At 44.2% G+C, this 72,089-nt stretch overlaps 2 protein-coding genes across 2 annotated transcripts; one reads left to right on the top strand and one right to left on the bottom strand.

Moving 5' to 3' along the window:
- Positions 1-19,507: 19,507 nt before the first annotated feature.
- RNF114 (ring finger protein 114) lies at positions 19,508-30,729 on the bottom strand. Its single transcript, XM_066624955.1, has 6 exons — positions 30,554-30,729; positions 27,047-27,197; positions 24,366-24,472; positions 23,205-23,319; positions 22,178-22,285; positions 19,508-21,528 (listed from the first exon to the last, which is right to left on the bottom strand). The coding sequence occupies exons 1-6, from the start codon at positions 30,694-30,696 to the stop codon at positions 21,463-21,465; spliced, it is 690 nt and encodes a 229-aa protein (XP_066481052.1). The 5' UTR covers positions 30,697-30,729; the 3' UTR covers positions 19,508-21,462.
- An 11,350-nt stretch (positions 30,730-42,079) lies between these two features.
- SPATA2 (spermatogenesis associated 2) lies at positions 42,080-50,890 on the top strand. The gene is made up of 3 exons (XM_066624217.1): positions 42,080-42,131; positions 45,016-45,441; positions 47,387-50,890. The coding sequence occupies exons 2-3, from the start codon at positions 45,124-45,126 to the stop codon at positions 48,632-48,634; spliced, it is 1,566 nt and encodes a 521-aa protein (XP_066480314.1). The 5' UTR covers positions 42,080-42,131; positions 45,016-45,123; the 3' UTR covers positions 48,635-50,890.
- The last annotated feature ends 21,199 nt before the right edge of the window (positions 50,891-72,089 follow it).

The raw sequence follows: 72,089 nt of genomic DNA, 5'->3' as shown, positions 1-72,089 counted from the left end.
AATCCAGGCTGTATACAGTACTCGAAACAACTCATCCACTTAACTCCCATCAGAATAAACACATCTTAAACTGTCCTTCAGTTTGAAAGGTGAAGACGTCATTTATGATTAGAGGTGTTTACTTCTGATGTGTAACATAGGATTATAGCCTTACTGAACACAATGGGCTTAGTTTAGAGTAAAATAAATAACATGTTTTCAAACATCTCTATTAATGGAGTTAGGACAGACAAAAGAAAATACTTCCTTACCCAGCTTGTAATTAGACTGTGGAACTGCGTGCCACAGGATGTGGTGATGGCATCTGGCCTAGATGCCTTTAAAAGGCATTTTGACAGATTTCTAGAACAAAAATCTGTTGTAGGTTATAAACCATGATGGGTATGTGCAACCTCCTGGTTTTAGAAGAAGGCTACCTCAGAATGCCAGTTGCAACAGGATGCAGGGCTCTGGTTGTGTTATGCGCTCCCTGAGGGATCTGGTGGGCCACTGTGAGAGACAGAAAGCTGAACTAGCTGGGCCTTTGGCTGGATCCAGCAGGGCTCATCTTATGGTCACTGCATCAGGTCTTTTACAAACAAACTAAAGAGAGGATGAGCAGTGTCACAAAAGTAACTAGTGTCTACTAGTGTCCTAGAAGTGAAAACAGTTAAGTGTAGTTAAAGCAGGTTTACACTAGGCAGACAATGACCAGTGGTAATAAAAGTAGATGACTATTATTACCAGACTGGGAGTTATATTACCAAGCAGCAGCCTTAAACCGGATAAAAAATTGGGGACTCATACCGAATTCCAAAATTTTAATATTAGAAGCACATGATTTACAAATAGGCTGGCATGCATTCCTGTTTTATGATAAAGTTAAACAGCATGGATATTTTAGACAACATATTTTAAGAAGATCCCTAATTTGGATATGAGAACAGGTAAACTACAAGATATACTCTAAATTACCCAGATGGATAAAACCGCTTGAAATAGCAACTAATCCGAACTGGATTAAAAAAGACCAAAATAAACTATACAGCGATTTGTTGAATATCGAAGGAGAGATCTTAAGTAAGTCTGAGTTAGAAGAGAAAGGAATAAAACTGGACTGGTGGAACGAAATGCAAATAAGAACAAGATTATGAGAAGACCAAAAATAGGTTTTTATGAAGAAGATATAAGTTTTGATAAAATATTTTTGATTGATGAGGGGAAATATATAAAAAAATGTACAATTTTCTCCTTGAGATAAGAATGGAGGATGAAACAGTAAAAGATGCAATGGTGCACTGGGCAAAAATTTTTGGATATAATATACAGATATATATATTATATATTATATATTATATAATATATAATAATATATAATATATATATTTATTTTATTTATATAAATATTTATTTAAATATTTTATATATATACGGATATTATCCGTATATATATTATACGGATATAATATACGGATGGACGACTGGAAACAAATTTGGAATATATATATTAAGATAACTAAAATGGTGTCTTTTAAAGAGAATTTATATAAAATGTTTTTTATATGGTATTTAACTCCAGAGAAATTAGCAAAAATGTATTCTGGGTCATCAAATAAGTGTTGGAAATGTAAAGAGGTTGAAGGAACCTTTTATCATATGTGGTGGACATGTGAAAAAGCAAAGAAATATTGGAAAATGATACATAAATTGTTGCAAGAGATATTGAATTGTGTATTACCATTCAAACCAGAAATATTCCTCCTAAATGTGACATCAGAAATTAAAGACCATTATAAGAAATATCTTATTGTACATATTGCTACAGCAGCAAAAATATTGTTTGTGCAAAAATGGAAATCTACAGACCCAACTAGAGACAATTTAATAGACAAAATTTATGAATAGCAGAAATGGAAGTTTTAACAGAAAGAATGAGAGAGAGAGATTTAGGTAGAGTAAGAAAATATTGGAAGCCTTTTTATGATTGGATAGATAATTTTAGTTAAACAATATTGAGCGTTTAGATAAATCCAAATTTTTATACTGACAAATATGATAGCTTTTGTATTGTTGACTAGTGTGCCTTTTTCAGTCGTTTAATTGCTTTTTTGGAATGATGCATGTTGTAATCTATGGCCAATACCCTCATGTGTAACCTGTATAGTACCAGCCCCAAGTCTAACCCATTTTCCTCACCTGTATCTGTAATAAATAAATAAAATACTAATTTTTTTAAAAAAAGTAGACGACTATTGACTGGAGTTTGTTGGTTTGCTTTGAACAGTTTAAACATAAAAGTAGAGGTTTATGGGAGGGCAAGGGTGTTGGAGAAGTATTTCTCATTTAACTTAAAGGTGTAGCATTTTAGTAATTATAAATGGGCCTTCTTCCCATTCTTTTAAATGGAAAAAAGCAGGCAAGTCCTTAGCAGTGGCGTTGCTAGGAGCTGCGGGGGGTGCGGGCCACACTGGGTGACACGCACAGGGGAGGTGACACACACTGGGAGAGGTGCACGTTAAAATCGCGGTGGTTAGGGGTAACTCCATCATATTATATACCGTTGGATGCAGAATTTTGAGTGGAATGCAATGCAAAAAAACCTGAGTGAAATATCTCCTTTCTATCAAAAGTTATGGCCAAAAAACTGGAGAACAAAAAATGCATGGATCCCTATGGAAAGTGAAAGTGAGCCGTATTACGCGTTTACTTGTGAGCAGGCGAACCTGCCTTAGCACGTCGGAAAGGGCAGGCTGAGAGGAATCCAACGACACCAGAATGGTCCTGATCCAATGAATGCAGCCCCAAAAAACACCTGAGAAGGAAGACCCTCCCTCCAAGCAGATGAATGCATTGCGCCCTATGGAAAGTGACACTAAGCCTCACGGTCGTGTTTACTTGCAAGTAGGCACACATGCCTTGGCTGATGTGGAAGATCAGGTGAAGGAAAGTGCAAGACTACCAGAATGGTCCTGATCCTATGCACCTGCAGCTAAACAAGTAGTCCAGAAGGCAGCTCCCCCCCCCCCCCCACTAAAAATGGTCAAAACAGAGGCTTCAGCTGATAAGGTGAACCTTTTTGAGACTTGCAAAGCCAGGTGGATCCTGACAGTGATCTGGTTTAAACAGAAGTTGTTAAATTGAACTGGGCACTGGGTGGGACTGAAAACCTTACTGATTTTTTTTTTTTTGGGGGGGGGGTCTTACTGAAGGCAGGCAACAGAGGAAATTCACTTGATGGAATAGGGCTGGCTTCTGCTTATTTAATTATTTGTTTTACTTTAATTATTTATACGTATTTATTTTAGTTTGCCTGATGATGTTACTTCCACCATGACATCACTTCTGGTGGGTCTTGGACAGATTGTCATTCTAAAAAGTGGGTCCCAGTGCTAAAAGTTTGAGAACTGCTGCAATAAGGTGTTAGTAAGTTGACACTCTTGGGGGGGGGGTGTGACACCACTAGTGATCAAAATCACTAAAATCACAGTTTGGAGGAATAATACCAGCATGTTATATATCAATCAATGCGTAATTTCATGCAGCATGTGTTCTATCTTTGTTCTATCAAAAGGTACAGCCAAAAAACCAGTGGAGGCAGAGTGATGGTACATCACCATGCCCACCACCTGGGGTGTTGCCCCACCCACTGCATTGGGGGGGGTGAAGCGCTGGCATCCCGCACCGGCTGATGCAAACCCTAGTAATGCCACTGCTTAAAAGTGAATACAGGTAGTATAACTTCATTTCATAAGGACATATAAACAAGAGTCATGTGTACCTGCATGCATCTGCATGAGTGAGTGAGACTCTGCAAGCAAGAAGCACAGGTAAGCTGCTCAGGTAATCAGGAAATTTCTGGGTAGGGATAGAGATAACTTCATTGTAAAGGAACCTGTCTGGAGATGATATTAAGGATAATCATGTGCTCTGCATTGCAACAGCCACCTGTAATCCAATCAACTTCCTGTCTAATCCATCAACACAGAGAATGGGGCATGGAATTGCAGCAGAATATGATAAGCCTCCACAATAGGCCAATGTATGCAATTTTTGCCACCACTTCAGGTCCTTTAAAGACTGTGATAAAGTGGAGTCGTGGTTCTGAACTATCCTCCATGACACCCTGTAGCTCTGGAGAAAATGCAGAAACAGATTCTCTCCCTTACCTCCAAACTGTCTCTTTCTCTCAAAGATTGGTATGGCCCTCAAGAGCAAATTTGCAAGGGATGCAATGAATTTTTGCATCAACAAAAATCACTCCTGCCCCTCCTTGCACAATCAAAAAGTTTTCCCACTCTCCAAAGACACCGTTTGGATACAACCTTCTGGACAAAGTCGCATCATTGAGATTTGTTTTATACGATCCTTCCACCAAGGAGCCCAGGAACTAGTGTACTGCACAGAGTTCCTTCCCTCCTTTTGTCCTCGCAACAACCCTGTGAGGTAGGTGAGGCTGAGAGAGAAAGTGATGGCCCAAGGTCATCCAGGAAGCTTCATGGCTGAGCAGGGATTTGAACCTGGCTTTTCCAGATCAAGTCCCAAATGACACCATCAGCAACAACAACAACAACAGTATTTATATACCGCTTTTCAACAAAAAGTTCACAAAGCGGTTTACAGAGAAGATCAAATATCTAATGGCTCCCTGTCCCAAAAGGGCTCACAATCTAAAAAGATGCAAAGGAATACCAGCAGACAGCCACTAGAACAGACAGTGCTGGGGTGAGGTGGGCCAGTTACTCTCCCCCTGCTAAATAAAAGAGGAACATTCACTTGAAAAAGTGCCTCTTAACCAGATAGCATTACTATCCTGTCTTAGCAAGAACCGGGGGGGGGGGGGTGAGACTGTCAGAGCTCTGCTCTGCCGGATCCAGAACTCTTTGTTGGGCCTTCTGACCTGACATGGAGTCTTTCAAGTCTGCACCAGCAAAATAGTCAGCACAGACTTGAGCAACCCTAATACAGGGCTTGGGGCTTTCCCTGGGGGAAGGGCACAAAAGTCTTCTTCCCCCAAGGAGACCTCTGGAGGATGCCGCAGTGTTGCAGGAGTCACTTTGACACTGCTGCACCTGGCACGGCACTGCCTTTAGGATTGGCTGTAACAGCCCAATCCTATCAAACACCCCTTGCCAATGTAGCTGTGTCACTAGACTGTGTGCTGTATCCTGCGGGGGGGGGGAACAGTCCCAGAGGTCTCCTCCAGGTCAGGAAACATGGGACAACCACACCTTCTTCCATTAGCCATGCACCCCCCTCCTTGGTAGTCTTCCTTTTGTCCATTCTATCTAACTAAGGACAGGAACCTGTTTTCTCTTGTGAAACACCTGTGGTGATTGGGCCCCTCACGCATGATACAGTGGCCTTTTGTCTATGTAAGCTTATGGCCCCATAAACCTATCCATCCAGAGGGTGCTACATGCCCATCTGCTGTGTTTTCAAAGTAAAGCTAGTCTTCTAGCAAAACATTTTAAATGGGTGGGAGAGGGACAAAGCTGAGAAAGACTTCCAGCCACAGGCCCCCTGGCAGGAGCTGTTAGGTGTCTCCTTAGGTCAAGAGCAGCAGTCTGGTGTGACACAGTCATGCCTTGAGCCAGTACTGGGGAAGTTGCTATCATACTGCCTTGAGATAAAGAAGGCCATTCACACCTGGGATGGAGCTATTGTCCCCATCTGTCTCCAGACTCCCATAACATGTCCCTGACAATTTTGGCGACAGTGTAGCCCTGCAGCCATTTGGCTTGGAAATTGTGACTTTCCCTAAGGGAGACTTTTGCTTACTTCCAAACTGGGAAAACATTCTGAGTGCTGGACAGCCTCACACTGCAACTTTTGCTGAGACGCTGTCATCTTGGGAATGACTTTTCTTCTCTTTAAACTTGCCTTCTGTCTGAGAGCGTGTGCTCTTTCCCTCTCAGATCACTTTTCTACCCTGCTTCGTTTTAAAAAGCAAACTAGCAGCAACCCCCATTTCCACCTTCCAGAAGACAGCTCTCTGGGGCCTGGTCTGCTCACAGAGGCATGCAAGGGAACAAGGAGGGAGGACACTGAGACTCTGAACAGACCTGCTTCAGACTGCAAGCAAGTCATACCATTTCAGAATGCCATCCCACATTAAGAACTTGCTGCAAATACAAAGCAACCACACCAGGGAGAGAGATTCTGACCCACTCAGATCCCTGCTGTGCTAGATTTCTAGTTTTGGGGGTGTAGGTATATAGGAAGCAGTCCAATAATCGGATTTCCCACTTGCAGTCTGAAGTGGAAGAACTCATTTTACCTGCATTCTGCTGCATGTGTAGAATTAGTATTCTAATACTATAATATTATAATGCCGTTATAATACTATAATATTATGCCGTTGTACAAATCGATGGTAAGGCCACATAAGAACATAAGAACATAAGAACAGCCCCACTGGATCAGGCCATAGGCCCATCTAGTCCAGCTTCCTGTATCTCACAGCGGCCCACCAAATGCCCCAGGGAGCACACCAGATAACAAGAGACCTCATCCTGGTGCTCTCCCCTACATCTGGCATTCTGACTTAACCCATTCCTAAAATCAGGAGGTTGCGCATACACATCATGGCTTGTACCCCATAATGGATTTTTCCTCCAGAAACTCGTCCAATCCCCTTTTAAAGGCGTCTAGGCTAGACGCCAGCACCACATCCTGTGGCAAGGAGTTCCACAGACCGACCACGCGCTGAGTAAAGAAATATTTTCTTTTGTCTGTCCTAACCCGCCCAACACTCAATTTTAGTGGATGTCCCCTGGTTCTGGTATTATGTGAGAGTGTAAAGAGCATCTCCCTATCCACTCTGTCCATCCCCTGCATAATTTTGTATGTCTCAATCATGTCCCCCCTCAAGCGTCTCTTTTCTAGGCTGAAGAGGCCCAAACGCCGTAGCCTTTCCTCATAAGGAAGGTGCCCCAGCCCCGTAATCATCTTAGTCGCTCTCTTTTGCACCTTTTCCATTTCCACTATGTCTTTTTTGAGATGCGGCGACCAGAACTGGACACAATACTCCAGGTGTGGCCTTACCATCGATTTGTACAACGGCATTATAATATTAACCGTTTTGTTCTCAATACCCTTCCTAATGATCCCAAGCATAGAATTGGCCTTCTTCACTGCTGCCGCACATTGGGTCGACACTTTCATCGACCTGTCCACCACCACCCCAAGATCTCTCTCCTGATCTGTCACAGACAGCTCAGAACCCATCAGCCTATATCTAAAGTTTTGATTTTTTGCCCCAATGTGCATGACTTTACACTTACTGACATTGAAGCGCATCTGCCATTTTGCTGCCCATTCTGCCAGTCTGGAGAGATCCTTCTGGAGCTCCTCACAATCACTTCTGGTCTTTACCACTCGGAAAAGTTTGGTGTCATCTGCAAACTTAGCCACTTCACTGCTCAACCCTGTCTCCAGGTCATTTATGAAGAGGTTGAAAAGCACCGGTCCCAGGACAGATCCTTGGGGCACACCGCTTTTCACCTCTCTCCATTGTGAAAATTGCCCATTGACACCCACTCTCTGCTTCCTGGCCTCCAACCAGTTCTCAATCCAGGAGAGGACCTGTCCTCTAATTCCCTGACTGTTGAGTTTTCTTCAGTAGCCTTTGGTGAGGGACCGTGTCAAACGCCTTCTGAAAGTCCAGATATATAATGTCCACGGGTTCTCCCGCATCCACATGCCTGTTGACCTTTTCAAAGAATTCTATAAGGTTTGTGAGGCAAGACTTACCCTTACAGAAGCCATGCTGACTCTCCCTCAGCAAGGCCTGTTCGTCTATGTGTTTTGAGATCCTATCTTTGATGAGGCATTCCACCATCTTACCCGGTATAGATGTTAGGCTGACCGGCCTATAGTTTCCCGGGTCCCCCCTCTTTCCCTTTTTAAAAATAGGCGTGACATTTGCTATCCTCCAATCTTCTGGTACCGTGGCTGTTTTGAGGGACAAGTTGCATACCTTAGTCAAGAGATCTGCAACTTCATTCTTCAATTCCTTAATAACCCTTGGGTGTATGCCATCAGGGCCCGGTGACTTATTGATCTTTAATTTATCAATGAGGTCTGAAACATCTTCTCTTTTAACCTCTATCTGACTTAACTCCTCAGTTAGGAGGGGCCGTTCGGGCAGCGGTATCTGCCCGAGGTCTTCTGCCGTGAAGACAGATGCAAAGAACTCATTTAATTTCTCTGCCATCTCTAAGTCTCCTTTTATCTCCCCTTTCCCTCCCTCACCATCCAGAGGGCCAACCGCTTCTCTGGCGGGTTTCCTGCTTCTAACATATTTGAAGAAGCTTTTATTATTCCCCTTAATGTTGCTGGCCATGCGTTCCTCATAGTCTCGCTTGGCCTCCCCTATCACCTTCTTACATTTCTTTTGCCACAGTTTATGTTCCTTTTTATTCTCTTCATTAGGGCAAGACTTCCATTTACGGAAGGAAGCTTCCTTGCCCTTCACAGCCTCTCTAACTTGGCTGGTTAGCCATGCGGGCACTCTCCTGGATTTAGTGGAACCCTTCTTTCTTTGCGGTATACACCTCTGCTGGGCCTCTATTACTGTTGTTTTAAGCAGCCTCCATGCACTCTGGAGAGATTGGACTCTTTTTACCCTCCCTTTCAACCTCCTTCTAACCAGCCTCCTCATTTGAGGGAAGTCCGCCCGTCGGAAGTCAAGGGTTTTTGTTAGAGATTTGCCTGGTATTCTTCCCCCAACGTGCACGTCAAAATGGATCGCAGCATGATCACTGTTCCCCAATGGCTCAGTAACGTTTACATCTCTAACCAGGTCCTGCGTACCGCACAAAATTAAATCCAGAGTCACCTGTCCTCTGGTGGGCTCCGTGACTAGCTGGAGTATTGTGTCCAGTTCTGGTCGCCGCATCTCAAAAAAGACTGGAAATGGAAAAGGTGCAAAAGAGAGCGACTAAGATGATTACGGGGCTGGGGCACCTTCCTTATGAGGAAAGGCACCTTCCTTATGAGGAGAGGCTCCTTATGAGGAGAGGCGTTTGGGCCTCTTCAGCCTAGAAAAGAGACGCCTGAGGGGGGACATGATTGAGACATACAAAATTATGCAGGGGATGGACAGAGTGGATAGGGAGATGCTCTTTACACTCTCACATAACACCAGAACCAGGGGACATCTGCTAAAATTGAGTATTGGGAGAGTTAGAACAGACAAAAGAAAATATTTCTTTACTCAGCGTGTGGTCGGTCTGTGGAACTCCTTGCCACAGGATGTGGTGATGGTGTCTGGCCTGGACGCCTTTCAAAGGGGATTGGACAAGTTTCTGGGGGAAAAATCCATTAAGGGTTACAAGCCATGATGTGTATGTGCAACCTCCTGATTTTAGAAATGGGTTATGTCAGAATGCCAGATGCAAGGGAGGGCACCAGGATGAGGTCTCTTGTTATCTGGTGTGCTCCCTGGGGCATTTGGTGGGCCGCTGTGAGATACAGGAAGCTGGACTAGATGGGCCTATGGCCTGATCCAGTGGGGCTGTTCTTGACTAACAGCATGGTACTATAGATCAGTGTTTCTCAACCACTGATGGTGCTTCGGGTGGTGTCCGGTGGTACATGTGGGACCCCCCGACCCCTGCCACTTGGCAGGGAGACCAGCAGTGCAATGTGACAAGCAGCAGTAGGAGGCTCAGCTCAGCAGGTACAGCTCCTGCATGCACTTTTCACACACTTGAAAAACCCCTCCCATCGACCCTGAGACTCTTACCAGTGTTTGTACATCATGTCTGGCTTCCCAATCAGAAAATATCTGGTGACAGTAGCATTGCTAGGGGTTGCACATAAGGGGTGACACCACTACTCACTGAAATTTTTTAAAATCATTGTCTTTTCGAATAAGACCATCATTTTACGTATCAATCGATGTGTAATTTCATGCAGAATGCAAAGAAACAAACCTAGTTGAAATACCTCTATTCTATCAAAAGTTATAGCCAAAATAACTTTTTTTTGGGGGGGGGCCGACGGCACACTACCACGCCCACTGCCTGGGAGGAGATCCATCATAGGGTGGCCTCCCACACTGGGTGACAGAAACCCTAGTGATGCCACTGTCTGCTGATTACATCATCGCCAGTTGCTTCTGGAGGTACTTCCAGTAGGTGGACCATGCAAAGCAATACAGCAGAGGACAAACATTGAGAAATGCTGCTATAGATGGTAAATTTCCTGTCTTTAATCCAAATTATTTCGTCTTCAAAAATGCCTGAGGTCCTTCCTTGCCCAGCCAGTTGCTGCTGTTCTGTTCATGCAGAAAAAATGCTCTAAGTCGCACACTCCTCCCTGTACCTTTCCCCAGCCACGATCACTTGTATAGCTGCTTTGAGAGTTTCACTGCAAGGTAAACAACACTTTCTGCATTGCGGTTGCATTAAAACATCACAGGGGAGTTCAGAAATACATATCGGCCGCCTAGGAGCCAGGGGTTGCAAGGTGGGTGGCTGAAGCAGTTTTCAGAGAGGTTTACCTCATCCACTGAGAATTATTTTCCACCATCACAGACTCAAGCATCAAGGGGAAAACAATTTGTTCACCACAGTTTACGCATTTGCTCTCCTCTCTTCTGGTCTTGTCTCCCAGATGATGGTTACAACCTTCCTCTGCTGAAGACTTGGGCAGTCCAATGTGACACCTGCTATATGAAATCTAGCATATTATTAACAACAGTATGTATATACTGTTAATACTGTTTATACTTTTTGCAACAAAAAGTTCACAAAGTGGTTTACAAAGTCAAATAATACCCACACACATGCACACGTGCATACACACACATATGTATATGTATAAGAAAAGTTATTTAGTTTGTATGCTCCTCAGGACAGGGACCTTGCCTTGCAAAAAATACAGGCATGTGCCGCTTACGACGAGGATATGTCCTCCGATTCCCGTTGTTATGCAATTAGGTTGTTAAGCAAACATTCACCCAATCTAGTGCCTTTGATGTGTAAACAGACACTCCCTGCCAGATACTAGCTGGCTGCACAGGCTACTGGAGACAGACTGCCTCTTCTTTGCATTAAGAGCCTCTCTGTTGTGTAAACAGACACTCTGCTGCAGGCTATGGGAGATTTGATTGCCTCATTAAGAACCTCTTTGTTGTGCTTTGACCATCTTCATATATGCGGTCCATTGTTATGTGTTCCATTACTAAGCAGCACACTTCTGTAATTGGTATTTCTGCTTCCCCCTCCCCCCCACCCACAAAAAAAGTTCACAGTGACTCACAGTCGTGAAAGCACATTACAGGAAATGAAGACAGAATAGAAATGCATGTTGTATTGTTATGAAAGTGTTCCTCTCTCTCTCTCTTTTTGTCTTTTATATAGCTTGGCACGTGATACTAAACACTTGGTGAGCTTTGGGAGCTTTGATGAACTTTTCCAAGCTCCTGGAATGTGTCCTGGTGGATAGACATACTGTACACTTGTGTGGTTTGAAGGTTGACAAAGACAGAGGAAACAAACTTTGGGGAGGCTGGCTGGCAACAGCAGTCATAGGTAGCCATTAATGTTGATACTGCTCTGGGCCTTGCAATAGCCTGCTTGCTGGCTATCTATTCAACCTATATAATTTACTAACCAAATATTACAAAATGTCCCCGTGCTGAGCCTCCTTCAGCGGTCAAGTATTAGCAAGTATGTAAGATGCTGGGGACCAACAGCAAGATCTTGATTTTCCTTTGTATTTCTTTCTCACCCTTCCTGCAGGGAACACTCATACATCATTATTCACTCTCCTCCATTTATTATTATTATTTTTATTTATTATTTTATTAATTTATACCCCGCCTTTTTGCCCAACGGGCACACAAGGCGGCTTACAATTTAAAACAACAATTTAAAACAACAATTTACAACATGAAAAACAATTAAAAAACAATTTACAATAATTAAAAAATCTAATAACAAACAAACCCCGTGGATTTTCAAATAAAAAGCAAGAAGCAAGAACGCCAGCCAGCCTGTCAACAATTAAAAGCTTTTTGAAATAAAAAGGTCTTCAGTCCACGCCGAAATGTTAGCAACGAGAGAGCAGTTCTCAGTTCTAAGGGGAGGGTATTCCACAGTTCGGGGCCCACCACCGAGAAGGCCCTCTTCCTGGCCGCCGCCCCTCTCACATCACTTAGTGGCGGCACAGTCAAAAGGCCCCCCCAGATGATCTAAGAGCACGGGCAGGATTGTAGGGAAGGAGGTGGTCCCTCAAATACCCCGGACCCGAGCTGGAAAGGGCTTTAAAAGTCTTTATCTCCACAACAACTCTATGAGCTAGGTCAGCCTGAGAGATCTTTCACTCAGTGGACTTGGTGCTGAGGAGGGATTTGAACCTGGGCCTAACCAGTCCTAGTTCACCACCACAACTATACCATAACATCAAGTCCTGTTTAATCCCCACCCCCACCCCATTGGCTTGGTATTATAGCATTGGTTTGGTATTATAAGACAGGAGGTTACTGAGCTATGTGGCACTTCTGTTCCTGGCCCTGTATGGAAATTCTTATCCTTCCCCCCCCCCCCCAAAAAAAAAATAAATTAAAATTTCATGTGTGGTAAAGTGCCTAGAGGAATGTTCACGGCTGTGGGAAAATGAGTCAAGATTCCCCACATAACCATAAAGCTCAAATTGACCTATCTCAGAAGGATGTTGCAAGAGTTAAAGAGAGAGAGAGAGAGAGGAGATGAGAGGAAAACAATCCTTGTACACCATTCTTATCTCCTGTGTTTTATCGTATCCAGATACTTCCAGTTTCAGAAATTAGTCTGTGTATGCATTTAAGATGGAAAGAGGAGGGAAACAGGGATGTGCATGAGTCACTGAGCCCGATTCATGAGTTGCGTCCCAAATCAGCAACCCATGTCTCAACTCGACCCATGAGTCATAGTGTGTGGCCGTCACTACTTGACTTGTGAGAAATCTAGTTTTTTGAGTCGAATCACAAGTCATTTAGAGAAACAAGGCAAGGGCTTCCCTGAACAAAACTTCACAAAAAAGGAAAAAGAAACACCACCCTCAAGCCTTCCACCTCCCCTCAGTCCCCCCAGCCCGCACTTCCTGGAACCTACCCTCCCACCACATCTGTTGCCGTGCCGCCCTTCAGAATATCTGCTTGCTTCTGAATTGTCCACAAGGTCTTTGGCACGATGCAGAAACGCCAGGAGAAAAAAGTAAGCTGGAACACACCAGATAGGGAGTTGTGAAAGGATTCATTTCAAATCCAGACTCCTTTTTACTGACCCCAAGTCATGAGTGGAGTCGACATGAATCATCCATGTGTGTTTGGGAGACTCTAGTTGAGTCATCCCAAGTTGAGCTCTCATTCCCTGGGAATCACTGAAATGATACTTGAACTGTGTGTTTCATTACAACAGCATGAGAACTTGGATGCTCCCTCCGTGTGGCTGGCCCAGCCATGATAAGATTTGCATCAGGGCAGGTGGTGGGGGGGAGCGGCAGATTCAGGTTGCCTTCCACTGGAGTTGGCAACCAATTCCCTCCTGCCCACTGCAGACACAAGTCACATTGATATGCAATTAGTTCACTAAACAAAAGCATGAATTGTGTCATCTTCCTTCCTGCACTTCATCTTCCCACTGGTTTAGAATTTAAATACATCCCTTTAAACACTATATGAGAAAGGAGTGTTTCATGACCCCCTCACCTCACTTTATCTTCATGCAGCGTTTAAAGGGATGTGCTTCCTTTATGGAGCACAGTGAAGAGCTAAGGTACTTGGGGGGGCTACCATAAAAATTGCTACATTGGGCAGCAGACTCAGGGCCCAATCCTATCCAGTTTTCCAGTGCTGGTGCAGCTATGCCAATGGGTCATGCACTGCATCTTGTGGTGGGGCAGCAGTCACAGAGGCCCCCTTAAAGCATGGGAGCATTTGTTCCCTTACCTTGGAGCTGCACTGTGGCTACACCGGTGCTGGAAAATTGGATAGGACTGGGCCCTCAGTTGGGCTGGCTCTGGAAAGGGGAATGCAGTAAATCTCCCTGTGCCAAGTAGGCAGAGAGAAGCCATTTGAAACTGTGGCAGGCAGCTTAACACAAGAACATAAGAGCCCCACTCGATCAGGCCAAAGGACCACCTAGTCCAGCTTCCTGTATCTCACAGTATCTCCTTTAACTCACAGATGCCTCAGGGAACAGACAAAACAAGATACCATCCTGCATCCTGGTGCCCAGTCCCTTGCACCTGGCATTCTGGGGTAGTCTACTTCTGAAAACCAGGAGTTTGGATATACTCATCATGGCTTTAGCCTGTGATGGATTTTTCTTCTAGAAATCTGTCCAATCCCCTTTTAAAGGCATCTAGGTCAGACACCATCAGAAATAGTTCCTTTTGTCTGTTCTAACTCTCCCAACACTTGATTTTAGTGGATTTCCCCTGGTTCTGGTGTTGTGTAAGAAGAAAAATAACATCCCTCTATCCACTCTCCATAATTTTGTATGTCTCAGCTATATCAAAGCCCCCTCAGGCACCTTTTTTTCTGAAGAGCCCAAAATGCTCTAGCCTTTCGTCATAAAGGAGGTGTCCCAGCCCAGTAATCATTTTGGTTGCTCTCTTCTGCACCTTTTCTAGTTCCACTATGCCCTTTTTGAGAGGTGACAACCAGAATTGGACGCAATACTCTAGATGCGGCCTTTTCATTCTTTGTACCATTCATTATATTGGCCATTTTATTCTCAATCCCTTTTTTAATTATCCCAAGCATGGAATTGGCCTTCTTCACCACCACTACACACTGGATCAACATATTCATCAAGCTGTCCACCAGCACCCCAAGATCTCTCTGCTGATTTGCCACACACAGCTCAGAACTCATTAGCCTATATACATATTGTGTGTGTGTGTGTGTGTGTGTGTGTGTGTTTTGCCCTAATGTGTTTCCCCCTTCTCCTTCAAATGTACTGGAAGTAAGTGGGGGAGGCCACTGCCCTTCATATCACCTTTCCCCTCCACTTGGGGTCCTCAAAGCACCAAGTAGGCAGGGACAGGCAATTTGGAGCCCAAATTCACAATGCCATCCCACAAGTGCCCCTCAAGTGCTTGTTTTGGTGCTTTGCAGATGATTGCAGGTATTAACCTGAATGCCTGGGTGACCTTCATCACACATTGGAAACATTTTCATCAGAACCTCACAGACTTCTCTTCAAAGAAGCAGAAATGAAAACTGCTTCTAAACCACCTGTCAAGTGAGTGGTGCTTGACGCAATGAGGAGGGAGAAAGCAACTGGCCCACCCACTTGTCAAATGAAACAGTTTCCACCACAGCCTCCTCCACATCCAAGCCCACCCAGGGTGCTCTGACAGAGAGAACACACAATAGCCACATTGTGGTTTCTGCACTGGCTGTTCTTTCCCCAGAACCGTCAACACACAGACTGGCTGACAGGGGGACAACAGCAAGGACCAGCTCAAGATATTTGGGTGCCTTGGGCAGAAGAGCCAACTGGCACCCTGCTCCCACTAGCTATTATTGTGGACATGCTCCTCGAGGAAAAGTCCCCTGCACAAGCCTACTCGAAATCAACAACTGAGCTGAGCTGAGCCACGGGGAGCAATCAAGGGGGAGCCAGACCAGAAATCAGAACCAGGAGTTAAGGATTTGTGAACAAGCCAAGAACTAGAGCCAGGAAAAAAAAAAACTATTGCAGCTCAGACAAGGTCTCAACCTGAACAGAAAATTTTTGCAGCCCTTCATGGTGAACAGCTAATGGTCAGCCCAGGTGGGTAGCACTATTCTAGTGCCTGATGACCCTTATGTGGGAAGATGCTCCAACTTGCAACCTGGGTGGCAAGCTACAACGACAGGTGTGTACAGCACTACATGCCTGTGGTTCTAACTCGGGTAATACTGTTGGTAAGAAAATCAGCATGCTCTTCTGCAGCAAAATGGGCAAGAAATCTGCCTCCCCTTCTACTATCTTGATGGCCTACCTCCCAAAATCTGCCTTAGATCAGTTCCACCTTACACTAAGTGCCCAATCCTAACCAACCTCCCAGCATTGATGCAGCCATGCCAACAAGTCATGCCCTGCATCCTATGGTAGGGGGGAGGAGGCAGTCATTGAGGCCTCTTCAAGGTAAGAAAACTTTTGTTCCCTTATTTCAGGGCTGATTGGCACCAGAAAGTTGGGTTGGACTCTTAAAGTCCCTGCCCATTAGGCCCAGATGCTTGGCTATAGTCCTTTGTATTAGCAAAGAAAATTTTTAGTGTTTCGCTTTTGGCTTCTGAATGGCAAGAGTCAAAGTAACAATCATCATCATCCCCCTCTCATAGTACATTTGGGTAGTTCTCTGCCTATCAGGCCAAGAGCAAACAGCCATCCAACAACAAGGTAGGGTTGTTTCTGTATAACTGGGCTGTCTTTCTATATATGTAGACAGTACTTCATTAGCAAATGAAATTTAAAAGTCCAAGGAACATCCCAAAAGGTATGCTTCTCACCACCTATACAAAAGTTGAAAGCTTTTTTTCCTGACAGAAATACCAACAATGAGACTTAGGTTGCAATCCTATCCACACTTACCTGGGAGTAAGTCCCATTGACTAAAATGGGACATACTTTAGAGTAGATGTGCATAGGATTGGGTTCTTACTCCTTTGTAAGTGTGCTCACAGCCTGAAGATTTCAATATGCTAAATGTTAGCTGTGACTATCACAGAAAAACCTGAGAAAGTTATTGTACAAATATAGCCCAATGTCAATCATGATCACTTTAGGTGTGCATGACTAGCTTGCAGAGGTAATGTTAGAGGACTGTATACTAAATATTTATTTTCTTGTTTTCCACAGCAGTCCCACCCAGCAACTTCTAGAGTTTCTGAAGAACTGCAAGAGCGCTCTCTACTGTCCAGTGTCAAAATTTGTGTAATACACCAATGAAATAAACTGCAGACCTTTATAATTTCATAGGCTATTTGGTCTCATTTTGCCAAATATCCAGCTTGAAGAAGCATTCTGGAGAACTCAAAACTTGCCAAACGCTGTGATGTTTTATATGATCCTAATAAAAAGATATTACCTTACATTGGATAGTGAAGTAAGAGAAATCCCAGGAGGGGTAGATAAATTTGGTTGTTGCAGCAAAGAGAAGAGCTCTTGTAGTACCTTAAAAGGCTAACATTTATTGTAGTGAAAGCTTTTATGAACTAAAGCCCTCTTCAACAGGTGCATTAAGTTATCCTCAACTGGCAAATGTTTCAAGAATGTACATTCACAGGTATATAGGGGAGAAACTCTAGTTCAACGGGACAAAGAAGCCATCTTCTGCAAGTAGCCTGTCTCCTATCTATGAAAAGATAGGCACAAGATAAGCACTGTGAGCACAGCAGCAACTTGATAGCTGGCTTTCTAGCTCCACCACTAATTTAACACCCATAAGTGGGAGAAAGTACCATGGTGCCAATAAAATCCTGAATAGCTTCTGAAAAATTCTGATACAGTTCCCCCTCCCCCCCTCCAATGCAGGAGACTCTCCTTAGAAGCTCTATTTGCAAAATGAGATTTTCAGGTAAGCAACAGAATGCCCTAGGACACTGAGACAATCTTCTATCAGTTTTTGCATATTGCCTTTTTAATGTCCGGTTTCAATTGGATTTTTTTGTGTAGAGCTGTGGTTTTTCAACATAAGTTCTCCAAGTTTTATAGTTTATCACGTCAAGCATTCCACTGGTCTCTCTTGCACCAGCCAGTCACCTGTCCACAAGTTAGTCATGGTTCAGTTTAGTCTTATCAGACACCTTACAATCTTAGGTACTGAGGATTTAAATTTAATTTGGTCTATTTTGTCCTATGCAGCTAGTAGATGACTATTTGTTGGTGGGCAATGATATGCCACGTGGGAGGATAAGCAGGCAAATGAGTCCCCATGCACAACTAGTATTGCAAGACCTTATAATAGCATTGCCCAAGCAGATACAGGAACAGACCTAGCATCAACCAGCTTACTGACCTATAGGAAGGATTCATGAACTCACTCATTCTACCATAGAGCAAAACTCTGGGTTCTTTGTGGGCTTACTGAAAGACAAGTACGATATTTCAAATTGCAGTACAAAAAGTCAGAGCGGTTTTACACAGCCATCTTGTTTGCAATGGCTACCACCAGTATTCCCTCCAGACATAGTTGCCATGGGGCATGGCACTGCTTTCAGGGGGAGGCTTAATATCACAGCTGTAAGACTGGAACAAGATCTCCAACTCAGCTACGTTCGGTTCCAATTGTGCACAAGGCAAAGCATAGTTTCCCTATCAACCTTCATGGTCCTTTCCCAGTCATGAAACTTGGAAACACAATTAAGGAGAGATGTAATATACCATATAATGCCCCGTGAGATAGTTGACCCCCTCTTTAATCACATTCTTGAAACTGTTAGACAAGCCAGCAGGCAACGATTTACTAATGCTAGGCTTGTACTATACCTGGAGCCAACCAATGGCCTCCTTTCACAATAAGCATTAAAACTAGCCACCATACGGTGCAGATAAGTGACTACAGCCATATTATAAACCTGAGAATTGCCTAAAATTCCCAGTGTAGCTGAGACAAAGGATGAGCACACTATAGACCCTTCTTTTTCACAGCCCCCTGAAGATGTCAGTCCTACAAGTGAATTTGCTTCCACTTTGTACAGGGTCTTTAGCGGTAGCCTGTCTCTGCATGCCAGATGCAAGGAATGGCAACAGAATATTGGTATCATGTTGTTCTTAATATTCTCTGAGGCAAAAGATGGGCCACTGTGAGGACTTAAGTGATAGCTCACACCAAGACTGGCACCAATGCATGAATCCTCAGTTTAAAGTACCTTATGTGCCTACATGTGACTGGGTTATTCTGCACCAATAAAGCTCACTGCAGGGAATAGGTATGTATAAGAGGAACTGTGTGCTGCTAGACTCTTAAGGCTGAATTAGTTACAAGGACTAGCCAGGCCAACACCATCACATTGCCATAATGTCCATTTGTGCCTACAGAGAAACTCTACAGATTCCCTTTGCCAGAGAGTGTGAGATTCTCTGTACCTGCTCATAGTAGCAACCCATACTGAGTTTTTGCACAGAGAAGCTAAAATGTAAGAACTGACTTTGACAAAGTGGAGCCTTTTAAGGGTGGGAGTGTTCGAGAATGCATCTTATGGAAGATCAAGGGGACAGACCAGTATCTAAGGATCAAATTCAGAGGCATTTTGGAAAAGCCCTTCTACCATGAGTGTACAGGTGTCGCATTTAACCCCTGCCCTTTATATTATGCAACATACAGACTTTGGGTATGTAGAGCTTAAAAGTACTGCTCTAAAGTTGGATCAATAAAGGGAAGGTTTGAATCAAGTTCCATACGACAGCAATGGAATTTACAACAGAAGTTATTGAACAAAACCTACAAAATAATGTTCATATAGACCAGGATCTGTTCCTTACCACTGCTCAAATGACAGTCATCTGAGTCTCCTACTGCAAGGGACAAGACAATTCCACCATTTGATTATCAGTTGTTTATTTACATTTTCATTCCAAAGCCAGAATACAGTTTCAAAGTTTTAAAATTTATTAAAATTATTAGAAGTGCACTTAGAAGAACAAAGAATCAGATATGTTAATCAATTAATTCTTATGAATTCTGTAAGTAGACAAGTGTTCCTGCCTAATGAAAACTGAAAGAGGCCAGGATCCAAAGAGGCATACATGCATGCAGAAAACACTTCTCTGCATGTATGAACAAGTAGCTAGTTTATCCTTTTTAGTGCAATGCTGCCACACTCCCTATATTGCTCTGGCACGTCCCCAACTTTTATGAGCTGCTTTTCTGGCAGAGCAGGTAACTTGAAAAACTCCAAGACATTATGGAAACATTGCATCTTGGCAGTCTTGTCAGAAGTATCACTTGGAATAATTCAGTGCAATGAACCTCTTAAAATAGATCTTGCAATGTAGCAAACAAGACCTCTTAGGGACATTTCAATACAGAATTCAGCAATTTCCCAGATAACTTTCTAGAAAGGTAGCATGAGCAGTTATCAGCAACAGGTCACTTCAGCATCATAACAGAGTCAGATTGGCCATATTATTGATGGAATTATGCCAATAAGTTTCTAAGCCACCGTCTTCCATTCAGTCTCCATTTTCAAAACCACATGCCTATCAGGTTAAGTGTGTGCAATGACTTCTGTAGATGGGTATCAGCTCTGCTGCTATAAACCCTCTGGCAGTGTCACTTATCACAATAATTAGTGCAAAGTTGTCATAAATACAGCAAACTGTTTCAAGTCGATGCCTCTGTTCTACTCAAACAATTTGGCCCAATTCCTATTTACTTTTTTCACAAAGGGTCACTGCAATGTTGATCCCCCACCCTGAGAATTTGACTTCAAAATGTGCTACCATGAGATTTATACACGTAATTATTTCAGGTCTTACTACGTGGTAGTAGATTCAGAAACTCACCGCACAAACGAGTTATGTCAAATCTCACAGCATCTTTGGACATCAAGAATGAAGTTGAAAATCAGGCCATGGGTTCACTCCACAGCTTCTGAACCGCAGCAGCCCAAGAATTGAAGGTGTGGGCATATATACTGTACATGTAATAAGCACATGGACACCACACTGTCTGCATGGAACTTTCACAGATGCATACATGAATTTTTTGTATTGCATACAGAAGTGTACTTTACAAAAAGCACAGTAGTCCAATATTTTATACGTCCAAGGTACCAGGGGCTAAGGGTTACTCCATTTGCCACTATTAATGTGTTCTGAGTATTAAATATTAAGTATAGAGGTAGAAATAGACAAGGGCACATTTTGTGCTTAGGAAGCCAGAAATTTTCCAATACGAACTTTTACACAGATGTCAAGAGTGGAAAAATATACAATATTGAGACAGGCAACTAACAATCAGTTCTCTCTAGATTTGGAAAAGCAGATCTGGCAAAAGGTATTTACAGATGATGCCCACACAAGTCTACTATGAAAGGGAGACTGTGTAGTGTTGAAAGGGCTAACTACAACTTTTGTAAATTCAGATATGGGGTCAAGTCTCTCATTTTTGAGAAAAACCAAGAAATTCAAACCTGCTTCCAACACTTTAACTAAGCTTTTTACATTCTAGGACACCTGCATTCCTAATGCCCAATTCAAGTTAGAGTGCAACAGGGAAGGAGCATAAATTATTGCAATGGTCCTGAAGATTTACAGTTTATAGACTTTAGAAGAGGTTGAAGTTAAGGAAAAACACAAAGCAGAGAATAATATCCCAATGTTAACTTGAAAGAAAGATATCTTGAAGGAAGAGAAGGACCAGTAGAAGAAGAGGCAACTCATAAGGTGACAGCAGAAACTAGAAACCTAGAAAGGCTCATCTCTTTAATTTATGGATGCCCAAGAATCTTAAGGCATGAAATGTCTGTGGTGTTATTTCCCAAAAGAGTTCTCTTCATTGATCTCTCAAGGAGCGTACCAGAACTTGGGCCATTATATCATCTTCGTCAGCATCATAATCCTAAAAAAGACAAGGGAGAGCACGCGTAAGACCTTGACCTTGATCCAAAACTGCTTATGACAGCTCAATTCCTTTTTGCTTTTGCTTAGTTTATTTAGCAACAGGATGCTGTGGCATGAACAGACTGCCCAATGGAAAGTCCCTAAATATGGGAGCATTGAACGTGCTCAAAACATATGGGGATTTCCATAAGTTTAGGGTTTTTTTTCAAACAAAAGATGCCTATCCTGTGCTTCCTCCCACCAGAACAGCACAGAAGTACTAAAACTCAGAAACAGTGTTAATAAAAATACTAAAATAGTATTTTAATATGGCCAATACATTGCAGTTAAAGCCACAACAGCAGATGGCAAACACAAGTAAGCCTCAGAGGCAAAAGGACAATTGAAAAAGTTGACGCTCCCTTTAAAAACTTTCAGGAACCCATTCACACCTCCTCTTTTGAGCACACTGAAGGGCCAACTATGGCTTGATGTACCTAAGTCACCATGCAGACCAATCTGCACCACAAGCTCCCACTGAAACCATTACAATGTAAAGTCATGCTGTTTTTCTAACTCATCACATCAGAAAAAGACAGCCCACAAGTAGATACTAATATGCTAGCCTTTTTTTACTCGCTTCTTCAAAGCACATTGTAGTTACCTACCACAAAAGTATCATAGGAAAACCGATGCCGTCGCTGCAGATGTTCCATGAAGTTGGCGCTTCTGTAGTTTGGATCACCCCATGGCATTGAAGCACAAATCGGGCAAACCTGGAGGAATCGGCAGTTTATCGATTCAACCTGTGCAAACACTTGTCACCATCTTACATTTCAAGTCCTGCCTACTAAAATTTTCAAAAGTTACTTCTGACCACATGAGGGAATCATCTCCAAACCCTATCAGTTCTCCCCCTGTACACTATGTTGAGGGAACCCCCAACCCTCAAAACGACCTTTTTAGTAAAATAAAAAAACCACAGAAGTGGTTAAAACAGAAAAGGGGGCTCAAGAAAGCCCCCTGTGCAAGAAATCTTTTCAGTTTTCTTGCTACAAACAGATATATTTAATGCACTTTCTAGATTTTACTTATAATTAGCAGAACTTCCTTTTAACATACTGAAGCAGAGGAGGAACAGTATATATACTTTAAAGTCAAACAGTACACAACCACCACCAATAGTAGAGTGTACTTTCGTCTCAACACATAGGCAAGGCATTTTTATTAATCATATAGTAATAGAACCATCTGCTCCCTCTAGCAAAATATCTATACTTCTCTATATATTTTTGCAGAGAGAATTCAAACTGATTGAATAAATTGTTTCCCAAGGGAAGAATGTATGTGGAGCTCTCCAAGGCACTTAAATGTGCTATACAAATTGAGTATTACGTAGTATGGTGCAGTGGCTAGAGAGTCAGAATTCCAAGTTTCACTGCTTCAAATCCTCAAGATTCTTTTCAGCCTTCACAACACACTGGGTTCATATTTTAGACCCTGACACACTAACATCCATTATTTCACCCAAGAGACCACGTTAGCATATACAGGAGTTTGCTCCTAAAGACAACCCAAAGGGATTAGATATTAAAACAGGTCTAGTTTTCTGGTTTTCATCCTACGAGAAAGAAGAGAATACAGCAATAAATATTGGATTGGTTAAACCAGGTTGTGAAAAATCAGTCACTTTACCACTCTCTTTGCATCACTGCTGTGATACTTTCTGCAGTGTTCTACCAGTCCTTCCTGATCCAGATTTCTCTCACTACAGTAAGGGCAAGGAAATGTAAATCTATTTGGAACACTCCTAGAGAGAGAGAGAGAGGATAAGGTCTTTACTTCTTTGAAAGATTATACAAACAAAACAAAGTTTTTAAATTTTTTTGCAATATAAAGCTCTTCACATGTGTGTAGAAGCACCCAGCACTCAAATACAGAACCAGTGATGCTAGAATATTGTGTCCTTATGCAGTAGTATTGTGTCCTTTCCAAGTGTCACCTCCACACATGAACAAGCAGCTCAAACCTCTGATGTTCAGTTTTAACTATTTTTGCCACAAGAACAAAGAACAGCAATATTTGCATAATGTATGGTTTTCAAAATATATGGCAAGCTAAGCCATTTCACTGCAATCCCAAGCTCATGTTGTAACTCCTATCCACTCTCCACCCTCTTTCACTCTCCACCTTGAAATCAACTACCCTATTCAGCATTTTGGGTTACCAGTGTGTAATATGAAACAGCCTTTGCCCACCTATTGGAACTAGCACCAACATTACTTATGACAAGTCCCTAGACTTGTACAAGTCTAAAAATTACAAGTCTCTTTAGAAAGTCAGCTTGACTGCAACGCGTCAGTCAAATCCAAATGCCTTGCCAGAAATGCATCTTCGGATTGAAATAATTAACATCTATAAAAAAGTTCTCAAGGCTGTTTACATATAGCAATAAACATCAACCTTTGTCAAAACTCCGACTTAGGGCCCAATCCTATCCAATTTTCTAGTGCTGGTGCTGCTGTGCCAATGAGGTGGGCACTGCCTCTTGTGTTGGGGATTCAGTCATAGAGGCCACCTCAAGGTATGGGAACATTTGTTCCCTTATCTCAGGGCTGCATTGTGGTTGCACGGGTGCTGGAAAGTTGGATAGGATTGGGCCCAAAGATTTCAAGAGCCAGAAGACAAAAAGCATTCAAATTAACGGCACAGGTAAAAAAAATCCGAAGACCCTCACTTAAATGGGGAAAGACCTCCAAGGCAATTTCACCAATATTCCCCAAGTCTCCGTTTGAATTTCATTTTCCAAAATGCTTTCACTCTGGGCAAGCAATCACGACTCCAAGGAGAAATTACCTCGTATCCTGTGGTGGATCTTTAGTCACTGCTCTAACACCCTCCATTATGTAATTCTGGTACTTCAAACAAGAAGCCACATGAGTACGCAGCTTTGAGAGATACATCTGCACAGAACAAGAGAAAACTCAAAGAAGTTTCTTTTAAAGACAGTCAGAGAGAACTTTAGATTATCACAAGCACAACATTTCACGACTAAAGTAATAAATCCCTTCATTGCTTCAGTGGCACTGAGGTATGACAGGCTCAGGGTCACAGACCACAGTTACATAAGGGACATTATGCTAAGCTGCTCTTCTCTGCAACACAGTTGCAGCATCTTGCCTGATTATTGACAATGCCATGGATAGCCGACACTGCGAATACCTTGCCACTGTTCATTCTTGTATTTCATTCCCTGAAGATACAAGAGGCTACGGTTTCTCCTATTTGCCAAATTAGAATGAGAAGACTGATTACATGCAAAAGATTCAGATGAAAGTTGCCAGATCAACTGACCTTTTAAAAATTGTTGCACTCTGACTACCTCACATTAACACTACCCCGAACAGACTTGGAATATTATTTTGGGCAAATTCTCCCTCAGAGAATTGAAATAAATTACAACAAATTATAATATTTACATAGCAGAAGTTAACCGGCTTAACCCCCAAAATATTCATATTTCACTACAGCAGTGGTTCTCAAATTCTCAGGGAGTCTGGGAACTGGGGGTAAGTGCTTGTGGGGGTGAGAACTAGGGGTCAGATAGCAGGTGTTAATTGGGTTTAAGCTCCCAAATTTTCATATGTCACTATATCTCAAATGCAAAAGGACATCTAGAGGCACTGTGCAGTTGCCCGAGTCAATGTCAAGACAGCAATGACTCCTGGAACAACCAAGAAAGGGATGAAGCAGGTTGACTGGGACCCTGGGCTTCCAGCATGAGCTTGGGGCAGCCCACCCTTTGAAGAGAACCCTGAATGAAAGATAAGCTAATGCAAATATGGTTTCCCTTTCTTTGAAAGTTTTTTTTAATACAGCATTCCATTTTTACTTTCAGTTCCACAAATAACACGGTTTAGATACATTAAACTCTGAACTCAATTCAGAAACTCTAGAGCAGGGGTCTCCAAACCCTAGCCCGGGTGCCAGATGCGGCCTGCAGTGAGCCTCTATCCGGCTCGTGGCCAGCCTCTTGCCCCCTGAAAGCCTCTGGCCCACTTGACTGAACATGACCAGAGCTGATTGCATCTGGAGGGTGTTCTGAGGGCCAGAGAGGCTCAGTGAATGACCCCACTCATTCATTTATTCACTCATCTAAGTTCCATCTCTAATTTATTTATTTAAATTTTATATTTAAGTTTTCTTCCGGCCCTCAGCACTGTGCCAGATATTTCATGCAGCCCTCTGGCCAAGAAGTTTGGAGACCCCTGCTCTACAGTAGTGATTTTCAACCTTTTTCATCTTGCAGCACACTGGCAAGGCACTAAAATGGTCAAGGCACACCAGCAGCTTTTAGACAATTGACAAGGCACACTGTGCTGTCAATGGGGGCTCACATCCCCCAATGGTCCCATTGATAAATGACCCTCTCCCAAATTCCGGTTGCACACCTGGGGACCATTCACAGCACACCGGTGTGCCACGGCACAGTGGTTGAAAATGGCTGCTCTAGAGCAATGATTTTCAACCAGTGTACCATGGCACATTTGTGTGCTATGAACGATTCACAAGTGTGCCATGGGAGTTTGGGGAAAGGTCATTTATTAGTAGATCAAATGGTCAATGTGAGCACCCCACTGGTAGTGCAGTGTGACTTGTCATTGTTAAAAAACCAATCGCGTACCCTGAAAATTTTAATGCCTTGTCAGTGTGCTGCACGATGAAAAGGTTTGATGAAAGGATGAAAAGGAAACAAAAATTACTGCTCTAGAATACCTGAGATCCACTCTCTCTTGACTGGACTTTTAATTCTCTAGTTCAGTCATTTCCCTTTGCTACAGAGTTACAATCTCATTACAATGCACATTTCAACAGCAGAAGGTTAATGCCACTCTTGAAACAACTTTTAACTCAAGACAGCCTCAGCTTCCAAGTTTCCATTTTAGATCCAATTCCTATGGAACAGTGAAGCAGGAAAAGCTGTGCAAGGACTTATGAAAAGTCTCTCTCTCCTACTGCAGTGTTGGCAAATGAAGCCCTGATCTCCCCTTATGGCAAACACTGTAAACTCTAGTCTGCTTCTGTAGCCAAATAAGGGCCCAATCCCATCCAATTTTCCAGCGGCGGTGCTGCTGTGCCAATGGGGTGTGCACTGCATCCTGTGGTGAGGAGGTAAGTCACAGAGGCCTCCTCAAGGTATGTGAACATTTGTTCCCTTACCTTGGGGCTGCATTGGTGCTGGAAAGTTGGATAGGATTGGGCCCTAACTTTACTACAGAGAAGATGCACAAGTCCTACTTCCCATGAGACACTACATGAAAAGAAAGAAGTCTAAGTGAAACCTCCTCTTTTGACACTTATGAAATGCTTAAACCAGCTCTTTCCACATCTTCAGTTTAAAGTTGAATTGCACACAACAGCAGTATTAGAAGAGGCAAAAATGTCACTATGTTATGAACAATGGTGGGATTTACAAGAATTCAACAGTTATCAAGCGAGAATCAAATTATTTAGGTACAAGTTTCAGCTTCTCATACTTTTTTGTTGCAGCCATTGCAAGTAGTCTCTGTCATTTCAATTTGCTTTTCCAAGTCCACATCTCTGCTGCCATGAGACAGGGTACTGCGGCAAACCCCACAAACTGGCTTTTTCGGCTTCAGACACTCCTGAATGCACGGTGTACAGAAGCTAATGTGGAAGATAGTATATTATCATTCATATTACAATCTAACAATATAATCAGCATATTAACAAACTATCCCCATAACTAACCCCAACCAATGGATGCCCAAACAACCTAGCCTTATACAATAAGAGTACAATAATCTAGTGTTGTTACCTCACTTTAAAATGCTGCCTCTACTATTCTAACTCTTAAAAGGCTCCATCACAAACATGGCATTTTAAAAACAGCTGTAAAATTGAGATAAATGTGCTGGATTCTATCCATACCCAACCAGAATTATGTTGAACCAGAGAAGCAAGAACCATTGCTGTATCAGTGTACAATACTTTCACTTTCAAATCCTGTCACCTGCATTTCCAGAAGTCCTTGGCCATGTGCTAACTGAATAACTTTCAGTTTCTAGTCTTATACTCTCACTTTCAATTCCTGTCATCTGCATTTCCAGAAGTCCTTGGGCATGTGCTAACTGAATAGCCTTATACTACAAATTGAAACTTATTCAGTACAGTACTCATGTAATAATAATAATAATACAGGTATTTGTATTGTATTGTATTGTAATGTATTACATGTACAATACATGTATAATACATGTACATTCAAGTACTGTCTCTAGATTGTGCTCAAGCACTGTTAAGAGTTGGGCACATCAAGATTCAATTATATAAATGGGTTATGAGTTACCTCATAAAGTTCCAAACAACACAGTCCTGGAACGTGCTGGAATCCCTAGCATGTATTCACTGCTGAAACAGAGACGCCTGCGTTGGCTTGGTCATGTCGTGAGAATGGATGATGGCCGGATCCCAAAGGATCTCCTCTATGGAGAACTCGTGCAAGGAAAGCGCCCTACAGGTAGACCACAGCTGCGATACAAGGACATCTGCAAGAGGGATCTGAAGGCCTTAGGGATGGACCTCAACAAGTGGGAAACCCTGGCCTCTGAGCGGCCCGCTTGGAGGCAGGCTGTGCAGCATGGCCTTTCCCAGTTTGAAGAGACACTTGGCCAACAGTCTGAGGCTAAGAGGCAAAGAAGGAAGGCCCATAGCCAGGGAGACAGACCAGGGACAGACTGCACTTGCTCCCGGTGTGGAAGGGATTGTCACTCCCGGATTGGCCTTTTCAGCCACACTAGACGCTGTGCCAGAACCACCTTTCAGAGCGCGATACCATAGTCTTTCGAGACTGAAGGTTGCCAATACCAATACCTATGAGTTACCTAAAGCTTATATATCTCAGTATAACCTGAATTTCCCAAAATGTCTTGTTAATACTGGCTGGGACTCTCCCCATAAAAAAAAAAAATTTACAGGAGCAAGCAGAAAGGTAGTCATGTGACCAGTTCATCTGACAGTGTCCCCTTTTGTTGTGATAATACCACCAATTCTAAAAATTGAAACTGAATAAGTGTTTGAAGTAGAAGGGACAAGATCAGCAGCTGATAGCAGCAGCAAAGAAATAAAAACCCATTTATTCTCATGTCTTCTAAAAGGGACCCCTACGGTTTCCGTACAGAGTCTTCACCTACCAAATGTTTATGCCTAATAAAGGTTGACTTGACTTGACTAAAAGGGACCCAGGAGTTTCAACAAGACTCCAGGCTAAAAAGGAGTACCTACATTTCCCAGGAAACTAAAGAGCAAACTTTTGTTGATTCCTCCATGTCAAGCCTATGGACTAGTGAAAACTACATAGAAACTGCCTGGATGCTGTGAAAGATTATACCACATCCCTTAAACAGGTTTTTTCCCCCCAATCCTTGAGAAAATTTTCTCCTACACCCACCATCATCTAGCACCTCCTCTTGTCTATCTTCTCTTTTCTTTCAAAAAAGAGGTCAACTGCACAACACACCACAGTAACCAAAGCACAAAGTTCACCTGCCTTTGAAAAATTTGCAAGGGAAGGTGTTTCAGCATGTGCAATTTACCAGAAAGGCTGCATCAGCAGAAACACCTTCTTTCAGCCAATGATTACAAGTGCTCATCCTTCTTTTGCATCTACTCAAAAGGACATTCTCCTGTCATTTCATAGAAATAAAACCTCCAATTCCTTCTTCTAAGTTCTGGTTCTTAGTTGTCACTAAGACAGAAAAAATATGGGTTCCAGCCAAGAGGCCATTTTGGTTGTTCACTACATGGTGCATCTGGGCTGAAAGAACTGACAGCTGTGCAATTAGGAGGAGCAAAAAGTGAAATGGAAAGTAATACCTGATCAAGCAGACACTCCTCAGAGAAAAGAGTTCTACTGTGTTTAACATGTTTTAATGGATTGTAGCCAAAAGGACATTTTGGTTGTTCACTACAACGTGCATCTCAGCTGAAAGAACTGACAGCTGAAGGAGCAAAAGTGAAATGGAAAATAAGGCAGGATGCTCCCCAGAGAAAAGATAAAAAGGTTCTACTGTGCTTAGTCATCATGTTTTAAGTTATCAGGTTAACCAGTTTAGAGAATAAGCACCACCAGCAAGGAAGCATAATTTACATGAAACCCCTTTTCACTACAGCTTCTTAAAACCTACTGAAACTCAATCCACACAGCACCCTTGTTGCTACAGAACAATGATTCTCAAACTTTTTAGCACCAGGACCCAGTTTCTAGAACAACAATCTGTTGGGACCCACCAGAAGTGATGTAATTTACCTGGAATTGACATCATCAAGCACGGAAATTTTCATACAATCAATTCAATCTTAATTAAATTAAAAGTTTACAACAAGTTTAAATATTTATTTAAAATAAAGTTGAACCATCTTGACCCTCCCAAGCAGTTGCTGATCTGTTTTTTAAAAAAAAGTTCCCCAAACATCCCAAAGGCTGCAATCCTATCCACACTTACCTGGGAGTAAGCCCTATTTATAATGGGACTTACTTTTGAGTAGACATGCCTAGGAGTGTGCTATGAGGTTGCACTCCTATCCACACTTACCTGGGAGTAAGCCCCATTGACAATAATGGGATTTACTTCTGAGCAGACATGCATAGGATTGGGCTATGAAGCTACACTCCTAACCACACTTACCTATGCCAGCATCAAGTCTAATACTAAAAACAAACACACACTGAAATGAGTGGGGACCCACCTGAAATGGGCTCACGACCCACCGTTTGAGTAACACTACAGAAGGAAGCAAGAGGGGCCAATGGTGTGCAGCGGGAGGGGTGGAGAAGGGAAGGAGCCCTTGGGACTTCCCAACCACGCCCTCCCGTTGCCCCGGCAATTCACGGGCGCCCCGCCCCCCATACCAAGCCCAGCCTTCTCCGCCTCGTCTCCAGGTTGCCATGGTTACCCGCCAACGGCCACTAACGGCAGCCAACCGCCCCCAGCCCACTTTAGCAGCCCGCCCTTCCCACTCACACATGACCGCAGGGCGCCCGCACGGGGCTGTCGAACACCTCCAGACACACGGGGCAGGTGAAGCGGGAGAGCGGGTCCGGCCGCTCAGCGTCCGAAGCGGTCGCCCCCTCCGGGTACCGAGAGCTAGCCCCGGACAACGCCATCTTCCAGCCGCGCTTCCGTAAATCCCCTCAGGCGGCGTCTCTACACACACAGTTCCGAAGCAACTACGGCGGCTGAAACAGGCCAAACTACCTTAGCCAGCCCACCGAATGAGGAGGAGCAGAAGCGAGCGCTGGCTGAGACTGTTGGGCTTCCTCGCTCTGGCCCCGCCCTCTGAGCCTTAGCGTGAGGCACGACTCGTGACGGCACGACTCGCCCTTGCGGAGGGCGGGGCTGAAGAGCGAGAGAGAGATTTGAGTGGCTGGCTGGCTGATGACGAGGCACCCGGCTTAGAAGCTTGGAGGTGGACCTCCAGGTTAGAAGAGAGGGCCAAAGTCAGCATCAGTGCTGCCAGCTGAGGGCCGGGAGTGACGTCATGTGACGTCATTAAACAGAAGCAAGCACTTGGCTCTCATAGAAACTCACCTGCAAATGACAGAAGAAAAAATGGGCAGATGTTCTGTTGAGAGCCCAAGTGCCAAGCTGGCGCAGTGGCAGGCCGCCCTGGGGCAAAGGCCCAGGATGACGCCCCCCATGGGATGCCGCCAGCACCCCCCATGTGCAAATCCCCCCCCACTCACATGGAGCGAAATGGCCTCGCACGACTCCAAGATGCACCAGAGAAGCCTTCACTGCACTCTTAAACTGTGCTCCTGGCAAACCGGATGCACAGTTTCTGACTACCTCTGGAGCCTCATGGGGGCTTCCGCGCAGTCCTAGAGGCACACGAGGCTCATTTGCCCAGTGAATGGCAGCTCTGCCATTTATTTATTCACATTTTTATACAGCCATTCCTCCAAAGAGCTCAGGGCAGTGCACACAGCTGCTGGCCTCCTTTTGTCCTCACAGCAACCCTGTGAGGTAGGCGAGGCTGAGAGAAAGTGACTGGCCCAAGGTCACCCAGGAAGCTTCGTGGCTGAGGGGGGATTCGAACCTGGATCTTCCAGGTCTAATGCCCCAGGGGGCCATACTTTGCCCACGGACCTTATGTTTGACACCCCTGGGTTAGAATAAAGAAGGAAGGCACTGATTTAGGGCACATCTGAAACTTCAAACGGATTGTAGATAGGGTTCCCTTTCTCATCCCAAAAAGCAAAAATCAGGTTTGTATTTTTACAGCACAGATAATAATATGTAATATAATAATCGATATTTATATACCACCTTTCTTGGTCACTGGAATTGCTCCTTTGACTTTAATCCAAGATGGTTCACATAGGCGGGCGTCCTCTAAACCCCTGAGGGGGTTTTCTACAATAAAGAAGTTCTATCTATCAAGAACAAACTACATTCCAGGTGGATCTTTTCAGGCTGGTCATCATTCTGGCCACATTGCCTCCCACACTGACAAAGAGCTGCAGCTGACTTCTTGTCTCTAACCCAAGCAGTTCAGCACAGCTAGGGTTCCAGTGATCTTGAAATGGCGACCTTGATGTTAGGCTTAATGGCAGCTTTACCCTCTAGACCAAACCTCTTACCTACCCAAAAGCATGTGGTAAAAAAGCAATATGGTGCATGTATACCTGTTCTCTGCATTTAACTTGCCACAAGATGTATGCTCTTGTGACTTATTTTTCATCTGGAACCATATGCTTGCATACACTCTTAAGAGTCCTATCCAACTTTCCATCACTGATGCAGCCATGTGAACAGGGCATGCACTGCATCTTGCAGTGGGGTGGCAATCATGGAAGCCTCCTCAAGTTCCCTTACCTGAGGGCTGCATTGCAGTTGCATCAGCACTGGAAAGTTGAATAGGATTGGGCCCTTAGTTGCCACTTTCTCTTTGTGGAATATCAGAGCCAGGATTATGTTGTCCTGTTGTCGTTTGCTGGGCTCCTGCGAGCACAGTTCAGTGCTTGTCTACTCAGAAGTAACTCCCATTCAATGGGGCTTACTTTCAGGAAAGTGTACATAGGATTGCAGCCTGCATTAGACTGCCAGACTCTGCCTCTAGCTGTGCCCATTCATGCACTGGAGGATTGCAGCCTTAATGGTTTAGGTATGAAGACGCTCCATGGCAGACTGCCAGGAGATGTGCTAACGACTACTGGCTCCAGCTCTGCTCCCAGATACAGATAGCAGCTGACACGGGCAACATCAAGGGGATATATGATGGTATCAAGCAGGCCCTAGGTCCAATGCAGAAGAAAATTGCCCCTCTGAAGCCTGCCGCAGGCAAGGTCATCCAGGATCGGGCGCAGCAGATGGAACGCTGGCTGCAGCACTACTCTGAGCTATATTCCAGAGAAAATGTAGTCACTGAAGAAGCGCTGAACAACATTGAGTGCCTGCCTGTGCTGGAGGAGCTTGACAGTGAACCAACCCTAGAAGAACTTCATGTGACCCTGGACTCCCTTGCCTTTGACAAGGCACCTGGAAAAGACAGCAGCCCTGCTGAAGTCCTAAAGTGCTGCAAAGAGATCATCGTCACTGAGCTGCATGAAATCCTCTGTCTCTGCTGGAGAGAAGGTGGAGTACCTCAAGACATGAGGGATGCAAACATCATCACGCTGTACAAGAACAAAGGCGACATGGGTGACTGCAACAACTACCGCGGCATCTCCTTCCTTAGTGTTGTAGGAAAGCTGTTTGCCCGAGTTGCACTAAAGAGGCTCCAGGTACTTGCAGAGAGCGTTTATCCAGAATCACAGTGCGGATTCCGAGCCAACAGGTCCACCACTGATATGGTATTCTCCCTTAGACAACTGCAGGAGAAATGCAGGGAACAGCGACAGCCACTCTTTATAGCCTTCATAGATCTCAGGAAGGCTTTCGACCTGGTCAGCAGGGACAGCCTCTTCAAGATCCTCCTCAAGATTGGATGTGCACCCAGGCTCCTCAGCATCATCAGATCCTTCCACAAGGACATGAAGGGCACTGTTGTCTTCGATGGCTCCACATCAGACCCCTTTGACATCCGAAGTGGCGTGAAGCAGGGCTGTGTTGTTGCACCAACCTTGTTTGGGATTTTTTTCGCTGTCCTGCTGAAACATGCCTTTGGAACTGCAACAGAAGGCATCTATCTCCGGACCAGATCAGATGGAAAGCTCTTCAACCTCTCCAGACTGAGAGCAAAGTCCAAAGTCCAGCTGAAATGTCTGCATGACTTTCTCTTTGCTGACGATGCAGCTGTTACTACCCACTCTGCCAAAGATCTCCAGCAGCTCATGGATCGTTTTAGCAAGGCCTGCCAAGATTTTGGACTGACGATCAGCCTGAAGAAAACACAGGTCATGGTTCAGGATGTGGACTCACCTCCCTGCATTACAATCTCTGCACATGAACTGGAGGTTGTCCATGACTTTGTGTACCTTGGCTCAACGATCTCCAACACTCTTTCTCGTGATACCGAGCTAAACAAACGCATCAGTAAAGCAGCTACCACGTTTTCCAGACTCACAAAGAGAGTCTGGTCCAACAAGAAGCTGACGGAACATACCAAGATCCAGGTCTACAGAGCTTGCGTCCTGAGTACACTTCTGTACTGCAGCAAGTCATGGACTCTTCGCTCACAACAGGAGAGGAAACTGAATGCTTTCCACATGCGCAGCCCCTGACGCATTCTCGGCATCACCTGGCAGGGCAAAGTTCCAAACAACACAGTCCTCGAACGTGCTGGAATCCCTAGTATGTAGGCACTGCTGAAACAGAGACACGTGCGTTGGCTCAGTCATGTCGTGAGAATGGATGACGGCCGGATCCCAAAGCATCTCCTCTATGGAGAACTCGTGCAAGGAAAGCGCCCTACAGATAGACCACAGCTGCGATACAAGGACATCTGCAAGAAGGATCTGAAGGCCTTAGGAGTGGACCTCAACAAGTGGGAAACCCTGGCCTCTGAGCGGCCCGCTTGGAGGCAGGCTGTGCAGCATGGCCTTTCCCAGTTTGAAGAGACACTTGGCCAACAGTCTGAGGCAAAGAGGCAAAGAAGGAAGGCCCATAGCCAGGGAGACAGACCAGGGACAGGCTGCACTTGCTCCCAATGTGGAAGGGATTGTCACTCCCGAACTGGCCGTTTCAGCCACACTAGACGCTGTTCCAGAACCACCTTTCAGAGCGCGTAACCATAGTCTTTCAAGACTGAAGGTTGCCAACACTAATGTAGAAAGCTCCATCTGTCAATTTTATGCTTTTTGTCACTGTTGGCAGCAGGTCACCTTTTGATGATTTACGCTTTGACTCCGTACAGTTCATAGTCACTTCAAGTGTGGCAAGGAACATTAAGCTACCTCTTGTTGATTCATTTGTGAATAGAAGCTACATGCGGGCACTACTGTGTACTAGAGGATAAAGAAAGCAACTCACTGGAGGAAAATGCAAAGAAGAGCATCACAAATAATCACATCCAATGGGGGTTATTTCCCTATAAGAAACATGGGAGAGAACAGTATTTTGTTATATAAACTGCTTTGTAAATGTTTTTATTGAAAAGTGATATCTAAACATGCTTCATATCTTTACTCAGAAGGAATTCCCACTGAAGTTAATGAGACCTGCCCCAAAGTATGCGTGCAGTTAAGCATGTGTTTACCTGTGATACAGAAATTTACATCTGAAAGCACTGAAGATAGCATTTTTGTAAAAAAAGAAAAAAAGAAAAGAAAAATAAAGGTGGCAGAAATGCCAAATGGGGCATAAGGGAAAAAAAGCCATGTAAATGTGCAGCCAAATATTTTCATGGATGTGCCAAATAACACGTCTTAAGTAGCTGCATTTAAAAATCAAAAACATGCTGGTGACAAAAGGATTCTGTTCTTTTCACAAAACTGTGCCCACAGCACTTATTATATTAACTGCACAAGTTTAACAAAGGGAAGAGATTGATCTCAAGTTTCAGTTTCTTGACTGACAACAACAACAACAACAACAACTTTATTTTTACCCCGCCTTTCTCCCCGAAGCGACTCAAGGTGGCTTACAACAGGTTAAAACAGATTAAAAACATAATTTAAAAACAAATAAAAGCATATTAACACATATCATAAAAACAGTAGTCAGATAAAAAGTAGTCAGGTAAAAAGAGCATAGAGCAGCAAATCGTAAAAGAATCAGGCCTGTAACCAAGTATTTAAAAAAATATTAAAAGATGTTGAAAAGATGTTAAAAAGGCCGAGAACTCAGAAGGCTTGTTTAAACAGAAGGTCTTCAGGCCTTGCCAAAAAGTCTCAAGAGAGGGAGCTATTCTTAAGTCAAGGGGAAGGGAATTCCATAGTGTTGGTGCCATTACTGAGAAGACCCTATTTCTTGCCGCTGCCCCACGTACCTCCGTAGGCGGCAGCACTTGTAAAAAGCCCTTCTCTGATGACCTAAGAAGACGAGCCAGATTGTACGGGAGTAGGCGATCTCTAAGATACCCTGGCCCAGAGCAGTATAGGGCTTTAAAGGTCAAAACCAGCACCTTGAATTGGGCCTGGAAACAAATGGGCAGCCAATGCAGCCGCTGGAGAAGCGGACTGACAGAGTCAAACCGCCTACCTCCAGTAACTACACGGGCCGCCGCATTCTGCACTAGTTGCAGTTTCCGAACCATCTTCAAGGGCAGCCCAACATAGAGCATGTTACAGTAATCTAACCTCGATGTCACTGTGGCATGGATCACCGTGGCCAGGTCTGCACGATCCAAGTACGGCCGCAGCTGGTGCACCAGCCAAAGCTGAGCGAAGGCCCCCCTACCCACAGCCACCACCTGGGAATCCAGGAGCAGCTGCGAGTCCAGGTGGACCCCCAAGCTGTGGACCTGCTCCTTCAGGGGGAGTGCAACCCCATTCAGCGCAAGCCGATAGTCCAGCACCTGCATCGAGGATTTCCGAAGCAGGAGAGCCTCTGTCTTACCCGGATTTAATTTCAGCTTGTTAGCCCCCATCCAGATCCTCACTGCCACCAGACAGCGCTCCAGGCCCTCAACTGCCACCCTGGAGTCTGGAGGAAAGAGAGATAGAGCTGGGTGTCATTGGCATATTGATGGCACCCTACTCCAAACCCTCGGATGACCTCTCCCAGTGGTTTAATGTAGATGTTAAATAGCATGGGGGACAGAATTGAACCCTGTGGCACCCCGCACCTCAAGGGCCAGGGTGTCAAACAGGCATCCCCCAACACGACCATCTGGGACCGACCCTCCACTTAGGAGCGGAACCACCGCGAAACAGTGCCTCCAACTCCCAACTCAGCCAATCGGCCCAGAAGGATACCATGGTTGATGGTATTGAAAGCCGCTGAGAGGTCCAGCAGGACCAACAGGGACGCACTCCCCCTGTCCAGTCCCCGGTGTAGGTCATCCACCAAGGCAACCAAGGCAGTTTCCGTCCCAAAGCCCGGCCTGAAACCAGATTGAAAAGGATCCAGATAATCTGCTTCATCCAAGACCCTCTGGAGTTGAGACACCACCACCCGCTCAATTACCTTGCCCAGTACTTTTTAAAAAAAAAAGTACTGTAGTCAGCCAGCTACAGCTATTAAGAGAGGAGGCAGGTTAATGTTTTTAAAAGCAGTTGCACTCTTCACTGGTGCTGTGAAATAACTGCTTTCAAAAAATGCATCCTAGGTGTACGTTCCAGCTGAAGTGATTCCCTACCTCTTGAACATCCCTGGACTAGAAAAAGAAGAGGGGGATAGAGAGGAAGAGGAAATGTGAAGTGATGAGCTATAACATTGGTGAGTGGGATGAACAGAGACTGGCACATCCCTTGGCACAGGGGCAGCATTTGGCATGGCACTTCAGATTTCAGGAGGTTTTGGACCAGCCCTACCAACATGCATACCTTGAGTGATCTAACACCTATAGAGTTAGTCATGTGCCTACCAACGGGACACCTGCCATCCAGCAGCAAGACCAGGAATGCAACACAACTAAGGGCGCAATCCTCACCCCTTATGCCAGTACTTTCCAGCACTGACATAACGGCAATGCAGCTCTGAGGTAAGGGAACAAACATTCCCTTAATTTGAGGAGGCCTCTGAGAGTGCCACCCAACTGCAGGATGCAGCACATGTCCCATTGGCACCTCTATGCCAGTGCTGGAAAGCACTAAGGGGTTAGGACTGCACCCTAACAGCGGTAGGAGGCTCGGTTCGATGGCAAAGCTCCAAAGGATGTTTTTCTGTACTCCAAAAAGCCCTCCCATCCAGCCTGATCCTCTTACTGGCAGGATGTCATCCTGGCAAGAGGTCTGGTCTAGAGGGCAGAGCTGCCGTTATGCCCGAAGATATCATCTGAAGGTAAGATGTTCGCCTGTTCAAGATCACTGGAAGCCCCAGGGGTGGCAAGACCTTGACAAGCTGAGCAGAGCTCTTTTGGGTGAGGGCCAAAAGAAGCCAGCTCTGAAGCTCCTTGTGCGGGAGGAAACAGCAGCCAGAATGTGACCAGACTGTGAGAAGATCTACCTGAAATGTAGTCAATCCTTGAAAGACAGAACTTCACTGTCCATTGTAAAAACTCCTTCTGGGGTTTAGAGAGAGCCTGCCCACATAAATCTCCTTGAATAAAACCAAAGGTGCAATCCAATGGCCAGAAAGGTGGTATATAAATTCCTGTTGTTGTTATTATTATTATTGGTGTCTGTTGCACCACATTGGGCCTCCCAACGCAGAAGGAACTGGCGATGTCTGGTGGTACTTTGAACAGGTGGACCATGTGAAATGGTACAGAAGGAAACAAACCTTGAGAAACACTGGTCAAAGGCTACAATCTTATGCACGTTTACCTGGGAGTAAGTCCTATTGACCATAATGGGACAGAGAGCCCAATTCTATGCCTGCATACTCAGAACTAATCCCCATTATAGTCAATGGGGCTTGCTCCCAGGAAAGTGTGGATAGGATGGCAGCCTCAGAGCCCAATCCTGTGCCTGTCTACTCAGAAGTAAGTCCCATTATAGTCAATGGGGCTTACTCCCAGGAAAGTGTGGATAGGATTGAAGCCTTACTTCTGAGTAGACATGCCTAGGAAAGGGTTGCAGGGCAGCTGCAGAGCTTCCAAAGTCCAACTGCAGTGGCTCCCTGTCTGCAACCAGTGCCCCGGCTAAGCAAGTAGCGTCTCTGATGTAGCAGCTGTCCACCCATGTGCTCCCCTTCCTGCACCAAAACTCTGCTGCACAGTTCCGGGGGAGGGCCTTTAAGACCTCTTATGACGTCACTACGCACAGCACGTCCCAACCGCCACGCACGCGCAGTTAGGGATCGTCAAGCTCCCGCTGATTCCGTCGCTTCAGTTGACTTGAGAACTTCCATTTCCTGTCCCCCATCCCGGTCCCTCCCCCCGCTGTTCCCTGGAGAGCCCCCCCTCCCCGAACGTCTTGGGAGAGAAGCCATGACGAGTGAGAGAAAGAACCACGTGAGCAGGGACAAGTGCGTGACGGGTTCAGGTGCACCACCACCGCTGAGGGAAAGAAAACCACTGAGCTGTGCGCATGCGCCTCCGCCGATTTTGCGCATGCGCCCTCGGGAATGGGTTGCCGACTCAATGCGCCCTCGGGAATGGGTTGCGTCCATCGTGCGCATGCGCAGTCCTCCGCGTCGCGCATGCACCTTGCGCTCAGTCGCCTGGGTGGAGCGAGGCTCGCTTCCGGTTTCCGGTTTAGGGGAGGAGGGGGAGGAGGATGCGCGTCCGGGTCGTGAGCGGCTTCCGGGCTGGCTGGTGGCGACGGTGTCAGGTCGGTGGTGGGGAGGCGAGGAAGCGCTGAGGGAGGAGGGTGGGCGGGGCGGGCATGGAAGGAGCGGCGTCACCCCCTCAGGCGTCCTCTGTCCTTGGTGGAGGGGTGGCTGAGCAGGCTCCCTCCCCCTCGCCTCAGAGGCCGGTGGAAGCTCCCCCCGCTTCCAGTTCAGCATCTCCGCCTTTGCAGGGCGACTGATCCCCTGGCTCTGCTTCTGAGTAGACCTGAGTGAGCCTCCCCGCCTCAGGCCATGGGGGGCCAGTGGAAGTCCCACTTGGCTGCCTCTTCAGCATCCCCTTGCCTCTGGAGGATGACGCCCCTAGGGTCCTGTGCCCCCTTTCCTAGGAGTAGACCCCATTGGACACCATGGGACTTGCTTCTGAGTAGACCTGCATGGGATCCTGCAGTCGCATGGAGAGGAACTAAAATGTGTTGCTGCCGGCTTCCTTCCGCTACAATAGTCCCCTCCGCAGCTCCCAGTGTATTTTTTAGGTAGAGGGGGTCTCCAAACTGTGGCCCCTGGGGACCACATCCAGCAGATTTTAATCTGACCCTCAGCAACTTTTATGTCAGGGGACTTGCTATTGTATGACATTTTTACAGGCATACTAGGGCAGTGTTCCTTGAACTGCGGGTCAGGACCCACTAGGGGGGCTGCGAGCCAATTTCAGGGGTCCCCCCGTTAATTTCAATGTATATTTTATTTTTAATATGTTAGACTTGTTGCTATCATGGTAGTCAACTGCATTTGGGGATGTGTTACAGATCTCTACTTTTAACAGGGTACTATGTATATGCTTTTCACAGTGATAGGAAATGGGACTTATTTCTCAGTGAGTGTGGGCAGGATTGCAGCCTAGGATAGTTAAAAATTTTCCTGCTTGATAATGTCGCTTCGTCATGACTTCTGGCGGGTCCCGACAGATGCTCATTCTAAAAAGTGGATATAAAAAGTGGATGCTAAACATTTGAGAACCACTGCACTAAGGGTCAAATTCTATCCAATTTTTCAGTGCCAGTGCAGCTGTGCCCATGAGGTATGCACTGCATCCTGTGGGAGGGAGGCAGTCACAGAAGCCTCCTCAACATGTGTTTCCGTACCTCAGGGCTGCATTGCTGCTGCACCAGTGCTGGAAAGTTGGATAGGACTAGGCCCTAAGGCTTTTGTGTTTGGATGAGTTAAAGCATAATTTAGCATGTTGCTCAAGCCTTTAAGCTATGGATTAAAATGTATTGTAGGATCTAGTTCCAGCGTTTCACTTTCAACTGTGGGAAGCATTTTCAGTGGTTGTCATGCCAAACCATATATACTTTGGTATTTTTACTCATTAGATATAATTTATCAATTTAATCATGGTGTTTCTTTGTAATTGTCACATTTCTCTTTTGTTCTAAATCGTATCATGTGGATGACAAAAATAGATCCAAGTAAAACTTATTCATTCATTTAAATTTCATTCATTCATTTATAAAACTGATTTTTTTTGGCCCACGATCATGCACAAGATATATGATGTGGCCCTTGTACTGAAAAGTTTGGAGACCCCTGTTTTAGGTTATAGATTGGGGTGTCAAACATAAGGTCCACAGGCCGAATGCAGCCCCCAGAAGCAGTTTATCCTATCCCCGTTATAATTGTGCTCTCTCATTTCTTGAAATTACAAACAAGATTTGCGTATTTTCTCTTCTGTTATTTGCAGCTCATGAGTTTCTATGTGAGAACATAGTGCTGATTTCTGGCCATTGTTTGCTTAATCATGTCACTTTCTACTTAATGATGCCACTTCCAGCCCTCAGCAAGCACCATGAATGTTAACTTTGGACTTCTGTATGAAATGAGTTTTGACACCCGGTCTAGTGAGTTGTTAGAAATGATGATATCTCACACTCTTGTTTGACCCAGAATTGTTTGATTCTAGAGATCAGGCATAGCAAAAATGGTACACAGACACACAGATCTCCTGTAATATATCTCCTTTTGCATGTTGGCGTGGTTTGATAAAAGCAGTTACAAAGATGAAGAACGCACTGGAGCATTTTCTCTTGATTTGCATTAAACTTTTTCAGTTGCTTAAGTGTGTATTCTGCTCTATGGCAATATGAATCCTTGGGCTTGTTTGAAATTGAAGAGTGTATGTGTGTGAGGCACTATTGGTGTTGGTAGGTATTCATTACGACTCACACAACTATACCCTGAGAACAGGGAAGTTTGTTAAGGTAAGGGGTATCTTACGGTCTTTTTCAGAACAGGCTGATAGCATAGCAAGATTAGGCCTGTATTAGCAGCAGGCAGGTTGCTGATCACAACACTGAGTTGCATGTTTTGTGGTGTGAAAAGTTTGTAGATTCAGTTTTGACTTGCATGAAAGATAATTCCGGACATTCAACCAAAGCACTATGTTCTTGTGCTTAGCACTTATCTTCTGCCTGCTTTAGTTTTTTTTGTGTTAGTGTATTTATTTTTGCAGGCAAACTGTGGGGAAAAAAATGAGCTGAATTTAAAGCATTAGAAAAAAGGTGGAAGCACCTAAGCAAGTGAAGGACTCAAAATTATATGCCTAAAAACAGTGTGGGAGTCTCCAAAGCTTTCCATCTATATTTTTTTACAAACTGAGTACCACCCTGATAACAGAATGTTGAATTATACCATTGCATGAGGTAATGACAGATAAACTGAATCCGGAAAAGGCACAGGTCAAGTGCCTGACAGAGAAGATCTTTATTATGTGGTGAAAAGCTGGTGTCTAGGAACTGAAAATATATTCAATATGGAATACTTCTGGGTATGTGTCCTGGAGAAATTTAAGCACATATTTAATTTTACACATTGAATAACTGTATTGTGGACAGATTTAAATATATGCCCTGTAGATTCAAGACTGTGCTATGACATTTGCATGCTGTAGGTGTCTGGAAATTGTTTAGCAGAATTGTATTTTACAGATGGTAAGTCATAATTAGAATGGAAAATGGATGCAAATATGATGCAGTCTTCCTAAAAACCCCATAAGCTCTTTTGTTCAAAATGAACTCCTTTTGCCTAGTTTTTAAGTGATATGCCAGTGCTCTTTCACTATAGAACTGCTGACATTCAGAACTGAACAGCTGGGCATTTGATCAGGTTTTATACATATTTGTTTTGTGTTTCAAGCAGTATGGTTAATTTTGTGACAGGCTTCTAACTTGTGGGTGATTTTTACATAAGCTGGGGATGTTGTCAAGGGCTTTGTTCAACTATACCAGTGTTTTCCAACCTGGGGGTTTTGACCCCCCAGGGCAGGCGTTTATGCTTTCATTTGGGACACTATCCTTTTAAGGAGGGTAGCAGCTCTTCCCGGGACCAGTAGGTACTGTTACTATGTCATGTGGCTGTGGTGGCGGTGGCAGTAAGTTAAAAAGGATTTACTGTGTCCATGTTTGGTGGCAGCAAGAACCCATAAGCGCTGTACTATAACTGCACCTATGGATCCCTAGTCACGTTGCCACTCTCCTCAAGGGGGTCATACCTGACCAAAGGTTGGGAACCAATAAACTACCAACCTGCAGCTCTTAATTAGATGTTCAGTGAGGAGAATGTTTATGAAAGTGTTGGACATCCATGTAGCAGATTGAACTGTGTTTTTTGTAGTGATTTTTTGCCTTGGCAAGGAATTTGAAGAGGAGAATGTCACTTGGCATCTGAGAAATGGGCATTACAGGTCCAGCCTTTTTATACATGGATTTGACTCAACAGGAATGGCCCCTGCAAATGAGAAGGAATGTGCTGATCCCTGGAGAAGGGGAAAATACATCCCTTTAAAATCAGTTTAAAAAACTGAACAGTCCTTTAACAATAGCCTCCTTAATGAGAGAGAGAGTGAGTGAGGGCAGCTGACTGACAATCCATCTGTCCTTCTCTCTCCAGCGGATCCCTCCCTTCCCCCTGAGCACATGAAAGAAAGGGGATCATTTTGCATTGGTGAAGGAAGGGGCTGAGTGAAGTGCCTTTCTAAGCTCTTGGATGACGACTGATTGATGGATTGTCTTATTAGTGACTCTTATTTTACATCACAAAGGTCAGCGAGGCTGTTTTTAAATCACTGGAGCAAAGAAACTTTTTTAAAAAAATTGATTTGCTATAGTGCGTTTTTTGCCATCCATGTGAGTGCTTTTGCCATCCATGAGTGCTTGGAACAGAACCCATGCGAATAATTAGTCTAAACCTGTATCTCCCTGAGGAAATCTATCAAGCAAAGCTTTATCTTTGTATAGGCTTTGTAGCAGTTTATAGAATGCATGAGTTCTAAACTGGGAAGCAAATCCCCATTGTCTCTTGCATAATTTTCTGGAAGCCTGGCAAAGCTACATATGACCTCTGTGTGAAGTAAAAGGTGGTCTGATCGGAAATCGCATGATAGTGAAGCTAACCAGACCTGAGTCTGGTCAGTGTCTAGATGGGAGACTGCTTAGTAACTATGTGTAATCTGTGTTGGATTCCATAGTGGGGGAAAAAAGAATCTAATTGTAACTAATCTTAATAGATGATGTTCACGTACAATATATCATTAACCTGTACAGCAATCTTGAAGTATGTTAGTATTATCCTCATATTGCTGATTGGAGACTGAGAGCGAGTGACCTGCCTATGACCATCTATTTTAATAATGAATTCCCAGTATAGACGTGGGAATATCATGGTCGTGTTCATTATTTTATTTCAAAGGTTATAGTAGACCAGGTTGCAGAAAATCACATTTGTGGCCCAGTCAGATGCATGTTGTTCAGCAGTACGTTCTATGAGTTCAGTAGGATTTACCCCAATAAATTGTGCATAAGGTTGCAATCATAACAGGAGCTTGGGAATATAGGAGATCTATACCTTGCAAACGCATGCCATTCATGCCCTAACTCCATTTTTCATTCAGCGTCAAGAGGATGAATTCATTACTCTGAGACTGGGTTTACATAGATCATGCATTCAGTGTACAGAGGGGGCATGCAAAAGTTTATTTCCTGTATATATGTAACTTTGCTGCCTACAGGGTTAGACTCCTTTCAAAAGGGTTCCTGGAGTTTGTTTCATTTTGTGTTTGAGCTATCACCTTGGGGAATTGTCCCTCAAAGTGTCTGGCTGCTTAGTTTTGATGTAGTGCAATGAGATGCTGTTTGTTTTGAGGGGATATTTTTAGGATAATATTAACCCTTACAGGATTGTTGTAAGGATTATTAAATGTAGTAGGGTGTGTACTTTGAATTTTCTAAGGTATGTATATACTGAATTTTTATACTAAAGATATATAAGTGTTAGGTATTTGTGTTTTTTCTATAACTGTTTTGTTTCTAGTCTGACTCTGTTATCTGGGTTCCTGCCATGCAGATTTACCTGTATTTAATAAGATTTGGTTATGGTACTTCTTGACTTAATATTCAGTGAGACTTGAAGACCACATTGTCAAAATAAGCTCCAGATAACTGCACAAGTCAACATGCTGGTTTTCAGTTTCAGAAAAATCTTAATAATTAGAGTTCCATTGTCAGACAAGCTCTGGCTCTGATAGACCGACACAAAAGTAGAAAGTACCTATTGAGAATTGCTATTTGTTGGGGGGGGGGGGGTTATTGCCATTATTGTTGCATTTTAGTAGTAGTATAATGAATGGCTTGTGCGTTCTTCTTTTTGTATTTCAGAAGACTCTCCATTGCCATCTCATATAACACCTACTGATCAACCTGCCTCGGAATAGCCATGGAAGAGATGAGGTAGCCGCCCACGAGCGTGCTAAAATCCTACTTCAAATGGATGCAAAATATAAAGACGACGTGTTTAGGAAGTATGTACAGTTTCATGAATCCAAATTGGATACTTCTGACAAGAAGCAGCGCCCGGTTAGTGACGAGTATCTTCAAGTGGCAGCTTCAGCCTTACTCTGCTTTCCCAAGATTGATCCCTTTTATAGATTCCGGTTGATTAAATTTTATGAGATAGTGGAAAATTCACTTAGGTCCTTGAAATCTTCAAGTTTGCGTTCTCTTCAGAATGCCTTTGGTGTGCTGGAATCAGTTGGTGTTAATCTTTTTCTTTACCCTTGGAAAAAGGAATTCAAAAATATAAAGGTAAGAATGTGCAAATGCATAACAGCCTGTTATGATAATAAGTATCATGGTTTAGTCTTTTAAATAACAATTAGACTGTGGGTGTAACCCTAACCCCTTATGTCACAGTGCTTTCCAGCACTGACATAAGGGCAATGCAGTCTGAGGTAAGGGAACAAACATTACCTTACTTTGAGGAGGCCTCCGTGAGTGCCATCCAACTGCAGGATGCAGCATACGTCCCATTGGCACAGCTATGCCAATGCTGGAAAGCACTGACATGAGTTAGGATTGTGCCCTGTAAGGGTTAAATTGATCCTTGTGGTTCTTAAACCACAAAGCAAAAAACCCCTTGAAAACCAGTTTGCATATTTTTGCACTGATGTAAATTGATCCAGTAAGAGTCTTGCTGGAAATGTTTGTATTAGTGAACATTTTGGCTTACAAAGAGCACTTTAAGAATGATACTGAGGAACTACAACTAGTTGTCAATAATTGCCTGTTTGGCACTTATCCCATTGTTTACCTGCATAGCTTCCATACGTAGCCCTGTTTAATCCTGATGGTAACTTGGGATGCAAAATAGACTTTCTCTTGAAATTTCAGTTCAAAGAAGGTTTTCAGATAGTTTCATCCAAGTCTTTGAAGGGCTCAGGGCTGCACTTTTTTCTTAAAAACCTATATGAAGTATGTGAGGATAAAAAAAGTAGTCTAAAGCCACCCAGTTTCATTATTAAATTTCAGACTCATGTGACATCTTAGATATTACAACCTGAAATTTAGCACTCAGCCTTACCAATCCTTTCTTAAGCTTCAGCTGATATTTTTCTCTGCTTTATTCTTCTAATGACGGACAGCAGTGCTGTTCCTCAATATATTATGCCCTATTGCTTCCCACCCACTTTTCCAATGCTAGTCATACTGTGGTCAGTGAACATTAAACTGAAAGTCCATCACTGTGTGACTTATCACATTGACTTATCTACCCAAAGTAATTCTTCAATTAAACTATTTTTTCCTTGGAGTTCAAAGTTCTCGGGGCAAATAAGAATTATTTTAATGCTATTGTATAAAATCACGCAAGAAAAATGTGGGACATCAATTTTCCAGCCTGTCTTGGTAAATGCCAACACTTTGGTGGAAGTGTGGGTAAAATTGGGACATTAGTTGAAGGCACTTGTTGTTTCTTGAGATGTACCAGTAAATGGCAGCAGTGGTTATGTTCCAAGACTCTTTAAATTGTTTTTTACATGCATCAGTGTAATTATTTTCTTTTACCAATAAACTAGAAATGAGAATGAAATATCAGCTATTCACTTAAGCGTTTGGGTTTCCTTTGAGATCTGCTAATAACTACCATAAATTGATGTTTCTAGTTTGAATTATTAGCATTAAGTGATATTAATTACATTAACATTATAGATGGTTTGCACCTGTAAATGGGAAGCCAAAGGCCAGTTACTGTGTAATAATTAACCAAGTTGGAAAAGCCCTAGGAAGCTAATCTCCTTTAATCTCTTACAAACTTGTTACTCATGTAACAGCAGGCTCATGCCTGCTGCTTTCAAAAATCAAAGCTAATTTTGTAAATTTCTTTTTCTAGTCTTTGTTATGTTAAATTGACAGTGTGTTATGTGAAGTAAAAATATTGTCAGGGTGACAGTTTGAAATGTAAGCCACTGCAGTTTTTGATATTTGCAGAGGGATTGTCCCGGTGCAGGGTTCCTGTGGTAACCGGATTAGAGGCCCAATGAGCAAATCATGTAAATTGATGTAATGCCACTGCAATTGTTGGGGCTCATGTGGTTTGTCAATGCAATTTGGTTTTTGGTCCAAAAAACCTTTTCATTGTAAGTGTATGCCCCCTCTTGTGGTTAGAATAGCTAAGCATTTCTTTCAGAATTGTGTTTTAAGTATTTAGCTGCAAATTATGTTTATAATATTTTTTATTCTCCCCCATGTCTAGACCTACACAGGACCTTTTGTTTATTATGTGAAGTCTACCTTACCCGATGAGGATATAAGGCAGATTCTGAATTCAATGGGATATGTCCAAGAACTTGGAACTGTGTATAAGCTCAAAGACTTGGTTGATACCCTCCAGGTACAGATGGTATCATTTGAACTTTTCTTGGCCAAAATTGAGTGTGAACAACTGATTGAAATTCATTTGCAAGTTAAGGATAAAGGTTATTCAGAACTTGACGTTGTAAATGAGAGGAAAAACAGCAATGATGATGTCCGGGCCTGCTCAGATGCTTTGAAACGTCGTGCAGAATGCAAGGAGAATCTTAACACTTCCATGTCACGAATGGTACTTCAGAAATCGGCTAGTGAGAGAGGCTCTAAAGATTACTTCAAACCCAAAGTTAGCAAGCCTTCTAAATCAGTGGATGCATATGATAGTTACTTGGAAAATAAGAAGCCACCTTTGATGACTTCATTGAGTCTCAGAAAGGAACCGATTTTGGTGGATACAGAAGATGACATCAAAGATGAAATCATTCGCCCATCACCATCTCTTCTGGCCATGTCAAGTTCTCCACATGGATATTCTGATGAATATTTGCCAGTTTCATCCCATAGCAATGGCATATTAAGAACAGGTATTCCATATGGAACCTACTATTCCCCTCAAGATGAACTTGATTTATATACTGACCCTGATTCCAGAAGTATGTTAAATTTTAAGAGACAAGAACCCACTAAGCATGATGTATGGCTACTAAAAAATGATGCCAACCCGAGTTACCATAAACGTACACATCTAACCAAAGAGACTGCTTCCCTTAAGTGCCAAAACTGTGGATTATCTTGTGGCACCTCCATTTGCCAAAAGTGTGACAATTTGCTCATCTGCAGGCAGGAGTATCCACCAATGAAGCAGAGTAACTATTCACTCAAAACTCTCTCCAGTGAAGGCATACCTTCTGCAGCGGCTGTAAGGGAAAAGCCTCAGTACATGTTACAGACTCAAGAGCGAGCATCTCAGTTCAGTTCGAAATCCAAGCCTTCAGGCTCTTCACGCTGTGGCTTTTGCAACCGGTCAGGAGCTGCAAACACATGCACTTTTTGTTCAAAAGTCTCCTGCGATACTTGCCTCAATGCCTACTATTATGATCCCTGTTGTCGAAAGAGTGAGCTTCACAGGTTCTTGCCAAACAATCAGCTAAACTATAAATCGAACCAGCTGTCACACCTAGTTTATAGATAGATTTTTTTTTTTTAATAAAGAAATCCTACATTTTGGGACAAAAGGGCTAAAAACTCAAACATGCTGATGTTGCTGGTAAGAACAAATCATCCTATTGACCTCTTGTTAGGAGAAGAAAGTAGACATGCCCTAGTATTAGAGAAGTACATCTTAACATAGGTGCCAGTTCTTGAAGATGTGGCTTCACAAGCATTTTCTACACAGTAGTTGTTGTTGCTTTTAGGTGAATTGTTAGCTGCTTACTGCTTTTCCATTTAGACAGAGGAGAGGGGCACTTTTCCTTTTTAGAAGCAGGCAGCCAATCCACTGTGTTCTCTCTAAAGAGAGATGCCTGCAGGCCTGTGTTTCACTTCTGTCACTGCCTCATCAGCATAACACAGCATCAGAGTGGTAACTAAAAAGACAACCAAGGATCTAAGAACAGCTTTTCCCAGTGGATTGTGAAGTCTGTTTTGGTAGCTTGCACGAAATATTCACAAACTTGGTTTGTTTTTGTTTTTTGGCAACAAAGAGTCTTTTTGTTTTCTAAGAGATTAGGTGTTTTTTCCCAGCTCCAAAATGCAGATTGGCATAGCATCTCATCCTCGTTTCTCCTCTTCATCTCACCACTGTCCAAAATTTATCTCAAGCATATAAAATCAAAATCTAAACCAAGTAGTTGCTCAATTTTTTTCTAGTGTTCCCAATACACCTTACTTGTTTTTTTACTGTTCTAGTATTTTTAAAGAAGCGTGTCTGTATGTATTACTTTATGCCTGAAGTGTTGTCTTTTCCCAATGATTAGATTCACCTTCTGTTGCATATGTATTGAATCCTATTCTTTCTACTGTAAATAGGTGATTTGGAAACAAGTTTATTTTTAATAAATATATTGAGTATGTTGTGTTTTTTTAATGCTAGAGTAACTGAAGTCTGGCTTATTTCTTCAAGAAACATTTTTTTCCTTGTACTGTATTTCACCTGTAGCTTATACAACTGTTACAGTAGACAGGTGTTCCTAAAAATCCATTTGTCTCTTTGCTTCTTTCAACTTGAAATTCTGCCACTAACAAATAATCTCACTCCAGCCTTCTGCACACAAGTGAAACTCTCACAGTTGTAATGAATTTTGCTTCAACCAGGCACTCTCTCCCATTCATGTTTATGGGAGAAGTGTGTATAAAGTACACATTCACTTCTCTGCAACCCTGTAATATTGTTTAGTGGCAACTTAGTTGAAAAAGGGCATTTGTGCTATTCCCAGTCAATTAACATTTCTCAGTTGTGGAAGTGAATTGGAGTCTAGAATTTGGTTTTAGTCCCAAAGGATATCCATGTGTCCTTTTATAATACATCCCTTATGTAGAATAATTATGCCATTGTACTGAATTCTGAAATTTGTGGCAGGTTACCTTTGACCCTAAAACTGTACATTTTAAAAGCATGGTTGTAGATTTCAGGACTTCTAACAGTAGTTGTCCTCTCACCCTCTATGTGACAGACACATACATGAGTGGGTGGTGATTACATTTTAATTGTGGGTATTTGGTGGGAGGGCAGGAACACAAAGTGATTTAAGAGATTTTGTAAATTTGTTGAAATACTAATGCAACAAATGAGCATCACGTGTGTAGTCTCAAAAATGAGTTTTGTGGAATGTTACCAATAGCAAAGTCATATCAGGAAAAATATAAATGGGGAGATTTTAGTGGGCATATTGCATTCAGTATTTTATTTTTGCAGGCCAGGGTTACCTTGCTGGCCAGGAAGTTAGTGGGATTCATTGCTTAAGTGAGTGATCAAGGTTTTTACAATGTGAGATGGATCTTTTTAAACAAATCTATATTAGTACACCTGTAGATACAATGTATATATAATGCCAAATTTAAAATAATTTTACTATTTCTAAAATAACAGCCTGTAGAGTTCATTTTGATGTGTTCTATTTCTGTTCAACCTCTTAAAGAATCATACCTATCTTTATTTGGCTGCTATACTGTATAGCTTCTAGTTCTCTTGTTCATGTTCCATATTGCTACTCACATGACACTAAATGAACAAAAACTGTGATGCCACGTAATTTATACGGTGAACATAGCAGGGACTAATTATATTGCTTTAAAAAGAAAACAGTCCTGTGTACATATTTGTCATGGAATTCCTGTAGTACAGAACAGTGTTAAATTGCAAGTGATACCATGCTAAATATATTTTTATGTGTATCTTACTGTATAAGGTTGCTGTGATTGAGACAGTAAAATATATGCTAATTTAAAATGGAGCTGTTTGGCATCTTGATTTGTTAACTATTGCATTGCTGGGTTTGAAGCACTTTTTGGGGTTTGAAGCACTTTTTGTCTCTGCTCAGAAAAGTTTTACTCTTGGGGAATGGGAAATTAGCATTGAGTTCATTTGTGTTGACATATTTATACTATTTTTCATATAGCACATAATAGCCAATAATTGCTTCACAGTCAGCATTGTGCTTACCCTTAGCAGTTCGTTGAGGTATGTCATTGGTGCCCCATCTAATAATTGGCTTCAGACCTTATGTATCCAGGCTCCCTGGTCCCATCAAGCTCTTTCTCCATGTTTTCATATTGACTTTGGTGTCTTTAGCAGTCTGGGGATGTGATAGTGCTTTAAAAATATCCCAGATGAAATTAAGGCGATGCCCCGTCCTTTTGAGAGTTCTGACTTTGGTTTTAGGCATGTAGCACTGTTGCTTCTTGGGGAAGTCAGGACTACTCCTGCTACATCAAGACCAACATCTTGTCCCACAGTGGTGCTGGCACTCCCTCTTGGTCTGGGCAGGTTTTGTGTTGCATTTCAAAGTATTGCCTCTATCCTTAATAGGAAGAGTGTGACATTTTGCATATAGATCATAGTAAACACAGCACTTTCTGAGTGGAAAGCACTTCTTACTGTCCTTACCATAGGGATTACTTTGTGACAGTGACAGCATTATTAGTATTTGGTTACAGTATTATTCTCCCTATACAGAGTTGAGAAGTTGAGGCTGAGAGACTGGTCAGGGAGAACTCATAGCAGAGATGAAATTTGAACGAGAGAAATCTTGACTGGCAGTCTTAGCCACTGTATGCTATGCCAACTCTCAAGTTGAATCTGTACAAATGGTGGTGGAAAATCATTTAGGTGCAGATTTCCTCTTCTCAATCATGAAACAAAGCACCTTTCTTTAACTATCATCGTGTTAGTATGGGAGAACTTCCTGTAGTGTAAAAAGACTGCCATCGAGTTAATCTAGACCAGTGGCAGAATTCCATGTTGCAAATGTAAGACATGCAGAGCAAATTTGCAGTGAGAAATTTGTATGGAACCATTAACAGGACTTGTCTGTGGTTGCTTCTCTGGAGAACCAGCATAATGCTAAAGGCCTCACTCCAGCTAAAGGAAGTTGTCACAGTTTCAGTCCCTTTGCTTTCAGTGGTTCTTAGTCTTGTGTGGCCAACTTCATATACTTGCAGCACAGTGCCAGTGGGAAAAAAATGATGGAGTTAGCCCACTTTTTTTCAGCTGATTTAACTGAACACATTTTGCTGACTGTTAAGCTGGCCTTATGCTTGAATATTAATGTGAAATTTGCTATCAATGTCAGGATGATGAAAATCTGATTTTTTGAAAAGGATTTTGTTGCATTCTGCTACTTTGATGACCATTTCAGTCAATCCCTTTTTTTGAGAGTTGACTGTATTTGGTAATCAAACCATACATTTGTATGGCCCACAGTATCCTCACAAAGGGCTGAGAATCAACTTTCAATTCCCTTTGTGCATATGAAACTGCCTTCTACTGAATGAAACAATTGGTCCATCTAAGTCCAACACGGGGGTGTCCAAAGTTTTTGGCAGGAGGGCCACATAATCTCTCTGACACTGTTGGGGGCCAGGGAAAAAAAGAATTAATTTACATTTAAAATTTGAATAAATTTACATAAGTTTACATAAATGAATATATTAAAGATGAACTTATATGAATGAATGAAGGTCTTGGAATAGCTCAAGGCCTATAAAAGGCCTTGCACAAAGCAAGGCTGGCCTTTCCTTTGCTGTGAAACAGCAAGCAGTGGTGGGAACCCTAACCCCACAGCTCATGCAAGAGTTCAAACAGTTGCCCGCATGCTGAGAGCAGTTGTGTCGGACCAGTGCGGGCTCCAACACTGGAGGGCCAGAGGCTCTTTGGAGACTGGGGGTTCCCTGAGGGCCACATTGAGAGGCCTCGAGGGCCGCAAGTGGCCCCAGGGCCGGGGTTTGGGCACCCCTGGTCCAACACATTGTCTGCTGCAGATCACAAAGGTACTAGATGACCTGAATACATTTTAATTCATTTGCATGGATTTCCTTAAATTACATGTGATTCTTTTAGGCTTGAGCAGGAGTAGTGAGTTGCATTGTACACTGAAACCCTGGCGTTTTGACCTTGGGAATCCCACAGGGCTCCTTTCTGGGTGAAGTCTTTGAAGCCCAAACAATTTCCCACATGCTTTTAAAACTCATCTGTGCAGCAATGAATGCTAGAACAGCAATTGTAGATATGCTTGACTGATGGCTAATACAGTTCTGTGCTGATGAAAAAAGTGATCACTGAGGTCATCTGCTTTACCTGAAGGTCACATGCTTCACCTGAGCTGAGTTCTGGATTGCTTTGTTGCCTGGGTGGAGCCCAAATCAACAACTGGGAAAAGCACAGTAAGCAGAATCTTGCTTGGGGGAGTTTTCAGTGGAAGCCAAGATGGCAGTCTTCCCCCACCCTTCCGTATGGGAGAGCGTTATTTGGTAAAACGGAGCAAAATTGCCTTCAAACAGGCTGAAATTTCAAAAATCAGCTTGCTCTCTCTCTCTGAATGTTACAAGACCATCATATGGCCCTCCTAAACAAAAGAGAATAGTCTTGTACTTGGCTATGAATTTCTTGTCTTTATATGGAAGTACGACAGTCAGCGGCAGTGGAGACTTGAAGAGACTGGAGCTCCTCACCCTCTGACTCATTGATTTGTTTATCTCTTTCAATAGCTGGGGATTTCCACTTTTACTTCTCTGTGAACACTGGCCTGGCTGTTAGAAGACTTTTCTTTCGTTCTTGCATTTTTTAGTTCGCCCTTCCTCTAAGAAGCTCAGGTCTCCCTTCCTCACTTTTAGCTGTGCAAGAACACTGTGAGTTACATTACCCCTGGGGGATGGTGGCTGGCTCACTGCTGCCTTGTAAGCTTTGTGGTTGAAGGGCCAGATTAGATTTGATGCAGGAGATCGCTCTTTAGTACTGTACTCATCCTCGTTTGAAAACAAACAAAAATGAAACCTAATTAGTAGCCCATGCTTTTGAGGTCAGAAGTTGTTCTCTGGCAGAGGGGATTTAATCCTTTCCTCCCAGGGCCTTTATCCTCCTCACCCACCCACCATGCCTGAAACTGCTATTACTGCATCTGGGCCAAGGGGAAGATACAAATGCTCAACCTGCTTCCCCTCCCCTGAAATTTCTAATTGAACATAAGAACAGCCCCACTGGATCTGGCCATAGGCCCATCTAGTCCAGCTTCCTGTATCTCACAGCGGCCCACCAAATGCCCCAGGGAGCACACCAGATAACAGGAGACCTCATCCTGGTGCCCTCCCTTGCATCTGACCTTCTGACATAACCCATTTCTAAAATCAGGAGGTTGCGCATACACATCATGGCTTGTACCCCGTAATGGATTTTTCCTCCAGAAACTTGTCCAATCCCCTTTTAAAGGTGTCCAGGCCAGATGCCGTCACCACATCCTGTGGCAAGGAGTTCCACAGACCAACCACACGCTGAGTAAAGGAATATTTTCTTTTGTCCTAACTCTCCCAACACTCAATTTTAGTGCATGTCCCCTGGTTCTGGTGTTATGTGAGAGTGTAAAGAGCATCTCCCTATCCACTCTGTCCATCCCCTGCATAATTTTGTATGTCTCAATCATGTCCCCCCTCAGGCATCTCTTTTCTAGGCTGAAGAGGCCCAAACGCCATAGCCTTTCCTCGTAAGGAAGGTGCCCCAGCCCCGTAATCATCTTAGTTGCTCTCTTTTGCAACTTTTCCATTTCCACTATGTCTTTTTTGAGATGCAGTGACCAGAACTGGACACAATACTCCAGGTGTGGCCTTACCATAGATTTGTACAACGGCATTATAATATTAGCCGTTTTGTTCTCAATACCTTTCCTAATGATCCCAAGCATAGAATTGGCCTTTTAAGATGTCTTATTGCACAGCCTTGAGCAGTAATTTTTCTAGAGCAAAGGTTCCCAAACTGTGTGTCCGTGGCCCACCAGTGGGTGATGACCCAATGTTTGGTGGGTCATGAAACTGATAGATTAGGTTATGGGCATCAAGGATTAAACAACCTGCAGCTTGGGGAGGGGGGGGAACACTGCTGGCCAATCACCCATTATTGCTGCAGACGCTTGAGCAGCCGGTAAAGTGAAACTTGTTTTTTAGGTAGGTCCTGATGGTAAAAAGTTTAGGATCCACTGCTCTAGATAGTAATTTTATTTATTTTTCACATTTTTATACCACCATTCCTTAAAGGAGCTCAGGGTGGTATGCATGATTCCTCCTCTCCTTAAGTCCAACTCATGTACTGCTACACCAGTTTGGCTCTCAATGGTAGATCTATTTTAAAGTAAACATCCTCTATTGCTCCAGATCAAGTATTGGGCTTTCACATGACTCAGCTGAGTAGTAAGTTGCCCCTCAATATTATAGTTATCAATATATCATCAGTACTCTAGAGATCATTTTTTCCATTCTGTTTGTTCTCAAATACATCTTGATTATGAGCACTGCTCCTTTGAGCAATCTGCATTGGGCTGCTTGCCAGTGGTGCATGCCAGCCAAAAGTCCTAATAAACAGACTACTGATAATAACATACTCCTTACCAGGCTCTTAAAGACATACCCCTTTGCATCGACTCATTGTAGTCACGCTGCTTCTGTTTCGTAGTTGCACCGAGCTTTGTGATGCCAAAAGTGTCATGTCATAATCTGGCTAGGAAGTGCATGCAGCGTAATAGGATGGTGCAATAGATGATTCCATTTCAGAGGACAGGTGCAGGATCACATTTTGAACATTCCCTATAAATACCTATTCTATTAAATACCTATATTTAAAAAAGAAACTTCCGATAAAGAATGAAATTAGCAGGTGCTATGCTACTTTGTTTTTAATGTGCAGGGAGTTTTAGTGTTCGACATGGGGAGAATTCAAAAATGACATCTCTGCTTTCAGTCTGAAGTGGTAAAATTCACTCTTCAGTCTTTTTCCGGCTGCATGGAATTAAGACCCTGGTTCCGATGGCACCTCTGCTACGAACACACTGGGTCAGCACTTTTCAACCTTTTTCATTTTAGGGCATGCTGACAAGGCCCTAAAATTGTCAAGGCACTTCATCAGTTTTTTTGATAATGCATACCATGCTGTTGGTAGGGGACACATATCCCCCAGTGGCGCTACAAATAAATGACCCCCAAATTCCCACGACACACCAGTACAGCAATGTGCTCCGACACTGTGGTTGGAAAATTGTTGCACTAGGTAGTCTAGGCAAGTTATCTCATAATCCAGTGGTTCCCAACATTGTGGACCACGACCCACTATTGGGAGCCAAAACTGGGCCATTCCACCTTAAGGGGAGTGGCCCAGGAATGGGTCCCCAACAGTGCCGCAGTGTTCTTGGCGCTGCAGGGACCCAGGGACATCCCCACATACCTGGGGCATCCTGCAGCTTCTGTAGATTGGAGCTCATTTGCAGTCACACAGAGAGTCATGGAGTTGGCTACAAGCTACCCCCCCCCCCCTCGGAGAGGCTGCAGGATGCCTTTAGGTATGTGGGGATGTCCCCATGTCCCCAGAGCACCATGATCGCTGCAGCACTGTTGAGGCAACCTCCCTGTTTCTGTAACAACTTAGACTGGTCCCAATGTCCCAACTTTGGGAATCATTGTCATAGTCTATTGTCTGCAGTTCTTTCATCTGCAAAGGTAGACCAGCGTTCTAAATGACACAGAGAAGCTTTGCATTCAGAGCTGCCTTCTGCAGAAAAGTGTTAAAGGAATGGCCAATGAACATACTAGAACGGGGAGGCCTGGCTGTTCATTGGACAACTTGAGAGGACCGAGGTCTTCCAAATTCTGTGCCAAGAAATGTTGAGCTCCATGATTAGATTAAATAATAAAGGGCTGTTGAAAGCCCTATTCAGCAGGTGATGGTCAAGAAGAGCCTTTGCACAATAGATGACCAAAATTTAGACTCATTCAAACAGTTTTCACTGTTGGATAATTTCTGCTTGCACTTTTGAAAAACCTTGAAGAATACTTTCTTTTAAAAAACAGTTTTTTAAGCAATGATATAAGTGAGCCAAATTAAATATTATTCTCCTAAATAAACCTTGTTCTCCACCCACCAATGTCCAAAGTGGGAATATTGAGGCAGAGGGGATCAGAATTAGGTCAGAATATGTTTAGAATTTTGGCACATTCCTGCTCAGGGGGACTTGTTTGAGAATTCTACTCACTTGCCATGAAAGTAATTGAAAATTGCGACTGTAGGTGGCACTCTGGCATTACAGGAGTCATCCAGCACTCAGAGAGCATCTTCGGCATATTGATGTGGTGAGTTTGGCTATAATGGGCAAAACAGAAATGCAGGCACTGCATTATGGCTGACAGTGTGGTGGAGTGGTTAGTGTACCAGACTAGCACTGAGGAGGCCCAGGTTCAAATTTGCACTCGGCCTCCAAGATCTCCAAGTAGCTCTGGGCCACTCGCAGTCTTTCAGTCTTAGCTCAGGATGAGGCCAGCCTTCAGCAGAAGTCCCTCTCACCTGAATGGACCCTACGTTGATAGTATATTTTCTCCACTAGAGTGCTTCTTCATAATCTTTTTCTCCTGGTGTCTGCGCCTGCTGGAACCTCTGAAGAAAGTCCATTTACAGATGCACCTGGTGGGAGGAGCCAATAACAGAGCAACTCTATTGGTCAGCGTGGCTGCTCTTGGGCACCCTCCTCGTCCATAACTGCAAAATGGAGCTCTTCTGCAGTGGAGAGGGGGAAGAGACCACTCCAAGAAAGTTACACTATCATTACTCAAAGTTGATCTGGGCCTTCAGGGGTCAGCAGTGGGCATTTGGATGGCCTTAGCAGCCATGGAGCCTAATGCAAAACATTTTTTGTGTGACCTCACACCCTGCATAGCCCCCCTACTCACCAGAATGAGCAGAAGCAGTGAAGAACCCAGCAGCAGCAGCAGCACCAACTGCTGGGGTGGGAGGGAGGGCAGTTTCAAACCAATCTGACCCAGGGGTGGGCAGGAGTAATGCTCCACGCACTGCACTCTTCTTGCGATGCTTCAGCATGAAAGTTTCCATGTCAGAGCATCAGCCACAGAGCAAGGTGCTGGCTTTGAGTGGTCCGCTCACTGTCCCAGTGGAGAACCCCTCCAAGTGAAGGTCACAATTTAGCTAAATTGCCCTAAGGTTGGCCCTAGCCCAGACCCTCAGTAGCTGCTTGAAGGTGGCAACCCTACCCTGTCCCTTCCTAGAAGGCCAAAATGTTAGCTTTGAGTTCTGAGGGAAGCAGAACCACAGCTTACAAGTTGGTTCAGGGAGCAGGTGTAGATTGCTGAGTCAGCAGAATCAGCAGGCACCTGGGACTGACACACCCTGGGTGTGACCAAGCCAGCACTGATTTGGCTAAGCTACCTACATAAGATTAGTCTGTCGGAGCTTCCTGGGCAGCAGTAAGGGAGTTGTTGGAGATAACTGAGGAACTGCTGCCAGTGACTGAGGAGGCTGGATACTGTATGTATATGTTATTACTGACTTATGGACTGACCCTTTGACTGTGTATTGTTGGAAACTGATTTGGATTTGTTATACTTGGATTGACTGCTCTTCGTGCTGACTCTTGGACTGCTAACTGACTACTCTACTTGTGATATCCCTTGCTCAAATACATCTGCTGAAAGTACTCTGCTGTATTTGCTGATTTTCTTGCAACCTGCTCACATTGGGACAAAACAGGGATCCTACACCAATCATCCCATTCAAACATAACCTTAACATGGGTTATGGGCCCAGGGACTGCTGCCTTGGTCCCTGCAACTGTTGAAGTTGATCCTGTGAACTGGTGAGCTACAAGAACTGCTGTTGTTACTGTTAAAGCTACAGGTGACTGAAAAGATTAAGAGCATGGAGATGAGCACCGTTGCAGCCTCAGGGTTCCTGATAACCCGGTTGAACGGACATAATTATGCCACTTGGTCTCGTAAAGTCTCGTTATTGCTAAAGCGAGAGGCTCTGTGGCATGTGGTGGTTAATCCGCCAGACTTGGCAGTCTTCAATGAGGAGGACGACGCAGAACTAATACAAACTTACCAAAGGGAAAATGAAAGAGCATTATGTATAATTGGCTTGACCTTGGAGGACCAGCAGCTAGTCCACATTGACGGACTTATCTCGGCGAAAGAATGTTGGGAAGCGCTCAGAGCCATTTATGTGCGAGATAGTGTCGGCGCGCAGATACATCTCATGCAAAAACTGCTACGGACACGCCTCCAGCCAGGAGGGAACATGCTGACTCACCTAGAGTTTATGAAACGGACTCTGGGGGAACTCCAGGAAAAGGAGCTAATTTTTACTGAACTGCAGCAGGTGTACATAATTCTCTGCTCCCTTGACGAAAGCTATGACCAGTTTGTGGCAAATTTGGAGGTAGTACCCCAAGCAGAACTGACAATTGCCAGCCTGACAAGTCAACTCCTTGATGAGGAAAGGAGAAAAGACAACAAAGTGCTTAGAGATCACAAGCAGAATTCCTCAGCCCTGAAAAGAGGGAAAGCACCTGTGGAAAGAGTAAGCAACCTTGATTCTGAAAAGGCTTACTCTGCCGTGAAAAAATGTTATCATTGCCAGAGCCCTTCCCACTTAATAAAAGACTGTCGGTCTAAAAGGGGAGGAAAGAAACCCCTATGTTATGGCCAAGGAGGAGGGGTGAATTTGACTGTCACCGAAAAAACAAAGGACTGTGAAAACTATTTTGTTATTGACAGTGGGGCTACAGCAAACATTTGCAATGATAAGAGACTGTTTCAATCATTTGAGCCTGCAGCAAACCAATGTGTCACACTAGCAGATGGAGTCACTGCCAGTGTGTGTGGAAAGGGAAAGGTCTTTTTGCCAGCACTGCACAGAACCCTTGAAATGGTATATGTACCGAACCTGACATACAACCTCCTATCTGTTGCCGCGTTGACAAGGCAGGGCTACACCCTGCAATTCCATAAGGAGGAGTGTGAAATACTGAAGAATGCTGAGCACGTAGCAACTGCTAAATTACGTGGTGAATTGTATTTGTTATACTTCACTTCAAAAGAAACTGTGGGGTCAGTGTTGACTAACCAAGCAGCACACTCACATTGTATCCATAAGTTACACCGTCAATTGGGACATGCTTGTTTCCCAGCCCTTAAAAGGACAGTAGAACAATCAGAAGGGGTTACGTTGAGATCATGCAGATTGTACTTGGATTGTGAAGTATGTAAGGCTATCAAGTCCAAAGCTACACCCACCAGGAAGCCTGGAAATTACATTACCAAAGAGGTGCTAGACCTAATATTCATGGACTTAATTGGGCCATTCTCTCCCAGTATGGGAGGAGCTAAGTTTGTGTTGTCCATCGAGGATCATCATTCTCGGTTTGGCTTTTGCTATCTGATAGGCACAAAAGCATAGACCAGCCAGACAGTGGAATACTGGCTGAAGTTTGTAAAGAGGAAGACAGGCAGGCTACCCAAATGCATTATAACTGACCGGGGAGGTGAATTCGTGAACCAAAGGTTTGAAAGATTGCTAAAAGCAAATGGCATAGAGCACCGCATGTCAGCACCTTACCGACCTCAACACAATGCCCACTGTGAAAGAAGGGGCCAAACTTTGCAGAATATGGCATTCTGTATGCTTAAAGACAGTGGACTACCATTTAAATATTGGGGCGAGGCAATGATGTGTGCTTCGCATACATTAAATGTGATCTGGCATTCTGGCACTGGACAGATACCATATAAGATATGGCATGGGAAAACACCCTCTCTGGACTATATACATATGTTTGGTGTCCCTGCTTATGTACACATACCTAAAATACAAAGGCGTAAAAGACAACAGAAAAGCAGGAAGATGTATTTCCTTGGGTATGAAGCGAACCACAAGGCGTACAGATTTGGGTACTTGCACTCAAAGGACATTGTAATTAGTGCAAGTGCAAAATTCTTAGAGGACACTACAGGGTGGGAACGTTTGGGGCCATGTGTTGCCACATCCTACCCAATGGCAGACTACAATGGATTACAATCACAGAAATCTGTTCCAGTAAAAGGGAAATCGCCTAAAAAACTACCTCCTATACTGAAGGAGGAGCCTAGGGATGAGGAGACATTCCCTGATCTGGATGTAAAGGGATTGCAGCCAGAACTTGAGACTGAGATACCAGACCCACAACCTACTGATGCTACTGATGATGATGTTAATATACCCCGTAGATCTACAAGAGAACATAGGGAGCCTGATCGGTTTAAACCCGGATTTATTTGCCAAGTATCCATTGAACCTTCCTCATATGAAGCTATAAAGGACATGCCTTTAACTGAACAAACAGCATGGAAGGCAGCGATCAATGCTGAATTGAAAGCTATGCAAGAGCTAAATGTGTATGAGGAAACCTATCTCCCACAAGGGGAGAAAGCAATTGGGAGCAAATGGGTATTCAAGGTGAAGAGGGATGAAAATGGTCAGACAAAATGTAAGGCCAGACTAGTCGCCCAAGGATTTGGGCAGGAAGCAACTGACTATGATGAACTGTTTGCGCCTACTCTCAGGAATAGTTCCTTGTATAGTGCGCTGGTGTTAGCAGCAAAGGAAGGATATAAAATGAAGCATGTAGACATTAAGACCGCATATTTACATGCACCACTTGGACACACTGTTTACATGAGGAAACCTTTGGGGACTGCTGAAACTGATAAAGGATACTGGCTACTTAAAAAGAGCCTATATGGACTTAAGCAATCTGGTTACGAGTGGAACCAATGCCTTTCTACTGCACTAAAGGAGGAGGGATTCCACCAAGGCACAGCTGACCCATGTATTTTTACCAGGGGTAAAGGCCAGCTGAAATGCATTGTACTATGTTTTGTTGATGACCTTGCAATACTATGCAAGAATGCAGAACAAGCAAATGTTCTTATAGAAGCATTGCAAAAAAGGTTTACATTGCGTGACTTAGGGGAAATACACAATTATGTAGGGTTGGATATAACCAAAGTATTAAATGGCTATAAAATCTCACAAAGAGGCAAAATAGCTGCCTTGCTGAGAAAGTTTAACATGGAGCAGTGCAATGGGGTGAAAACGCCTATGGAGTCTGACTTTGAGAAAGATGAATCACCCAGTCCCATGTTTGACACCAATATGTATAAATCCTTACTGGGAAGTTTAATGTACATTAGCCAGTGGAGTAGACCGGACATAGCGATGGCTTGTCATTTATTTGCCAGAGCATCAAGCCAACCCAAACAAACACTGGCTAGCCGCCAAACGTGTACTGAGGTATTTGAAGCAAACAATAGACTTGCCCTTGTACCTTGAACCTAAGGGTGGTCTGAGTCTTAAAGCATATGTGGATGCAAATTTTGCCTCAGACACAGAGACAAGGAAGTCAACCTCAGGCATGACACTATTTCTGGCAGGAGCCTTAGTGGGATGGAAGACTGCAAAGCAAAGACATGTGTCGCTATCCACATGTGAATCAGAATTTGCTGCGCTGAGTTTGATGTGTTCGGAGCTTATTTGGTACAACCAGTTAATGTTAGATCTTGGCATACAGGTACCTAAACCAATTACAGTAATGGAGGACAATCAGGCAGCCATCCAGATGGCTATGACACCTGGTGTGAGAGGGAGGTCAAAACACACAGATGTACGCTTCCAAAATGTGAAGCAATGTGTGTCTGATGGTTTAATCAGCCTAACATACTGTGAGTCAAGCCAGAACATGGCGGACGCACTGACAAAAGTGCAAGGAACTACTAAGCATCTAGAAAACTGTGAGATGCTGGGACTAAGGGTCTGAGTATGATAGATGACCAAGGAGGAGAATGTTAGCTTTGAGTTCTGAGGGAAGCAGAACCACAGCTTACAAGTTGGTTCAGGGAGCAGGTGTAGATTGCTGAGTCAGCAGAATCAGCAGGCACCTGGGACTGACACACCCTGGGTGTGACCAAGCCAGCACTGATTTGGCTAAGCTACCTACATAAGGTTAGTCTGTCGGAGCTTCCAGGGCAGCAGTAAGGGAGTTGTTGGAGATAACTGAGGAACTGCTGCCAGTGACTGAGGAGGCTGGATACTGTATGTATATGTTATTACTGACTTATGGACTGACCCTTTGACTGTGTATTGTTGGAAACTGATTTGGATTTGTTATACTTGGATTGACTGCTCTTCGTGCTGACTCTTGGACTGCTAACTGACTACTCTACTTGTGATATCCCTTGCTCAAATACATCTGCTGAAAGTACTCTGCTGTATTTGCTGATTTTCTTGCAACCTGCTCACATTGGGACAAAACAGGGATCCTACACCAATCATCCATGAACTGCCTAAGGGACTCCGGCTCCTGATTTTGCCTCGAGGTTGACTCCTGAAGCCTTTTCCAGAACTGGATGTAGCCACAAGGCAGTGGAGGTTTGAGGTCAGAGTTTCCTTCTCTTAGATGAGCTGCCTTCCTAGGCTGACGAGTTCCATCTACCCGGTGGCTGTTTAGTCGCCTCTTACGACAAGTACAGCCAAACTGAGGGCCTATTCTTAGCCCCCAGCCCCCAGCCCCACAGTCACGTTCTGGCAACTCCTGCGACGCCGCTGGAACCAACCGTATTGGCTTCTGCCTTTCCATTGGACCATTCCAGCGACGTGGAGAGGGGGGATTTGCTGCATGGGTAACAGCCTATCCTCCATACCTTCTTTACCCAGGCTTCGCGCACTGGAGAGGACACTCCAACTTCGCCATACGGTGTCGGCACAACACGGGAAGCAGCAGTTTACCGGTTATAAGTCTTTGCTCGATTGGCGTAGAGCATGACGCCAGGGACTGCTTCCGACGGTGGGAGAGATCATTGCATCTCATTGGGCAGCTACCGCCCGCCTTAAGCTGGGCAGTCCCCAGCCAGTAAGGTGTTGCCTCGCCACAGTCCGTTAACCTCATGGGGTGCGTGGGGTTTAGGGTGAAAACCGACAAGCGGATCGACAACTCTGCACCATGCAACAGAAAACAGAAAACTACTGCCCTAAAGCTGGGCACCTGGAACGTTAGGACAATGACACCTGGCTTCTCTGATGACCTGCAAGAAATAGACGACGCACGCAAAACAGCTGTCATCGACATGGAGCTGAGCAGACTGCAGATGGACATCGTCGCCCTTCAAGAGACTAGGCTGCCAGATTCCGGATCTGTCAAGGAGAGAAATTTCTCATTTTTCTGGCAGGGAAAACCACCAAACGAAACCAGGGAACATGGCGTTGGCTTTGCGGTCAGAAATACCCTGCTGAAATCCATCATCCCACCTACTGTGGGAAGTGAAAGAATTTTGTCCCTGCAGCTCCAGTCATCAGCAGGACCTATCACTCTCATCAGTGCTTATGCACCGACTCTGTCGTCTCCAGCAGAAGCCAAAGACAAATTCTATGATGACCTGGCCACCACTGTCAAGAAAATCCCTGTAAAAGAGCCATTGTTCATCCTCGGCGATTTCAATGCTAGAGTTGGTGCTGATAACAGTTCATGGCCCACTTGCTTAGGTCAGTTTGGCACTGGGAGGATGAACGAAAATGGCCAACGCCTGCTAGAGTTTTGCTGTCATCACGGTCTCTGTGTCAGCAACACATTCTTCAACACAAAGCCCCAACATAGAGTCTCTTGGAGACATCCAAGATCAAAGCACTGGCACCAGCTCGACCTGATCCTCACCAGACGCTCCAGCCTTCCCAGCATCAAGATCACACGCAGTTATCATGGTGCTGCCTGCGACACTGACCACTCCCTGGTGTGCAGCAGAGTGAAACTGCAAACAAAGCGGCTGTATCACACGAAAAAGGAAGGAAGACCTCGCATTGATACCAGCAAGACCCGGGATCAGAGAAAAGTGGAGGAATTTGCACAAGCGCTTGAGGAATCTCTTCCAGGCCCGGCCGACGCAAACGCATCCAACAGATGGGAACATTTCAAGAATACCGTTTACAACACCGCCTTGTCCATATTCGGCAAGAAGACCAACAAGGCGGCAGACTGGTTTGAAGCCCACTCTGAGGAGTTGACACCAGCCATTGAGGAAAAGAGGAGAGCTCAAGCAGCATACAAGGCCTGTCCCAGTGAGCGCAACCTGCAGGTCCTCCGAACTGCTCGCAGCAAAGTCCAACAGACTGCCAGGAGATGTGCTAACGACTACTGGCTCCAGCTCTGTTCCGAGATACAGATAGCAGCTGACACGGGCAACATCAAGGGGATGTATGATGGTATCAAGCAGGCCCTAGGTCCAACACAGAGGAAAATTGCCCCTCTGAAGTCTGCCACAGGCGAGGTCATCCAGGATCGGGCGCAGCAGATGGAACGCTGGGTGCAGCACTACTCTGAGCTATATTCCAGAGAAAATGTAGTCACCGAAGAAGCACTGAACAACATTGAGTGCCTGCCTGTGCTGGAAGAGCTTGACAGTGAACCAACCCTAGAAGAACTTCATGTGGCCCTGGACTCCCTTGCCTTTGGCAAGGCACCTGGAAAAGACAGCATCCCTGCTGAAGTCCTAAAATGCTGCAAAGAGATCATCGTCACTGAGCTGCATGAAATCCTTTGTCTCTGCTGGAGAGAAGGTGGAGTACCTCAAGACATGAGGGATGCAAACATCATCACGCTGTACAAGAACAAAGGTGACAGGGGTGACTGCAACAACTACCACGGCATCTCTCTCCTTAGCGTTGTAGGAAAGCTGTTTGCCCGAGTTGTACTAAAGAGGCTCCAGGTACTTGCAGAGAGCGTCTATCCAGAATCGCAGTGTGGATTCCGAGCCAACAGGTCCACCACTGTTATGGTATTCTCCCTTAGACAACTGCAGGAGAAATGCAGGGAACAACGACAGCCACTCTTTATAGCCTTCATAGATCTCACAAAGGCTTTCGACCTGGTCAGCAGAGACGGCCTCTTCAAGATTCTCCCCAAGATTGGATGTCCACCCAGGCTCCTCAGCATCATCAGATCTTTCCACAAGGACATGAAAGGCACTGTTGTCTTCGATGGCTCCACATCAGACCCTTTTGACATCCGAAGCAGAGTGAAGCAGGGCTGTGTTCTTGCACCAACCTTGTTTGGGATTTTCTTCGCTGTCCTGCTGAAGCAGGCCTTTGGAACTGCAACAGAAGGCATCTATCTCCGGACCAGATCAGACGGAAAGCTCTTCAACCTCTCCAGACTGAGAGCAAAATCCAAAGTCCAGCTGAAATGTCTGCGTGACTTCCTCTTTGCCGACGATGCAGCTGTCACTACCCACTCTGCCAAAGATCTCCAGCAGCTCATGGATCGTTTTAGCAAGGCCTGCCAAGATTTTGGACTGACAATCAGCCTGAAGAAAACACAGGTCATGGTTCAGGATGTGGACTCACCTCCCTGCATTACAATCTCTGAGCATGAACTGGAGGTTGTCCATGACTTTGTGTACCTTGGCTCAACGATCTCCGACACTCATTCTCTCGATACCGAGCTAAACAAGCGCATCGGTAAAGCAGCTACCACGTTTTCCAGACTCACAAAGAGAGTCTGGGCCAACAAGAAGATGATGGAACATACCAAGATCCAGGTCTACAGAGCTTGAGTACACTTCTGTACTGCAGCGAGTCATGGACTCTTCGCTCACAACAGGAGAGGAAACTGAGCGCTTTCCACATGCGCTGCCTCCGACGCATCCTCGGCATCACCTGGCAGGACAAAGTTCCAAACAACACAGTCCTGGAACGTGCTGGAATCCCTAGCATGTATTCACTGCTGAAACAGAGACGCCTGCGTTGGCTCGGTCATGTTGTGAGAATGGATGATGGCCGGATCCCAAAGGATCTCCTCTATGGAGAACTCGTGCAAGGAAAGCGCCCTACAGGTAGACCACAGCTGCGATACAAGGACATCTGCAAGAGGGATCTGAAGGCCTTAGGGATGGACCTCAACAAGTGGGAAACCCTGGCCTCTGAGCGGCCCGCTTGGAGGCAGGCTGTGCAGCATGGCCTTTCCCAGTTTGAAGAGACACTTTGCCAACAGTCTGAGGCTAAGAGGCAAAGAAGGAAGGCCCATAGCCAGGGAGACAGACCAGGGACAGACTGCACTTGCTCCCGGTGTGGAAGGGATTGTCACTCCCGGATTGGCCTTTTCAGCCACACTAGACGCTGTGCCAGAACCACCTTTCAGAGCGCGATACCATAGTCTTTCGAGACTGAAGGTTGCCAATACACCAATCATCCCATTCAAACATAACCTTAACACAAAACACTTTTGCCAGGGTGTTCTCTAGGTATATTTTAAAAAATCATATTTCATTTAAAACAATGATATTCAAACCTCATGCCTGCGAAGAGAAAGATTCTGTACATTTTTGAAACATAGCAAGAATCTGCAAAAGTTGTTTGACCACAGACAACAGACCAACAAATGAGCTCAATCACATGAGCTGAGACCATCATGTCTCAATCGTACCACTTTTAGCTCTCTGGAACACAATTTCTCACATCCTGTCTAACAGAAAATGTAGCCTGTGCAATAGTGCCTCTAATCACACCATTTTCAGCTCCAAGGGTGGGGGGAAACCTCAATTGTCTGTCTACAGCCTTAAGATACCTGTGTCCCAACTAGCTTTAAGCCAAAAATAAGCATCTTGAAGTATTTCTGAAGGACATCTAGAAGTGTGTATTACGTGCGATCTAAAGTCGTCGTCCCCGTCCCCACACATGCAGTTTGAAGGACTCCACTCTAGGTGACCTCTGAAAGTGACTATGAAGGGACTGCTTTCCCTTCTGGTACTGTGGTTTCCAGCAGTTCACCCCATTAGAAGGTCACTCATTCTGTTCTTTACCAGCTGCAGATTGCAAAGTCTTCAGGGGCAGCCCCATATAGACTGCATGGCAGCAGGCAAAATTCAAGGTTACAAAAGCAGGAATTGTGCCAATTGCGAAATCCAAATATGCCAGTAAAAAAAAAGAAACTGCATCTTCTCAAGAGATGGGACTGGAGAAAAAATGCCCCAGCCACTGGCACAATTTGAAGGTCCAGGCAATTAGGCAGGATTATCTTCAGAATAACAGAAACCAAACTTCACTGGAAATTAAAAATCCATGTCGAGGCATTAAGAGAATCCTAAAGCCAAGATCTGTTAATAATACCCACCCAAATGACTGAGGAGTGAACTTTCAAATTCTTTTTATGAGGTTGAATGTTAAGCAGAACTAAACGGGGAGGAGAGACAACAACTTGGCTCTTACTCCCTGCCCAGGCCCCCCTTTTTTTGCTAAGTAATGCTTAACATCCAGCCTGATGAAGAATTTTGTCAAACTCAAAAGCTTGCTGCTCATGACATGGTGGCCTGTAAGCAAAAGTCTTACTAGACTGTGGCATTAAGATTTTAGAGTAGTTTCCATGAACCAAGCTCAGAGATGTCAAAAGATACGGCTGCTCCTAGCAGTCAGATGGTGAACAGCGGATCTTTGTAAGTGACAGGTTCAAGCTGCTAGTAATATTTTCACAAACATATGCTTAAGAGGGGACCTTTGATTATGGATCTAGGTTGCCATGTTGACAAGTGGGGAAGAGAGGCTGAGATATGCTATAAGGAGCCCTGCATACAGTCTCCGTGTGCATGCATGCTTGCTCAGAGGGATAAATTACACCTCCCTCCCCATCCTTTTTTAGTAAAAACCCCAGGCTGAGAGCAGATGATACTACCCCTTTGCTGAAACTAAGCAGATATATGTTTGGTCAGTGCTTGAATTGGTGACTGTCTGGGAACCCTGTCGAAGCGGTCCTGAGCTCCCTAATGGAAGAAAGGTGAGACTCATGTAATAAATATTACAATATTTTTATTTATCAATAGGCGGTGCTTCTACAGAGCTCCCAAGAGCTGATGAAGGGGATGGCATCAGGGTCAGTAAGGGGGACTTCAGGGCTCACACCTATCAGAGACCCTTCTGTGCTGAATGATAAGGTTTAAGGGGGGCTTGTATAAAATTATAAGAGGATTGGTGTAGGTTCCCAGTCTTGTCCCAATATGAGCAGGTTGCAAGAACAACACTTCAACTACAGCAGAGTACTTTCAGCAGTTGTATTGGTCAAGGGATATCACATATAGAGTAGTCATTTAACAGTCCAACAGTCAGCACGGAGAGCAGTCAGTTCCAGTATAACAAATCCAAATCAGTTCCAATAATACACAGTCAAAGGTTCAGTCCATATGTCAGTAATATCACATACATACAGTAGCCAGCCTCTTCAGTCACTGGCAGCACTCTCACAGTTACTCCATCAACTCCCCTACTGCTGCACTTGAGGCTCCTCCTGACTATCTTCATATAGTCAGCTCAGCCAATCAGTATTTGGTTTGGTCACACCCAGGGTGTGCCAGTCCCAGGTGCTTGCTGATTCTGCTGAATCATTGCTCTGCACCTGCTCCCTGAACCAACATGTAAGCTGTGGTTCTGCATCACTCAGAACTCAAGCTGACACTGAACAGCAGGGCCAACCTTAGGGCACTGTGGGCTATGTCATGACATTGGGCCTGTTTCTGGGATGACCCACACTGGGGTGGTGGGTGGATCTCCCACTGCTGCAGCCAGCATCTGGCAGCCTGAGAAGGCAGCAGGTGAGAGAAGTGTGGGCTTGCTCACTCTCCCGGGACTGTTTGGAATAAAACGAGCATCCCAGAAGTAGTTAGCAATGATGTTATGTCACTGCCAACAATTTCTAGGTGCCATGCTTTGCGGGCAACACCACAAGCATCTGGCTTGCCGTGGCTGCAATTGCCGTGGCTGCATTGTGAGTGGGGGCCCTACACAAGCATCCTACATTGGGCCCCGCCAGTCCTAGGGCCAGCTGGACTCAGTATTGGCACAGTCATACGGTCAAATGCACCGGTGGGAGCTTGGTATGGGACTTGACCCCAGGTCCCCCAGCAATGTGGTGCTACCTATCCCAAAGTGCTACCACTTTGGGAACCTGCCCAACTTAAAGCCCAATCTTAAAGCATATTTACTCAGAAGCAAGTTCCACTGTAGTCAATAGGGCTTGCTGCCAGGTAAGTGGGCATAGGAGTGCAGCCCGAGTCACATTAGTGCAGCAGCTGCCACAGTGTGGCAATGTAAGCGCTGCTCAGTCACCTAGGAGCTGTACTCCGTGCTTCATCTCCTGGCCAGTGCAGAGCTTGCAACTGAAATTCTGCTTCATCTAGAAGTCTATGGAAGCCAGTTGGCTACTCAGGAACATATTGTTTGAGGGTGATGGGAAAAGGTTTATCTCCTCTTTGAAATCTGCTTTGCCTTCACCCACCCAAATGATCATGGGCTTTTGTTTGCAGAAAAGAAGTTAAAACAAGCTGAGAATTTGCATTCATTCACCGCCTGGTCTGAATAGTTTTAAAGTCATCAAAGGCAAAAAACATACAACTTGGTGTAATAGAAGATCATCAGGTGGATGATGTGGTGTTGACAGCGATTCCATGTTTTGACAGCTGTTTGATAGCTCTGGGAAGGGCAGGGCTGGCTCCACAGCTGTAATCAATCAAGGCCAATGGAGACCCGGATGGACACATGAGCTTCATTTGACCTTGATGGGACGTTGAATGGACATGGACTGAAGAGATGGCTCACCTGAGCCTAATTTGGACTTAACAAGGTAGCTCACAGGTGAGCTGCATTTTGTGAGACATCCAAGGATAAAAGGCAGCTTCAGAAGGAGACAGAGCTACCCTGACCCAGAGGGAACCCGACCTATATCTACGGGAGAAGGGGACTGCCAGGACCCTGCTAGAGGAAACACTCTGCTGGAGAGGAGGGACTCTGCTTCAGAAGACTGGACTGTGCTTTGGAGATTGGATTGGACTTGGACTGAAGGCTTTGGACCTTTACCCACTGAGAAGTGGAGTTTTGGGGAGGAAAAGCCTCTGGACAAGAGGACTTGCTGGAGTGTATGTGTTTGTAGCAATAAATTCTTGTTAATTGCTCAGCTGATAAGGAATTCTGGTCATTTCTTTGCACACCACAGCTGTTGTTCTTGGAAAAGGAGGGTGTTAATTAGCCAAAAAGTTGGCATTGGAAGCCAGTTGGAACATTTGGACGGGACAAACTGGCGTAGTCGGCAGGATAGGGAAAATTGGGATAGAACACGTGGTCATTTTTTTTATCAATAAGAGGATTTTTAAAAACCAGTTTAGAAGTTGGCTAATTGTGTGATTGTAAAATAGAGCATGACAAATGCCTTGCTGAGATATTTATATATTACAATGAATCTTGTGTGGTTAATGGAGGCAGTGGGGCTTCCTATAAATACGACAGAATTTCAAATTAGAGGGAACACTTATTTATGTAATACATTCTTGTCCCACCTTTTCCCCACTAATTTGGGCACCCAAGGCGGCTTACATAAAATCAAGAACCATCAACATAAAACAAAAATAAAATAGCAATAAAACAGCAGGGTTAAAAAAAAAAGCCAAAGGCAGCATCACAAAAAGTCATAAAAGCATCAGTGATACATCAAATTATAAAAGAGGAACATACAAATGCAGCAGCATGTATAGATACTCTGACCTTGGTTCCAAAATCACAAGCTTGGATTCATCAGAAGTGTCTTCAACTCGGAGAAAAATTAATTACCCCTTCCATTGCAGTGACTGATGCTTAAAGTATACCATTAATCATATTCAGACTGATTTTTGACTTGCAGCAAGGTAGATTAACAAAATGGGTGACTCTCCAATCTTTGTTAAAGAATACCCACTTCTTCCAACTTCACACTGAAATTAATGGAACTGAGGAGAGAATTGCATATTCCGTCCCCACACCTCCAATGATCTGTAAGTCTCACTCTCTAAGACAGCATTAGATATGGGCAGAGATATCTGATAACAGCTCTGGATAAGTTTCAGCCAAATTAGATTTCTTTTCTGGATTCTGATGACCCTTCTGGGTTGGGTTCCAGAATCTGCTGCTACAGATTCCAGAGGGACCATCCCTGTCTGGAACAAAGAGCTTACACGGAGCACATGTGGAGACCTCTGGCATGTTTTGGAAGTCAGTGCAATATCCTATGTTCCTGCAGCCGTCAAATAGGCTAGATGAGGTTAAGTGCAAGCCCTAAGAACAACCTGAC

Source organism: Tiliqua scincoides, chromosome 4 (genome assembly GCF_035046505.1).
Source record: "Tiliqua scincoides isolate rTilSci1 chromosome 4, rTilSci1.hap2, whole genome shotgun sequence".
Lineage (NCBI taxonomy): Eukaryota > Metazoa > Chordata > Lepidosauria > Squamata > Scincidae > Tiliqua > Tiliqua scincoides.
Note: the sequence above shows the minus strand (reverse complement) of the source record. Positions and strands in the feature narration are given on the sequence as shown.

Excerpts from the sequence above, each read along its gene's own strand:
- RNF114 (XM_066624955.1), bottom strand. The coding sequence starts at position 30,696 with ATGGCGTTGTCCGGGGCTAGCTCTCGGTACCCGGAGGGGGCGACCGCT. Across the intron at positions 27,198-30,553 it reads CGGGCGCCCTGCGGTCATGT|CTTCTGTACACCGTGCATTC; the intron begins GTGAGTGGGAAG and ends CTTCCACATTAG. Across the intron at positions 21,529-22,177 it reads TTTCCTATGATACTTTTGTG|GATTATGATGCTGACGAAGA; the intron begins GTAGGTAACTAC and ends TGTCTTTTTTAG.
- SPATA2 (XM_066624217.1), top strand. The coding sequence starts at position 45,124 with ATGGATGCAAAATATAAAGACGACGTGTTTAGGAAGTATGTACAGTTT. Across the intron at positions 45,442-47,386 it reads AGGAATTCAAAAATATAAAG|ACCTACACAGGACCTTTTGT; the intron begins GTAAGAATGTGC and ends CCCCATGTCTAG.